General features: G+C 37.1%; 1 protein-coding gene across 4 annotated transcripts; it reads right to left on the reverse strand.

The window, feature by feature from the left end:
- Nucleotides 1–9,654: 9,654 nt before the first annotated feature.
- Nucleotides 9,655–52,251, reverse strand: Eda2r (ectodysplasin A2 receptor). 4 transcript variants are annotated; one of them, XM_029473617.1, is made up of 9 exons: nucleotides 52,138–52,251; nucleotides 48,341–48,402; nucleotides 46,224–46,320; nucleotides 36,610–36,706; nucleotides 20,166–20,344; nucleotides 19,562–19,647; nucleotides 17,922–18,086; nucleotides 14,631–15,017; nucleotides 9,655–13,243 (listed from the first exon to the last, which is right to left on the reverse strand). In XM_029473617.1, coding segments are annotated over exons 2-8 (1,002 nt in total). In that variant the 5' UTR covers nucleotides 48,342–48,402; nucleotides 52,138–52,251; the 3' UTR covers nucleotides 9,655–13,243; nucleotides 14,631–14,640. The 4 variants fall into 4 exon arrangements, with proteins under 4 accessions (XP_029329477.1, XP_029329476.1, XP_021009349.1 ...); XM_029473616.1 differs by having other exon boundaries at nucleotides 14,618–15,017; XM_021153690.2 differs by lacking the exon at nucleotides 48,341–48,402 and having other exon boundaries at nucleotides 14,618–15,017.
- Nucleotides 52,252–63,005: the final 10,754 nt, after the last annotated feature.

Below are 63,005 nucleotides of genomic sequence, written 5' to 3' on the forward strand. Positions count from 1 at the left end.
GAGAGAGAGAGAGAGAGAGAGAGAGAGAGAGAGAGAGAGAGAGAGAGAGAGACCTATGAGTCAATTTAGTATTGATTGTATGTGCATGAGTTTTGGATGACCACTTTGGGTTACATAATCTATCAGTAAGTTCTTACCCAGAAAAAACTAATTCTCCTTCTCTCAGTGGCCATTGGTTGCTGGTAGCTCTTCTACTGAGGTGGAAACTTTTGAAAATTTCCCTACATGCATTGTCATATCAGTTGGTTTTGTTATTATGAAGTCCCAGAACTTAAAGGTAAATCCCTATTGCTATAGATACCACACAGTTAAGACAAAAGGACTGGAAGGAAATGAGCTGAAATTAACCATAGGTCTCCTTTCTGAAGACTAACTTTTATAGTTTGTTGTGCCTAGTGCCTAGGAAGAAAAGAAATTCTATCCAGCTGTATCGACTATGAACCCCAACAATGACTAGCCTGGTAATATATCTCCAGTGGTGCAACAGTGAGAGTCATCCACAGTTGTCTAAATAATAAGGTCTACTTTATATGTGGGAACTCATACCTTGTACAGTAAACCTACCCAACCATCCATGGCAAGAGAGCATTAACCCTAGAAGCCATGTCTCTAAAACAATATAATTTCTAACTGTGTTTTAATGTTTACTTTGATATACACAGAAATGAGTAGCCCTCACCTTCATCAAAGCCACTTTTGGCAAAAAACAGAAACCACCACAGAAATCGACAACTGGTCAAAGGACAGAGAATTAAGTGACTGTAGAGAATCCAGGATGAATCAGTCCATATGCCACACAACCCCTATGGCTTAAGGAACATCATGGAAGAGAAGGTAGAAAGACAGTAAGAGCCAGAGGATCAGGATGCATGCTGCTAGACAGTGTCTCCCAGATACTGTATTGATGATAGTGTAAGCATATGTTTGCCTAAAGAATAGATAAATATATATTGAAAGTTCAAGAATTGATTTTATTTTACTTCATTATGAATACCCTCTAGTATGACCCTCATACATTTATCTTCCACACAGGTGACAAAATTAATCTTCTATAGTTGGATGGCATTTTTATCTCATTGTGTTTTCTTAATTAACAGTAAGCACCAATAGAATAGAATTTTATAGTACAAAACTGTTCTGTAATTAAGTTTTTTCTCCTTTTTTGACAGGTTTCTGAAGGTTTTCTTGACAAATCAATAACTATAGTACAGGTGTTATTTTGTTGTGGTTGCTTCTTACTAATAACACAGAATTCATCATTCAAAATACAGAAGTACTCTTCATTTCTCTCCATTATTCCTGATGTTTCTTCAATTATCTTGGCCACTGTCTATAATTTAAGTTTCTTTAAAATAAACTTATATATAATTATCATAATTTTTAGTATAAGAAACAATCTCCAGTTTGATTGATCATTGTCTTAGAGTTTCTATTCCTGCACAAAACATCATGAAGAAGAAGCAAGTTGGGGAGTAAAGGGCTTATTCAGCTTATAGTTCCACATTGCTCTTCATCACCAAAAGAAGTCAGGACTGGAACTCAAGCAGGTCAGGAAGCTGGAACTGATGCAGAAGCCATGGAGTGATGTTATTTACTAGCTTGCTTGCTCAGATTGCTTTCTTATCAAACCCACAATGAGCCCTCCCACCTTGATCACTGAGAAAACCCCTTACTGCTGGATCTTATGGATGAATCTCCTTAAGGGAGGCTACTTTCTCTGTGATAAATCCAGCTTGTGTCAAGTTGACACACAAAACCAGCCAGTATAATCATCAGGAATGAAAAATCATATTTTAAACTCCAATATTTTAATCTTTAACATGTTGGATATCTACATTTCAGATAAGCAATATCTAGGAAACGCGAGACATATAAAACAGAAAGATGAGATCAAAGATGTTAGTTAAGAACTCAATTTTGTTGGGAATTGTGGAATGTGTTTATTATCCTAGTACTTTTTAAGCTAGGCCTAGAGGATCAGCAGTTTAAAACAAACCTTGTTTACCTCGTGAGACCCTATTGAGTTATGTGGGAGGCAACAGTTAGGTATTATAGTCCAGGAGGCGCATGAAGCCTGAGGCCACCACTGCAAGCTGACCTCAGCTTAGTCATTCATTGTCATTATGGCAAATATTGATAGAACATGTACAATATGCCTCTGTTATAATAAGTGCAGGGATGTGAGTCATCTTATGAACAGTTTTTTATTTTTGCTTTACTAAAGTAAAGCTAAAGGTACAAACAGGAAAACTGACGTGAGTTTTAAACACAGGTTTATATATAGCATCCAGACACAGGACTGAAAATGAGTCCATTGATTTCTCATTCGGTGTTCTACCTTCTAAATAACAGACAGTTGCTCTACTGGTAGATTCTGGACGCAAACATGGTAAAGACGGAAGAGTAGTCATTTGTTGTTGAATGTTGCTTTATGAACATGTTATATCCTTATGCTCCTGACACTAGCATGCTGTGTGACATAGGGATGGCTGTTTAACTATTCTCCTTTATGGTTAACCACTTAAAATTAATGCAGTTCTTTCTGTCCTCATTTACTTCAATTAGAAATCAAACTTGAAAGGTTGTTTAAGAATAAATGAGATGATGCCAAAAGAGACTAGACAAATGAAGTTAGCATTATGGTATTTAGGGTTTGTCATGGAATTTACTAGTGTATAGAATGGCATCTGTCAAACTTGTTTGCATTAAGAAACATTTTCTTGCCAATGCAGAGACTCATAGACGGTAAAATTGCTGTGAATTATTGACTATGAGTGTTCATTCTTAAATGGACCATATATATCAAGGTTCTCCAGCATTCAGAAAACATCATAGGAGAAAAATAGACAGAATCAAAGATCCATAGGATGGGAGGGGAGGGCAATGTTGTGAAATCCTATCTTCTGGTTAAGACATGGCTATTTCATTCATGAGATCACAGCAGCTGGGGTTATCTGAACAAGACTCACATTAATCAAGTTAAAATTCCACCATGAGGAGGAAAGAGGCTCATAAGAGCTCATCCCTAACTAAGATACTCTTGCCCATTGGTAGTTTCTGGGTGAACAGAATCATTCTTTTGGAGGAGTATGGTCACAAGTAAGATAAACTTCCAATATCTTAGGAGATGGCTCCATATTTATGCATATATGGGCAATGGTATGTGGATTCAGTAGGTTAAAAAATAAAAAAGCAAAAGCAGCAGAAAAAAAGGATATAAAGCTGGGAGGGAGATGTGTTTGGTGAGATCCTGAGAGAGAGTTAGATGGGGGAGTGGGTAATAGACAAGAACAAGCTATATCTATATCTGTATCCCTCTCTCTCTCTCTCTCTCTCTCTCTCTCTCTCTCTCTCTCTCTCTCTCTCTGTCTCTCTGTCTCTCTCTCTTTGTCTCTTTTCTGTACTACCTACCTACCTATCTTATCATTCTATCTATCTATCTATCTATCTATCTATCTATCTATCTATCTATCTATCTATCTATCGAAGAAACACTATTTGAGATGCAAGAAAATCAGGAAAGCCTTCTTCAAATTGGTAACATTTAAGAAGAAACTTTGAACATAATGATAATAGTGGCAGACTTCATGCTACACAGAGGGGTGGTAATTCTAAAAGCCCCAAGGTGATAAGCATTCGTGAGATGATTCATAAATTGGCGAAAGTGGCCAGAATGGTTGTCACAGTAACTTAAGGTAGAAGAATTGCAAGTAAAAAGGGTTACAAGGAACCTGACACCACAGCAATTGAAGGACATGACTCACCCTGTTATTACTGCCAGCTGCTGCTGGTGGTGTCAACATGTTTCTCTCAGTCTCTCATTATTCCTCTGAGGTGAGAGACCCCTCCTTGGTCTTAGCAACCTGAAAGTTTTAGTTCATTTTGAGATAACTGTAGATACTAACCTTGCCAGAAAAAGGGTACTATATTACCTTTTCCGAGATAACTGCCACTGACATCTTTGACTGGGGAGATATTTTGTTACATCAAGATGGTGATAAATGTTCTATTTTTTTTTTTCACATAACTTCCACTGAAACTGGCAAGGCTGGAAGTTAAAGGATTTCTCTGTAGCTATGCACCAAGATGAAATCCCAGCCTCCACTGATACCTTAGTGGTATGTTTACTGGAATGTAATTGATGACAGAAGTTTCCAGATTATATTTGGCCTTGTTTTGTAGCAGCCTGGTATAAAGGAAGGTATGTCATTTTAGGAGAGTAGGGATATAAGCTTTGGCTCTTGCATCACACTATCTTACTGGCAAGGGTAGTCTAAAATAAGAGCATTCTATAATTGGCTTAGGTAATAGAAAAATAGCTAATGATGATGCAATTTGGCTAGATTTCCCCTTTATTTACATTTTCCCTTGAGAAAACAAACAAATGAACATCAGGCTTTCCTTGATAGCTTTTAAAGTCTGTCATCATTGAAATTTTTATTGTTGGCTTTTCTCATATCCAGTCTTTACCTTATAAGCAGCATGGACTGATTAATTGGATAAACACTATCTTTCCTAATGCCTATAATTGGGATGCTTCTGTGGAATAGTGGGATATTCTTAACTCTCTGGGTCATTCAGACTTGAGCTAGAGTCTCAGAACATGCATGTGTTCCAGTATGTTTATAGTGGCCTTGTTTGTGATAGCCAGAAGCTGGAAACAACCAAATGCCCCACAGCAGAATAATGGATACAGAAAATGTGGTGCATTTACACAATGGAATACAACTCAGCTATTAAGAATGAGGACATCCTGAGTTTTGCAGGCAAATGAATGGAACTAGAAAATATCATCCTGAGTGAGGTAACTCAGACCAAAAAAGGCATGCATGGTATGTACTCAATAAAAAGTGGGTATTAAAAAAAAAAAAAAAAAAAAAAAACAACAACAACAGAATATCTAAGATACAGTCCACATTACTCAAAAAGATCAACAAGCAGAAGGGCCCAAGTGAGGACATCTTAGTCCCACTTGGGAGGGAGAAGAAAGCAATCACAAGGGGGGAGGGAGGAACCTGGGAGGGAAAGTGGACTGGGGGTTGGGGTGAGGGAGAGGGCAACATGATCTGGTATTGGGTAGAAGAAATGACTGAAGCCCTGAGGACCAGCAGAAAGAATTGAAACAGGGAGCCTTGAAAGGTAGGGGGTAGGGGGACACTCCAGAATGTACCAGAGACCTGGGAGGTAAGAGACTGTCAGGACTCATAGGGAGGGACCCTAGACGAAATGCCCTACAGTGGGGAGAGGAAACTTGTAGAGCCCACCTCCAGCAGAAAAACAGGGCATCAAGGGAGGGATGGGGTGGCCATGCCACAGTCATATCTCTGACCCATAATTGTTCCGGTCTGAAAGAATTACAGAGATGGAAATGGAGAGGAGCCTGAAGGAAAGAAGGTCCAGAGACAGGCCCAAAGTGGGATCCAGCTCAAGGGGAGGTCACAAGACCTGACACTATTACTGAGGCTATGGAGTGCTCACAAAAAGGGATCTATCATGATCACACTCCGAAAGACCCAACAAACAGCTGAGTCAGATGCAGATATTTACGCCCAACCAATGGACAAAAGCAGCTGACCCCTGTTGTTGAATTAGGGAAGGCTGAAAGAAGCTGAGAAGTAGGGCAACCCTGTAGGAGGACCAGCAGCCTCAATTAATCTGGACCCCGAGATCTCTCAAACACTGGACCACCAAACAGACAGCATGCAACAGCTGATATGAGGCCCCCAACATATATACAGCAGAGGACTTCAGAGTCTGGGTTCAGTCAAAGTGGATGCACCTAACCATCAAGACTGGAGGCCCTAGGAATTTTAAGAGTTCTGGTGGGGTAGGAGCTGGGAGAATGTGAACATCTTCGTGGTTTTGGGAAGGAGGTATGAGATGGGGAACAGTTAGAAGGTAGACCAGGAGAGGAATAAAATCTGGAGTCTAAAAAAGATTAAAGGAAAAATTTAAAAATACAATCATCAGAACATCATTAAATCTGTAAAAAATTAAGACTTTTTTCTTCATAAGATGAAGATTATCAAGGGCAGCTACTATCTGAAACTATCATGAGGGTTTTGTTCAATAAAATACAGTATGCCAATGCATATGAGAGTGTCAACTCATGTAAGAGAGCCTTACTGTGTGTGTGTGTGTGTGTGTGTGTGTGTGTGTGAGTATTGCTGTGGAAAGGATCATGACTGAAAGGGTGTTTTGGAGGAAAGGGTTTGTTTTCCTCACATGTCTGGATCCATCATTGAGGAAATTCAAGGCAGGATCAGGAACCTGGAAATAGAAATTGAGGCTAAGACCATGGAGGACTACTTGTTATTGGTGTGTTCTCCATGCCTTATTCAGTTTGCCCTCTTTTTTTTTTTAACACTTTTATTAGTCATTTTCTTCATTTACATTTCAAATGCTATCCCAAAACTCCCCATACCCTCCCCCACACACACACACACTCCTCTACCCACCTACTCCCACTTCTTGGCCCTGGTGTTCCCCTGTACTGAGGCATATAAAATTTGCAAGACCAAGGGGCCTCTCTTCCCAATGATGGCCAACTAGGCCATCTTCTGCTACATATGCAGCTAGAGACATGAGCTCTTGGGGGTACTGGTTAGTTCATATTGTTGTTCCTCCTATAGGGTTGCAGACCCCTTTAGCTCCTTGGGTACTTTCTCTAGTTCCTCCATTGGGGGCCCTGCATTCCAGTTTGCCCTCTTCTATACCCCAGGACCACTTGTTCAGGAGCAGTACCACCATGGTGAGCTAGGTCCTCTCACCTCAACCATTAATCAAGAAAATATCCCATAGGCTTCTCAAAGGCCAATCTGAGAAAGAAGCATTTATCAGTTGAGGTTCCTTGTAAATCCTTTAGACTGGGTCAAGTTGACAAAAAAAAAAAAAAAATCAATCATTATGCCACTCAGCACATACTAGTCCCCCACCCCACTCCACTGTCACTACACTATTAGTTACAAAGGAAAGATTGAGGAATGGAATCTGCTACCAGTAAAAACCACAGGATAAGGGCCATGTAGTTGAGCAAATTCTCCAAGTAGGAAGCCATTTTTTTCAAACAGACAGCATCTGAAATCCCAATACTCATGTACACATGATTTCTCAGTCCCTAAAAGCTAACTTCTAGGTATACAGAAACTTGCCAGTCACACTGTGAACATAACTAAGGCATGTTACTAGCCCAGAAAAATGCAAACATTCCTATCCTCTAATAAAACAATAACCATCTAAAAATTTCCGGTTTGATACTGTGATGACTTTATTGCTTTGATACATCTGTTCAGAGATCTAGTTTCCCCCATGTCCTTCTAGGGTAGTGTGGGAGTTGATTGCCCTGTGACTAGCACAGGTACACAGTGACCTCCACAACACAGCAGACAAGGCTACTGCTCACATTTTAACCATTTCTGTGCCTCCATTACTATGCATATATTTTTTGTTTTAATCTTCCTCACTATACCAGCATTCCTAATTTTAATCAAGTGAGAATATAAGACCTGGCAGGTTTTCTCACACCCTGAAACAGGATTGTCTCACCATAGTACCATTTAATAACTAGTAATTGCCAACCAATCAATATTTTGCCCATTGGTAATGCTAATATGCCTTACTGTAGCCTGTACTGGGAATTCCTTTGCCTAACATCTCTTTTCTTTGTGCAATCCTGAGATTTTAGTGACTTCCCCTGTTCTTCCTCTTTTGGTCTGAGTGATCTGCCCAAATGTTCTTCCTCTAAGTTCCTCCAACATATTCCCCTTTTCTCCTTCTCACTGGTTATGTTGATAGTGCAAAAGAATAGAATGGAACAAGTCCTTTTTGCCTTGAAGTTAGTAACTACATAGAGTAGAAAAGAAGGAAGAAAAAGGGAGGTAAAGAAAGGGAGAAAAGGAGGAACAGAGGAGAGAGAGAAAGAGAGAAAGAGAGAGATTGATTGATTGATTCAGGGGCCAGGCAATGAAGGAGTATGGAAAGTGTTTAAATTGACAAATAACAAAGTGAGCTCAGAGATCAGTGATCATGAAATATATTTTTAAAACAGCTTTATTGAATATTTTTATATAATAAAATTCATCCATTTCCAGTATGCCTGTCAGCAATATTTTAATAAATTTACTGAGAAGTGTAGCTACCATCATGACATTCTTTTCTTCTAAATAAGATCACATATGTCTACTAACATTAGTTATTCCTCTTGTACTCAGTATGAAGAGACCACTAATTTACCTTCTGTCACTACTAGCTTACATATATAAGATGTGCCTTCTAGTACCTGGATTCTTTCACTCAGCATATTTTGAGCTTGAACTCTGACATGTCAAGTATCATAATTTCAATTATTTTAAATGTTTACTATCTTATGTTGTATTACAACTTTATTCATTCATCAGTTGACAAAATTGGATTGCTATCAATTTTGATTATTATAAACACTCTTTTTAAGAGTATTTAGTCAATGCATTACATGCACATGTTTTTAATTATCTTAATTATATATTGATGGATAGAATTATTGAATCATATGACAACTGAAGCTTTAAATTTTACACGAACTGCCAGACTGTTTCCAAAAGGTCATGCCATTTTATAATCCCACCAACATTGTATGAATTATCTTTCTTTCACATCCTTGTCAGTGTGTATTTCTATTAGAATTAGCCAATATTTGAGATAGAAAGAAATTTAATTTGCCTGGTTTTAAATAAAATTATAGTTGTGAAGAACATTCAAATCAAATGTTGTACCTTTAGCAGCCCCTTGAATCCAATAACACTATAAACAAAAATACAGATCAAATAATGGTAAAGTAGTGCTCTTAAGATGCAATCTTACAGTCTGTCTAGTTTTATGCGTGTATGTGTTTGAATGTGCAGCTATGCCTGCATATGTGTGTATATGTTTTCTTTTTAAAAATAGTAAGATCAAATGGAAATGTGCACATATAAACTACAAGAGATTGGTTTATAGATCTAAATATATGCACACAGTATGAAGACTATACAACACTCCCTAAGAATTATAAATTTAGAGCTGGGTGTGGTGGCACACACTTTTAATCCCAACACTTGGGAGTCAGAGTCAAGCAGATCTCTGTGAGTTTGAGGGCAGCATGGTTTACAAAAGTAAGTCCAGGATACTTAGGGCTATTACACAGAGAAACCCTGTCTCAAAACAACCACCACCACCACCACCACCACCACCAAAAATGTGAGAACTGAGTCTTACGTATGGGGATGAGACCGTACAAGTGACTTAAAGCCAATAGGGGATTTTTTTACTTTACTTTTTGAGAGTGGTCTATATTTACCACTGTGGCAAACAACAACCACCACCACCACCACAACAACAACAAACAAATAACAACAGAAAAAAAATCAACAAAAAAAAAGAAAAGAATTCTAAAACTTAGAATACAAACATATCTGGTAGATCTGTAGACAGACAGAATTCTAAATGTCATAAACAATTTGTAAGCAGGAGAACATAGTCTACAACTCAGATCTCCTGGGTTACGAGACAGAATTGCCATAGCTCTGGTGCTAAACCCAATGATTAGAAACACATTTCTTTCTGTACTGACTAAGCAGACACACAAAACAATTGAATGAGTCACACAAGTTCACTGAAAGCCAAGGAATAAACAAGGCATTTGTATGTACTTCTGTTTATTGATTAATATGAATTGTTTACAGATTATCATAAATCAGACACAACTTGTCAGTATCCACTCATGCATATGGCTCAAACTTTAACAAAATCTCTATAAATAGATCATTTAAAGGAAAACAATAATTAAAACCTACCTACATTAAATACAAAACATCAAAGACCTTGGTAATAAATTGAATGAGGGGTATGAGGCTGTGCCATGTCTATTTGTTGGGAAGAGAGGTGTAGTGTTGACATTTTTACTTACTCTAATATCAACGACCTTAGGGAAGAAAGTTGATCTCCCGTACTACATACCACCTTTCAAAATTCCAGTGATATAAGTGGGGGAAATAAAGTGAATCCTGAAGCCCGACTCACCTCCAATGAACACCTACCTCTATCCCCTGTACACGCTCAAATATGTAAAACACAACTGTTGTCCAGGCCCAGAGTTATGTTATATACACGTCTCATGAATTCTTCAAAGAGAAGACACATAAAAGCATAGTGCTCAAAGTGGTCCCACTTTATAAGGACACTACTTGAGCAAATATGCAAATATGAAGTAAGACAAGGCCAAATATCAATTATAAAGAAAAAAAAAGCCATCCTTCTCTTTGCTTCTACCCAAGAAACCAAAGAAAGCAAAGCAAAATAAAACTTCACCTTATTTCAGTTACTAACTGTTCAAGAAAACTGGAACCAAGGCGATTCTTGGCATGGATGTATAACGACCTTGTTATGTATAGGCACAGTGAAGCAGGGTGCCTGGGTCATTTAATCACATTGTTTTTGCTGTTTTATCATCATAGTCCTTTTCACTAAGAAACAGTAATGTACTTGAGATTGAAGCAGTGCCAAGCACATAGTGACCTTTCTACAGCTGGAACCTACTCAAGCTGAATCCACCTCAGATTTAGTGCTAGTTCTTCTTCACCAGAAGTATAGATATGGCTAACTAAAGTTGGTGAGATAAGCATAAGCTGTCCCAGAAAAAAGTACCAAAGACCAAGGTCTAAACCTTGGCTCATACACATTTGATAATGCTTACATGAGATCAGGTTGTCTGGTACAGCGTTGTGATTCAATTGCTTCAAATCCCCTGCCAAGTACAATGGGACTTTTAGCATTTTTTCTCTTGTTGTTTTAACACTCTTATCAGCAGTTTGACCTTAAGACCCTTAATCAGTGTTTGTGGATGAGCTGTAATTAAAGACACATTTAACAGAATCTTGTAGAGAACACTCTCTCTTCAGGATAAGTCCTGGTGATGAAGTCCACATTTTACCTAACCAACCAATGGCTAGTAGGATAGAAACTAGCTGCATAAGCTTCATAAAGATTCAGAGATAAAAAGGCATAATAGAATCTCCAAGGAGATTCTTGTTTCTCTCTGCTCTTGAGATGTACAGGTAAAAGCTAAAGGCAAAATGAATTTTCAAAAAGAACCAAATGGACAGTAAAGTAGGCATCGAACTGACATGTCAAAAGAAATACGCATACCTTGGGGGACCCTTCACAGCCTCACTTAGCTAACTTGAAAAATGCTGTGGGTATCTTTGGGGGTCTGGTGGGTGATTGTTTGGGGAGCCCAGACATAGGAAAGGGAAAATTGGCTCAGAACTGTAGGGTCCTGAAAGATCAAACTGTAGCCTGGCTTTCTGCTGGGGTTAGAGGAATATAGAACCTCAAAGATTAGATAAGGCCCAGGAGACCCATATCAAAATTCCTTTATGTGTTATGCTAAAACTCAGAACCACGGCTCTTTGAACATCCATCAAACCTTCCAGCAGACTCACAGAGTGCTATGAGTCTAGGGAACCAAGAAACAAGAAGAAAAATATTGTAAACAGTGTTTAAGAGCTAAAGGCAAGAAAACCTAATATAAGATGAACACATGTGATATTTTCCAATGGAAAACTCCACTACAGCCTCAGCAGCACTTAGCCTATTATGGGGTCTGGTGTATTTCTTGGTGTTGGAAATGTTTTATTTCCTTCTTTACTTCCCTCCTTTCCCCCTTTCTCCACCTTTCTTCCTTTTGCTAGGATCGAAAATAAGACCTTGTTCATGCCAAATGCAAGTATTCCAACACTATCTAAATTCCTGTACCTTGTGTTTTTGAGAGTCTTACAATGTAAGGTAAGCTTGCTTCCAAATTTCATTACTCCTGCTTCTGCCACCTTGATATTGGAGGAATACTTGTATGCAGCCATGTCCTTAGTTAAGTGTCAAATGAAGGCAAATGACTGAAAGCATTCTAGCTTTTGTATGCCCCACCCCCGTATTTCACTGAGCAACCCCTGCACTGCCTATATTAAAGTTTATATAGTGAGTCACAGAGACAACAACTGTAATGTGAATAACATAAAGTGCAGCACCCACAGGTTTAGTGCATCTTTACCTCTTTGACCCAGAATAATTGTGTGCATCTTGAATTTGTTTTTAATAACCTAAGTCACACTAGCCTCCAGGACACTAGCCTCCAGGATATTATATATTACATCTAAGCAAAATAGGTTCGGTTGCTTTACTCAGTTGACCACTTTGCCCTATTGAAACTTGAACCACTATAACGAAATGAGCATAAATCCTAGTGGCTCATTTTGAACATACCAGGATACTTAAAGCCAACACATGATAGCCACATCTAAGTCCTGAGGGTCATGTCTGACATATTCTAGAAAAAAAAAAGAAGAAAAATGTTTCAATTCATGCTTAGAAGCATGTAAAACTAAAGATTCAGGCTTAAGAGAAATATACTGACTATTCTCTAAGCCAAGAAAGCACCAAATGGTCCCCATAGCACCACAGGGTACTACTTCTGCACCTCAGAAACATCACAGTCAGGACTTGACTGGGAGGGGGAAAAGGTAAGAATATTGGAGTAAGAAAAATGCAAAGAAGTTCAGGAAACAACAATTTAAAAAAATCTAGAAGACACTAATTTGAATCCCCACCAGAGAGCACTGATAGCCTGTCTCTAAGAATGAAGAGTCTAAGAAATATACTGGCTTGACAGCTATCATTGTTACAGAAGTCTAGGATATGAGTTATAAAATCCAGGCTTCAGGCCTCCCCATGGTACCTTCCTCAATATCCCTTCACTTACATGTACATGTTTATGTGTGTGTGTAGACATAGGAGGAGTCAAAGAAAATAGCTAAAAGAGAAAGTATTTCATTCTCTTCAATATGGTAGGCAGATGCCAACATTTATACTGTATACTCCATTTTTAGGCCTACTTGTCAAAAATATAGGTATGAAACATATACAGGCAGGCAAACTCCACCTCATTCATTGTTATTCCCCCCACTTCTATAATTAATTAAAGAGAAAGAACAGGCCCCAGCAGTCCCATGGCTATGGAATCTGGATCCCCAGACTAGAATAAGAAAACAAAAACTGTTCAAGGTCAGTCACTGGAGACTTAGTTCTCTCTTAGAATGGGGCTCTGAAGACCCCATTTTTGAACGCTGGTTATTGTGGGACCCACATCCCAGGCTCTTGCTACTTTTGTTGAGTAAAAGAAGAGCAGGAAAGTCCAGCAACAAGCAATGGCAAGGTTGCCAAGAGTGAAAGAGACCTAGAAAAAGAGCAGAGCAATTAGAATCTGGGAATGCAAGCTCATTACCACCCTCCTTTGCCTTTTCTCTAAAGGTTAATGGTTAGACCAGCAAAGATTTAGGACACAATAGCAGAAATATATCACCTGGCAATAGAAATGACAAATCTATCCTATTTCAAACTAGTAAGATACTGTTTTTTAAATATTGAGTTGATATAAGCACCATGTACCAAAAAAAAAAAAAACAAAAAAACCAAAGGTAGTGTTTTACAGACAAATGTTATCTTCAGTTCTCTCACAAGGCAGAAGAGTCAGAACAGAACCAGAACCCATAAGTAAGAATGAGATACAATTATGCTTTTTACACTTGTGAACTCAAGAACTACATAATTTTTAATGAAAAAATAGATTGGGCATCCTTTATCCAAAATTAAAAGTTTCAAAATCCAAAAATGCTAAAAAATATTTTAACTATTTGGCATAAAACCATAAGTGAAAATTTTTTACACTTGATCACACATGACAGTTTATATTAAGAATACAACATGAAAAACTTTCAGGTTTTATGTGTGTTCTTTTTTTCCTCAAAACTATTCCATCATATATATGTATGTATATATACACACATACATACACACACATATGTGTATGACACATATATTGAGATACATACATATATATTTCAAATTCAGTGATGGAGTTGAATGAGTTCTATAATGGGACTACTAATCCTGGGTTCTAGTCTATTTCTGAGATTGGGTTGTTCTGTGATTTTAAGCAAATCACTTTTGATCTCGGTTGCTCAATTGCTGCTTGTTTAAAAATATATTTCTTATTTGCCTACCACAAAAGGGTGAAGTTACAAAGTTCAGAATGATATGTAGATGATATAAGAGGAATTTCTAATTTGTGACTGAGTAAGCACAGGGAAAGGAAAAAAAAAAAACCTACCATGTAGGCACTATAAAGGACATGTGTATATGCTTTCATTCATTCCTCAAGAAAACTTACCAGCTGAAGGCTATGTCTCTGAAAGAAGTAAAATGATTTGCACAAGTGTATAAAGCTAATCATGAACTGGTATTTCTCTGAATATGGAGCCACATATCTCTACAGTGTTGTGATGCTTATACACTTGAAAGGAGAAAATAGAATATGACTAGTTGCTAGTAGAGTCAGGATAAAGATATTGGCCTCATGTTAACCTGCCTGATCTCCAGACAATTCTTGTCCTAGAAGTTCAATGTAAACTTAGCTCAAAAGTTTAGTGCTTCTTCAACCTCTATTGGTCCTAGTTTCCTGCTATTCTTCAGTCCAAACCCTATGGAACAACAGAACCCAGGTTGGACATTTTGTGAGGGTAGTCCACACCTTCCAGTCCTTTAGTCCTACCTTTCTAGTTTACCTTGGTAGAGTTAAAGGCTGGGAACTTCAAAAGGTACATAGAGCTCCAGCCTGTCTCCTGAGTGTTCAGCTGTGTTCTCTCTCAAGGTTTCAGGTCCAGGAGATGGGATAGAGCTGGAAAACTTTTGCAGGTCCAGCTCTGTACATTCAATTGGGGTATGGACCCATTGAGAATGGCTCTCTGAGGCACAGGAGGCCATGGTGAAGGACTCCTGGGTGGGGAAGCCGCGAGTGGAGCTGCAGTCATCATCCAGGATGGAGTTAAGTGGTTTGATCTCAAAGATGCCCTCATTCGCTGGAAATTCAGGACTGGTCTCCTGGCCAGGTGGTACAGGGAAAAGAGAATCCTCCTCCACTGTCTTTTCAGCCTCATATTGCAATGAACCTCCTGCAACATGAAGCAGAAAGCCACTGAGCCAGTGTCTCTTTTCAACAGTTTACCTCTTATTGAGCACAAAATAGGGAGTGAGTGAGAGGATCTTGGGGCCAGAGTTCCTCTTTCCCTCCTGGAGGACCAGAGCACCTATAAGTGAGCTAAAATTACATGTTTCAAAAAAATATTTACATTGGGGTATCACATTAAGTCTGCTAGATGCTGGATTTGGGAAGACAAATATGTTCAGATAGAAATAAATGCTTTGCAGAAAAGAGATTTTTAACATGTCCTGTCCTTCCATGATCTATGGATATTATGAAATATGGCAAAGGGACCAGACAGAATTAAGGTAGCACATGATAAAATAGGAAGATTATCATGAATTATGCAGATGGGTTCATACATCTCTTAAAGCTAAGAATGATATTTTTATCCCATACTTAATGACAAATATTTTAATTTAGTTACATTTTTCTAGTTACTAAATGTATCCTTAGACAATTTAAAAATACAGAAATGACACTAGAGAGATGTGGCATAAAACTTAATATATCATCCCTAGTTTTAGAAGAAGAGAGCTGTGAGCCAAAAGAGATGATCATCCCCTAAAGCAGTGGTTCTTAGCCCCCCTAATGCTGTGATCCTTTAGTACAGCATGCTGGGTGACCCCTAACCACAAAATTATTTCCATTGCTTTGTCATAACTGTAATTTTGCTACTGTTGAGTCACATTGCTACTGTATTCCTATGGTCAATGTAACCAGTGTGAAAAGGTCATTTGACCCTCAAAGTGTTCTCAACGTACAGGTTCAGAACTCCTGCTCTAGAAGCTGTAAATGACCTTTAAGTCTTATAAATTCATGGGGAAACAGACTCCCATAGAGTATACAGAAAGAAAGACAGTCCTTCAATTTCTTGATTTAGGTCTTGTAAAGACCCAGGGAAGCCTGTTAAACTTTGGAGGTATAGTAACTGAGATAAACCATTAAATAAGTGACAATTTGCTAAAACAGTGATAAAGTCGCCCATCCTACCTCACAAGTCGGATTTAATATGAGGTTATAAACTGGGTGTGTATTCATGATTTCCCCACAGTGGGTATGGTTCTGATGTTTGTTCAAATAATTTGTGAGTTCATAAGAAAATTTCATACAAAATTATAACGTTCTGGATTCTTTGAAAACATGGAAGGTTTTGCAGTGCTAACAATGAGGAGGAACTGAGTAATGGAGTTTTGATTAGATAGGAGATGGTCTTCCTAGTATGCCACAATTTCATTCTTTTTTCTGCTTCTACATTAGATTTAATTCACACCAACTTGACCTTCAACTACACAGTCCCAGCAAGTGTGTGTATGTCAGTGAGTACTGATAAATATCTTTCTCATATGAAAATCCATGGGAAGCTACCTGTCTTCATGCTACCAGGAGGGTACTACAATAATATCTTAAGGCTAGAGAGAGCTCCTCCTTTCTTCTCTCCCAAGGAAGGAATATGGAGACAGGCAGTTCTCAGATGTTCCATTACATTCACAATTTGGAACCCAGACATTTTATTACCCATGATCCAGGATCAAGCAAGAGTTCTTATTTTACACACCACCTTTCAAATTCTGCATGATTAATAAAACAGTAATACTGTGGTCGACCATTATCCTAAATGTCTGAGCTACCAGTTTAGTCCTAAGGAAACTGAAGTAGAGTTGAGGAAGAATCATTTAGAATCAGAAGGGGGAAATACTACACCACATGAAATGCTAGATTTATCTTTGCCTAAACAGAGTACACACAAATAAACTATTGGTAGGTTCTAGATCAAAACTGACTAAGCAAGCTCTAAGAAGGACTTTTCCAGCATAGAGCGAAGCTAAAATAAACAGTGTTGGTTTAGTCACAGTATCCATTAAGTTAAGGAATCCCGAGAGTCCTTGAATCTAGTAAACTATATCCTTTCCTTTGCTAACACAGTCCTACTTGTTAGTTTTGATTTTGTTTTGTTGTTGTTGCTCTCCCTGTTTAGTTCACAGTTCTGTTAACTGCACTGAAGCTGCATTGGACACTGGTATTCTTGTGTGGAATTCTAATGTCTTAGTTAGTTTTGATGATCCTACATCTTCCATATTTGCCCCTAAGTGAACTGTACTGTCTTACATTATTGGCTGGTAGATGAAGATGAAAAAAACTAAAAGTATTATCAAGACTTTAAACATGATCATATACCTTTATTTTCACTACATAGCTATTTCCCATGGCTTTGGCCCAATCTCCTTGGACAGCAGCACTTTGGATGACAGAAAAGTATAAGAATTTTGATTAAACACTATGCTTTCAGTTATCCAGATTACTATGTTGACAACATTTACTGAAAACCTCATCAACTTCTATTATTCATGTTTTAGGTATAGCTAAATCCTCTTCACCTCGTATGTTTCAGAATCTATTTGTAAATATGTACATACTAATACTATATTAATGTATATGTAATATATGTAAATATATATAAAAGAAACAACATATTCAATCCCATCTTCCATTTTAAAGATTAAAAATAAGTAAACTGAAATTTGAGTTAGGCTATGATTTAATAATAGTCTTGAGTTTCCTTTACCAAGTTATTTCCCATAAAGAAATGTGCTCCATGAACCCTTAAAACCTAATAAACATGTCCATTGAATTTCTAGGTAGACTCCAGCCCCTTTGACTTTCTATATTTTTTATAGCATCCCAAATAGTTCCCATAGAACAACAGAGCATCATTGCTGGGATTTTCCAATGTGGCAGGGAAGGCCCATTATCATGCAGTCTCAAAAAAATTCCTCTTTTCTTTTTTTAGAAAAATTTCTCTTTTAACAATAAAATAAAATAAAAAGCCCGTCTTACTCCTGATTCTTGTGAAATATTAAATAGACATACTTACCGCATTGACAATGTCTGTTGAAGATCTGCTTGCAATAAAGGAAGAAGAGTCCAAGGAAGGCCAGGGCAAATACCACTAGCAGACTTCCCACCAGTGCAACAAGTGTGGCTTCCTTAGGGGGAACAGTGTGTGCATCTACCTTCACTAAGCTCAACTGGAAGGTACCTGTAAAACAACAACAAAACAATGGGTAAGGTTGGTCAAAGTGGACAGTTAACTGTCATTCTGACAAGGGCCCTAAAATTCTGTAGGCCACATCTTCTCCTTTAGGCCATCTGCATCAGGTCTCCTATCTTTATATTTAAAAATAGGTAAAATTATAATAAAATGAAGCAGAGATCATATGTTACATGCATGGTATAAATTAGCATCACTAACCAAAAGATGCCATATTGTGCTTCACTCGTGCTATGTTTAGTAATATAGCCTAAAAACAAATATTATAAGATTAAAATGCTCATCAGTGAACACTGGATCAGTAAATCGTGATTTTCTAAGATGTCATAAAAGACCTTTCATTGATTAATATAAATAACCCAGTAGAGAAAAACAAAGTGAAGAAAGGATAGCTTATGACCTTTATAGAAAATGATGTAAACCACAAAGCAATAGCAAATAATGTCTAAGAATATGAGTACATATGAAGTAATACAAGCATTTAAATAGCAGTGGAGAATAAGGCAGAGAAATATGCCAATGAATTCACTGCATTCTGTATACACCCTTACAGTAAAGCCATCAACGTACACAAAATACCAATGCACTTTTAATAGAAACAATGTTTGTTACTTTCAGATTGAGTCAGTTAAGAGCTGATACATCTTAACCACTTCTTTCTGTGATAAGGAACAAGACACTACCTGGCCTAGCAATCATAGTCCTGTGATGGAAAAAAGGCCTTTATCTTACGAAAAGAAGCATGGGATTGTAGAAAGCTTCTTAAAATTTAAGAAAAGTGTTTATTTCTGTGAAGGATAGTACAGGAAATTCAGAAAGAATCTAAAGGGAAGTTTATTATGCCTGTTGCTTAAAAAAAACTGAAGGATATATACAAAATTTTGAGATTAATTATCCAAGAATCTCAGATAATATAGAATTTTATCTTTTATAGTTACATTTATTTTCAATGTCTATTTTATATGTCATATTTTTAAGGAAAACACCAGTAATTTAAAGAGTATGTGAGAAGATAGACAAAAATTTAGAACATTAGAAAATAAGTAAATGTCTAGTGACACAGGTAGAAATTAATTCTAGCTGTTTTTTCAGCTAAGGATTTCCATATGCTATGTATGTTGACTCTAATAGCAATATTGACTCTAATAGCAATTAAGTGTAGAAATGTTATTTTTAAAATACATTGTATCATTCATTAATCCATCAAACCTAGTCAGGCAGCTCACAAAGTATGAATACAAATGTTTTCTCATTAGAAACATTTTTTTTTAAGACAAGGGAAACAGGTCTAATGAATCTGAATGCTGAAAAGTTGGCATTTAATCATAGGCGACTCTCTCTGGTCAATATGCCAAAGGAAAGAGTGCCAAGGAATGTTTTCCTCCTACAAGGATAAAGAAGTTTACTGATTTTGTTGACTAACACAGGTTTGGGGAAGAAGGGAGAGAAAAATAGATACACACACTGAACCTCAGAAGAAGGAGTCTGCTTTGTACATGGGATGCATTCTTGGTCCTGCAGGCCCCCAATGCGTGTCTTTCGGTAGAACCTGTGATCAAAGCAGAAAGGAATGACAGAGTGATGAACAAGCATTTGACTTGTAACAGCCCTTCCTGAGATGATAAGGAGTATCTATGAATCCTTTCTTAGCAGGAGTGCCAACCCTCATGAGATCTCTGCCAAGTGTGATTCAGTCCATCTTTTCTCTTAATTATTCATATCCTATAGCCCAAAGAGGAGCTAAGGTCATGAGACAGGCAAGCAGTTATATGATGTCAACTTCTTCATGATTCCTGTGTAATATAACATGACATTTATTTTAAATTTTAGGCAGAATATCAGTGTGATTAAAAAGCTTCTAGGTGCTCATATGTGTTTGAAAATTTCTGGATGCTTTATATAGATAGATCCAGTTAGAAAGATACAGAGTCCCCATTCATGGAGTTTAACTAGAGCATGAAACTGATCCTTAGAATACTTTTACTAGGGTTTAAGAGGTAGGATGATAAAGAGCATCTAAGAATGTTAAAAATTCCCAGAAGGACTTATGCAATTTAGTAAGCTTACCTGGGCAGACAGTCTCCACAGATAGCATTAGAGGTATTTGTGCAGTTGGCCTTCTGGACCCGATTGATGACAGCACAAGTGATGCATGTCTGACATCTGTGATGTCCCCAAGTGCTTTTATACTTTCGGGGAGGGCAGGCTATACAGTGCGCATCTCCACCTTCTCCATAACCACAATCCTGAAATATAGAAGGGGTTCATAAGAGCTTGGGGAGAGGATGTTATGACTTAAGTAAATATACTGTAAGATACTATTTTTTTCTCTTTCTCTCTCTCTTTCTCTCTTACATTCTTTCTTTCTTTCTTTTTTTTTTTTTTTTTTTTTTGAGACAGGTAATAATGGGTAGTCCTGGCTGTCCTGGATCTCACTCTGTAGACCAGGCTGGCCTCGAACTCAGAAATTTGCCTACCTCTGCCTCCAGAGTGCTGGGATTAAAGGCATGCTCCACCATGCCCGGCAAGACACTACAAGCTTCATTAAACTTGTCATTACATAAATTTACCAGCTCTAACCAGCACTGAAAACTGAAATGTAACTAAATAGAATAGTGGTATAAAATGATGTAAAGATAAGTGCATCAATCAAAATAAACAAGATTAGGCTATGGAAAAAAACACCAAATTTTAGTTTATTTCTTACTCACACTCTGCCTATTAGAGACTTAATGAGGATTGGGGCCTACATTATTACCCACAATGGGGCATCTCATTCAAGAAAGGCTTCATACTGTGCTTACATGATAGGAAAATCATGTAAAAGAGAACATTTTCTCCCCGAGAAATAATACACTTTGGTTTCATCATATGGCACAAGCCATACATGACAACTGATCATTATTAGGCATAAAGCATATAAGAAAGCCCAAGTTTATAGTATATCAAAGGATACATGCTAGCAAGTATCTGATTAAAGAATAGTTAGGACCTACTGTTCTAACTAAAACTTTCCCAGGTAACACACATGTTAGTATATGTTAGGTATTGATGAAAATTGACTTCTTAGTCTAGGTCATGATAAAAATGTTTTAATATCCACTGGAAAATAGATCTATCTGACTTTTGCTTCAGATCGGGTATCAGTGCAATAATACTAAAGCTATTACCTCAAACCCATTCTTTCTGTGCACAAGAGAACGGAACATCTGAAGAGATTGGAGTAAATGTTCTGTGAAGATAATTTTAGCTCTCTTACTATGGAAATCAATGTGGTGGTTCCTTTGAAAGATGGGAATCAATATACATCAAGATCCTGCTATACCACTCTTGGACATATACCCAAAAGATACTTTATCCTAACAGAGACACCTGTTCAAAAATGTTCATTGGTGCTCTGTTAGTAATAACTAGAGATTGGAAACAACTTAGGTGTCCTTCAACAGATGAATGGATAAAGACAATGTGGAACATTTTCACAATGGAATATTTCTCACCTGTTAAAAATGTATGGGTAGATAAACAGATGGAACCAGAAAAAAATCATCCTGAGTAAGGTAACCTAAACCTAGAAGGACCAATATGGTATACATTTGCTAATATGTGGATATTGGCTGATAAGCCAATTATAATTGAGCTATAATCCAAAAAGGAGATGGAGAGAAAGGAAAATTAGAATATATAGTTATGAATGGACCGATGGAGTATTGGAGAAGTTCAAGCAGGGTAGGGAAGAAGAGAAAGATGAGGGAAAGGTTGGGAGAAACAACTAAAATTAAGGGTTATTTGAGTCTAGTTTGGAAACTTGATACAGTAGAGGTTTATATCCATATATGAAAGAGGAAATCTAAATAAATTAGCCAAATAATGGGGGAGATAGATCCCCCAACTGAACATATCTTGTTACCAAATTAAGCCTCTAGTAGCAAAACTGGGTTATATTTAATTGAGTTAAAATGGGTCACATGGGAACCCTCAAACAACCCAGGCTGTGGCAAACACTACAAGTTTTATCCACAAACTGATGACAAGGCCCAATTCCTGAAGACAATATCTACACAACTCACTAAACATGGAGAACTCTACCATTTGCCTATGGAAAGCCCTTACCCATAAGGACTAGTGTTCTTGGTATCAGAATGTGCTCTGTATACTACCAAAGGAGAAATAAGAACAGCAACCCAGGTACAAACTCTTTCATCTAAAATGGTATCCTACCTATGAGATATGCTAAGGCAATGGTGGCCCAAAGCTTGTAGGAGTAACCAACAAATATCTGGTTTGATTTCAGATCCACTCCAGGAAATGGAAACCATACCCAATACTGCTTGGAGGACCAAGAGAGTAAGACTAGATATCCAAGGATGTTAGGTAAAACCAAGTGCCGTTGTTATCATCATGCCTAGTACATAGTAATTCAAACAAGTAACACTACATATTGTTATGTATTCTGAAATAATAAGTAGACCACTGGTATCAGAAGAACATGACATGATTCCCTATTAACTCACTCACTAGAGAGACAATGATGGAAGTTAGCCAATATTCACTGATAATTAAATAACAATTTTACTGGTTGTTCAGAATTTTCCTTGATTTTACTGATTAATTTATATAATATTTATTGAGAAACTAATATATAAATTATGATTCTGCTATGGATATTATGACTGAATGATTAAAAGTATCAGAGTAAAAAAGTCCCTACATTCAGGAACTTTTATACATGTTTATTCACCATAAAACTTCTAAGATTGCATTATCATCCCTATCTTAAAAGCGAGAAATTTTTGTGTCAAAAGAGTATGCACAGAGATACTATGTTTTAGGAGACATGAGCAACAGAGATATTGATACAATTACCCAGTCCTTACTCTCTTAATCTTGTGGGACTAAGTATACTACTACTTAAGGCTGTATAGTTGAGTGTATACAAGCAGGCAGCATCCTACAATGACTATAGTTGTAGAAATTTTCTTAATCTCCAAAACTGAGAGACTTCTTTAATTCACATGAGATAAATAGAAAAATTTCTCAGGAAACATCTTTCCAAATATCAAATAGCACTAAAAAGCAATATAGACCAAATAATGCCCCAGGGATACAGAAAATTAGTCTTTCAAAGTGATATGCACAAGAAGGCTAGAATCTGTATGTTAACACAGCCTGCTAAATGGAAGGTTGTAGTAGGACTCTGAGTCTCCTGAAAAAAAGTCAGACATAATGAAACACAACATCAGACATAATAAAACACCCATGATAACAAGAATCAAGAAAATCAGATTAACAAAAAAACAAAAACAAAAACAAAACAACAAAAAAAAAACCCCAAAAAAACATTGTCTTAGTCAGGGTTTCTATTCCTGCACAAACATCATGACCAAGAAACAAGTTGAGGAGGAAAGGGTTTATTCAGCTTACACTTCCATACTGCTGGTCATCATCAAAGGAAGTCAGGCCTGAAACCCAAGCAGGTCAGGAAGCAGGAGCTGATGCAGAGGCCACGGAGGAATATTCTTTACTGGCTTGCTTCCCCTGGCTTGCTCAGCCTGTTCTCTTATAGAACCCAAGACTACCAGCCCAGAGATGGTCCCACCCATAAGGGGCCTTTCCCCCTTGATCACTAATTGAGAAAATGCCTTACAGCTGGATCTCATGGAGGCATTTCCCCAACTGAAGCTCCTTTCTCTGTGATAACCCCAGCTGTGTCAAGTTGACACAAAACTAGCCAGTGCAAAGACAATCAACAGATACCACAAGCTAGATGAATCAATTATTGGGATTATTTAACAAGGATTTTAAAGCACTCCAAAATTCATTGACAGTTATAAAATACATTTAAATATGAGAGAAATTAAAATATCACAGAACATGAATGGAATTTTTTTTGGGCAAATTTGGATTTTAAGACATCATCTCTATAGTATTATTTGACCTGGAGCTCATCATGTAGCCCCAATCTGGCTTCAAGGTTGAAGTCATTTTGCTTCTGCCTTCAGAATGCTGGCATTAGACCTGAAAGTAACTAAATTTAGCTCAAAGAAATTGTTTTTAAGAGCCAAACAGAAGTTATAAAAATAACTGAATAAATGAACAAAATTCACTGGTTGTGCTGATTACTAGAAAATTAGAAAAATCACTGAACCTGAAGATAAAACAATAGAAGGAATACAGTTCAAATAACAGGACAATTAGACTAAAATGGTCAAAACCAAGAAAATGACTGGAGAATTTGGGGGATAATATAACAGACAAAGAAATAAAACTATGAAAACCACATGAAATCAAAACAAATAAAATGTGTGTCAGAAAATAGTCAAAGAAACAAAAGCTAAAATTTTCATAGATTTGGAAAAAAATCACCAAATATCATCAAATGCACACATGTGTATAGAAAGAATCTCTTATGTACTGTACAGATGCAGGAGTTATCAATTAAGTGGTGATTTGTCTATAAGCTTAGACAGGAAATAGAAAGTAGGACATCCAGTAGACTGATTGAATTCTGGGGTAGAGAAAGGGAAGAATGCACCCTGTAATATGAAAGAGGAGAGTCATGGAACCGGGACAGAAGAAACCAGCCAAGTGGCAGAACTTAGATTTGAATAAATAAGATATTAACTCAGGAGCTAGTCAGGGGAACATGCATAGCTATATGGTCTAGGAATTTGTAAATATATTTGAGTCTCAGAGTTGTTATTTTTACCAACAGGGGCATGGGTTGAAAACCACCCCCACAACAGACATGTATTTATATACCCCGCACATGTATAGCACATGGAATTCCGATACACTCAGACACACACACACACACACACATCTATCTATCTATCTATCTATCTATCTATCTATCTATCTATCTCTATCTATCTATCTATCTATATCTATATATACATATGTGTACGTGTGTTTATGTGTACTGGAGATTATGTTTATGTGTATGTGTATATAATGAAACTTCTTGGCGAAGGTCAGAGTTGAAAATATTCAGTATGACATTAACTCTAAAACAACAATCACTGAAATGACAGTGAGTATTTGTCTGAAACTTTGAAAAATTCCTTAAGCCATATTTTTAAGATATTGAGAGTACATAACCGCCATGTGCAAATTGTTAATATTCTGTGAAACTTCAACTTAAGAAAGAAGGGGAAAAAAGATATTCTTCAGGTTAACATAAAACTCCCATGTTGCCTGGTAGACACACTATAAAATGGTAGCTACTAAAAATTTTCAATCAAAAAGAAATGATCAAAATTGGTAGCTTGTAAAAGGTGAAAAATGTTGGAATTATAAAGATAATTTATAAAAACTGAGCTTTTACTCCCACTCCTTTTCAATACTGTAAGCACCAGCCAGGAAACTTAAGGCATTAAAAAGCAAATTAAAGCGATACTAATTGGGAACAATAAATGAAACTATCTCTATTGGCAACTGACATGAGATTATATGTTAGAAATTGCAGATATTCCCCAGAAGACTTGTAGAAACAAGTAAAAATAGATCCAGCACTAGCACCACCAACCAAAACACTTATAGAGAAAGAGCCCATGGAGAGCCGCTCATTCACAACAGTCTCAAAGAAAGGAATAAACCAAACCAAAGAGATGAAAGACCTTTAAACCTCTAAAGCAAGGGATAAAGACACTAGAAAGTAAAAACATAAATCATGCTTATTGACTGGTAGAATTAATATTGTGAAAATGAGTGTTCTCTTAAAAAGCCATTTAGAGTTTTAATGCAAGCACAATCAGAATCCCCATCTCATTCTTTACAGAAATAGAAAAGAAATGAACTATTGTAAAATTCACATGGAACCTTAAGACTCTAGGGGACAAAACCCATTCTAGTTTCAAAATGTATTAACGGGTCAAGTAATGAATACAATGATAATGGCACAAAAATAAACATATTGACCAATGAAACAAAACTGATGAATGAAACAAAACTGATGATTGAGACACAAGTATATATAGCTACATTCATCTAATACTCTGCAAAGATGCCAAAACCACACACTGGTGAAAATACAACATATTCAAAAGAGGATGTCTACATATAAGAGAAATATATCAGAACTGTATCTATTACCTTTGACAAAATCTAAATACAAATGGAGCCAAGACCTAAATTTGAAATATCAATGGTTACAGGAAAATATACAAAGTACTCTACATAAAATGAATGTAGGAATGGACTTTCTAAATAGTGTCTCACTTGCTAAGGTATTGTGGGTAATGATTGATCTCATAGAATTAAAAAGTAGAACTCATAAAACTAAAAGGCTTCTTCACAGCTAAAGAAACAATCCCATGAAGATTATTCCCAAAGAATAAGAATTTTTGCCAGCTATACATATGAAAAAGATTAATATCCAAAATATGTGAAGAGCTCAAGAAATAAAGAGGAAAAACGGCCCACAAATAGTATTAAGAAAATTGGCTCAAGATCAGAGCAGAGGGAACCAGCAGGATCCAAATGATGTGATCAGGGAAATGGGACAGAGAGGCTCAAATTATGGAAGAGAAAGGGAAATGAAATTCGAATGGGGAGGATAAAATAACAACAAGCATGTCTGAAAAGGTCATAAGGAATCATACTATTAACTATTTATTATATTCATGTATATTTCCTATCTGGATTGAAAATGCTTCCTCTAAGAGCCAAAGACAATCTAACAAAAATGTAAAGAGCAGGCAAGAGAAACCCTCTTTTGAAATTTTGCTCAGGGTTGTCCAAGAGACTCCCCAAAACAAACAGCCTATTGTTGTCAACAGTGATTGTCCTCAAAAGTAGAAAGTAAGTCTATATTTCTATAACACACTATGCACATCAAGGATAGGGCTTAGAGGAGCTGGTGCTAGAACTAACTTGAATACCTTGCCCACAAGGAATAGTTTTTACAATACTAAAAAAAGACCATGGGATAATACAAACTTCCAAAGGAAGCAAAGGAAGTCCTTTTTGTTGTTGTTCTAATAACTTCTTCTTTTTTTTTAAATCCCCTATTCCCTCCCCCTTCCCCCTGTCATCTTCTCATCACACTTATAATAGACTAAACCTCTGAAACTGTAAGTAAGCCCCAATTAAAAAGTTTTACAAGAGTTTTTGGGGTCATGGTGTCTCTTCATAGCAGTAGAACACTGACTAAGATATTGGGAAAGTAAAGGCACTTAAATGGATGTTTCTATACTCATAATGGGAAAAAAAGTTGAAACCAGCAGATCCTAAAAAGTCACATGTGTCTATTTTAGTATTTACAACAGCTAAGCAAACAATACAAATAAATACAATAAAATTGGCACAAATATATCAATATGAAGTTTTAAAATACAACTTTGTATAACCAACAGAAAGGCAAGAAAAGACAAAGAAAGGAATAGGAATGGAGAGCCCAACAATAAAACAACAGCCTTCAGGCTTAAAGTGTCAATCAATAGCAATCTTAAATTTAAATCATCTAATCAAAGCAATTAAAAGGCAAAAATGAGCATTGTAGATAAAATCAGATACTATCACATTGCCCCCCCCCAGCCATTCCTTTCACTGATGAATGAATCATTTCCTAAGAATTAAAAACATGCAAATTATCATTTACAAGTCTTGTTGAGAATCATCTTTCATAGTTAGGAGGCAAAAGAGTTTCGTTTTTCAAATGATTCAGGTTCCCAAATGCTTTTGCTGCTAATCAGTTTTATAATCAGGAAACATTTATCTTAATTTTATCATGCTTTCATGATGCTGACACAAAATTTCGATGCTGACCATGGAGTAAGTATAGTTATTTCTTTTTAAAAGTTGTTTGTATAACATGCAAGAACAATTAACTGAAAATCATAATCAAGAATGGTTTATGCTAAAAACATACAATATTTTAACCTTAAGAATTCATTACCATATTATCAAATAAACATAGTAAGAGAAAATGTATTAAAAAGTGCATACAAAATAATGGCATTGAATAAAATTTAAAAACATTTCTGATTTTAATATACTTATTATATAAAGTATTAAAAATATTTTATTTTATAACATCTGTCTACTCAAGGACTTTACTTGAGTAGAAGTTGAACAATAAACATTGTACTAAGAAAGAGTTCACAGGTTAGTATACATCCCTGCCAAATATTTGAAAAGTAAAAAAAAAAAAATCTTAAAGCTTCATAAATTAGTAATTAATATTATAGAAGAAAGCATAAAAGTAACAGATGATAGAAATATGCATTATTCATTTTGGGGTTTGACTTTTGGGTCATGGGAATTTTATACATTATTGAAAATACATGCAATTGTAATGGAAATTAGTAAAAATGTACAAATGTGATATCTATTTATATATTTCAAGAATATTAAAATTGTATTTAGTTCACAAATTATACTTGTAGAAAAATATCCCAAGGAATTGCTGTTAATCTTCTGCAATAATTTGTTTACAGGGTTATTTATAATTCATGAGTGAAATATAAAATTGAATAAAGGTAACTGAACAGAAATGTTGTCTTGGATGTTGTTAGCTTCTTATCCAAACATCATTGGCCTCCCTTAATAATCAATTGTTCATTTCATTCTAGGTAGTATTATGACCAGGCTCAAAAATGCTTTATTTGTTTAGCAAACCTTGACGGAATTATTCTTGTGTGTCAAACATACATTCATAGTCACCCTTCTATACAGATATGCATTATCATAAGATGCAAAGAAAAGTCTTTTTGGAAACTTCAGGAAAATGATTTTTTTCCTAATGTAAAGCTAGCTCTTTTGCCTTGTCTCTGCTTCATGACTTTTGTGGTATGCATATGTGCTGGTTTGGTTTTATGTGGACATAGATTATTTCATAAGTGGATATCTAGCTTGGCCAAAACATTTCTTGGTGAAGTTACCTTTTTTAAAAGAGTGATTCTAAAGCAATTAAAAGTTAGTGGAAAGACTGAAGGAGCTGAAGGGGTTTACAACCCCATAGGAAGAAATGTGTATATGTATATATATATATATATATATATATATATATATATATATATATGTATATCAACTAGCCAGACCCCGCCCCCAGGGCTCCCAGGGACTAAACCACCAGCTGTATATGTAATCAGAGGATGGCCTTCTCTGGCATCAGTGGGAGGCATGGACATTAGTCCTGTGAATGTTTGATGCCCTAGTGTAGGTGAATGCTAGCTAGGGTGATGAGGCTGGAGAGGGTGAGTGGGTGGGGGATCACCCTCATAGAAGCAGGGAGGAGGGGGGAAGAATAGAGGTTTTTCGGAGGGGAAACCGGGAAGGGGGATAAAATTTAAAATGTAAATAAATAAAATAACTAATAAAAGTTTTAATAATAGAAAATGTAAAAGCTACAGAAAATTGGTGCAGTTAAAATTGTTTTTGAGGATTCTTGAAAAAAGAAAAGAAGGAAATGTACTACTCTCTTGCCCAATGGCTAATTTTAGGGGACATTTTCTCATTTCCAAAATGACTTTAACTCATATCAAGTTGACATAAAATTGACCAGTATACCATCTTCCAGAGTCGTCTTCTTTCTATATTGAGTATGAGTGGAGAAAGGGAGGTCTTATCTTGTTTCTAATCTTAGTGGAAATGCCTGGGATTTTTTTTCCATTTAGGATGATGTTGATTTTAGGTTTATTGTATGTAGCTTTTAACACACTGAGCTATTTTCTTTCAATCCCTAGCCTTCTATTATGACTTTTATTAGGAAGGGATGTTAGAGTTGTCAAAAGCTTTAACAACTCAATTGAAACAATTATATATCTTTAAGTCTATATATGGCATAAATTATGTTTGTTGATTTGAATATGTTGGACCATTTCCACATCTCTGGATTAAAAAAAGCAACTTGTCCATGAATGTACTTTTTGTTTTGAATTAAATTAATTTTATAAGTTCTATTGCCTGGCGGTGGTGGCGCACGCCTTTAATCTCAGCACTTGGGAGGCAAAGGCAGGCGGATTTCTGAGTTCGAGGCCAGACTGGTCTACAAAGTGAGTTCCAGGACAGCCAGGGCTATACAGAGAAACACTGTCTCGAAAAAAATCCAATAAATAGATAGATAGATAAGTTCTGTTTGCATGCTATGGCAAATTAAATAAGTATGGCCCCCATTGGGTACTACATTTGAATATTTGATCCCCTCCCCATTGGTGGAATTGTTTGAGAATTAAAAGGTGGCTGTGCTTTTGTTATAGAAGGTATGTCACTGGGATGAACTTGGGAGCTCCAAAATCCTTTTGCTCAGTATCTCCAGAGCTCTCTTCCTCTCTATTGGGATTTTAAGATGTGAGCTCTTAGCTGCTCCAGTAACCATGCCTTTGTCCCATAAACATGGAGTCCAAGCCTCTGAAATAATAAACCCAATTAAATGCTTTCTTCTATAAGTTGCCTTGGTTGTTGCATTTTATCATAGCAATAGAGAAGTAGTTAATACATGTGTGCTAATGAAAAATTCTCTATCTATGTTCATCAGGTAAACTGTCCTATAATTATCTGATAGCATTATTTCTTTTGTTTGCCTAATTTAAGTATTGGAGCAATACTGGATTCATAGAAGGAACTTGGTAGGTTCTTTATCTTTCTGCTTTATGAACTACTTGGAGAAATACTGGTGTTGTTTCTACCTTGAAGGGTTGTTAGACTTGAATAGTGAATCCTCATCCTAGTACTTTTTAGTTGTGAAGTTATTATTATCATTATTATTATTACTATTTTTAAAAACCTCTAATCACATTGCACAGTTTAGGACTGTTTAAGTTGTTTAATCTACCTTGGTTTAATTTTGGTCTTTCATGTGCTTATTGATTCATTCATTTTTTTCAGATGTCTTCGTGGATGTTTCTAAAGCTGTTTTTAATGCCATTGGGATCTTCTGTAAAATATGTCCTTTCATTTGCAATTTTGATATTTGAGTTTTCTCTCTGTTTCTCTAGAATAGTTTTGTAAAATGACTTGACTTTATCTTTTTAAAGAACCAACTCTTTGTTTCATTAATTACTTGCTTTTCTTTATTGTTATCATTTTTTCCATTTTCTTAATTTCTTCCTTGAAAAAGATTAGTTCTTCCTATCTACTGATTTGGGGTTTGCCCTTTTCTTGCTCTTTCAATTAAAGTATATTAATAAGTTATTCGTTTGTAATCTCTGATTGTATGCACGTGTATGCAGAAACACATGTAAAGTATGCACCATTCACAATAGCTTCTTGAACTAATGTTTTGAGGCAAAAACTCTCACTGAATCTGGAGTTCAAAAATTCAACCAGATAAGCTGGCAACTAAACCACAATGACTCTTTCAGCTGTATCTCTTCAGTATAAGATTACAGGAATATACTGTCATGTGTGGATATTGCTTTTTTTGCATGGGTGCTAGGGGTCTAAACTTTGCTTCTCATGCATGTGAAGCAAATACTTTACTAACAGAGCCATGTCCTCAATATAACTATTTTGGATTTAGTAGTCAGATAAAAATACTGGTGATTATACAAAAGCCAGTATGCTGTGGTAACTTATGAAGCTGGTTCCCTTCTATGAAGGCAACCATTTCCTGATCACTGTCTGCATGGACAAAAAGCTATCTGTGGTGCTATTAACATGCTAAATAGCATGAGGGCCTAGAGGCTCCTTCACTATCCCAACTACCTGTTAACATTTCTGAATCCATACTGGCATCCTAGCTCTACACATCCTGCTCTTTACCCTAAACTTCTCCAGCTCATGGTTCTCTCTCTCTCTCTCTCTCTCTCTCTCTCTCTCTCTCTCTCTCTCTCTCTCTCCTTTCCTTTGTCTTGCCCTCCTTTACCCATGCTCTCTCTTCGTCTTCCTCTTTTGCTTCCCAGCCTCTTCTCTGATCACCAAGTTCAGTCTGCTTGCTATGTTCAGTCCATTACTTTCTTTCCCTTCTTTGGATGATTCCAGATACCTCAAGCTGCACTCTCATATCTATGATGAAACCTTGCGTTTAACCATACTTGGTAAGGGTCATTTCATCAGTTTATACAATAGTAACTGAATTCCCAATCATTGTCTTTCAGCTCTTGAAATACATCATTGCATGCTTTCCAGACTTTTAAGGCATCTCTTCAAAAATCCATTAGAATTCTGATAGATTTGCCCTTTTTACTTTAGTGCTATCTATCTATCTATCTATCTATCTATCTATCTATCTATCTATCTATCTATCTATCTATCTATCATGTTTTGTACTTAGGAAAGATCTGTAAACAGATATTTTGACTGACATGCTTCCTAAACCTGGATAGCCACCCTGTTAGTCTAGATTTTGAAAGTTTGATTTTTTTAACTAAAGACAGCTTTCTGAGTCCACTTAGCATAGTTTTTATGTTTACGATTTCAGTGTTGACCACTTGGTCTTGGATAAACAATTAAGGGGTTCATCCTTCAGTAAGTCGAAGTCTCTTTCTCTCAGAAGTCCTAAGTTACTTGTAGTTCTTAGTTTTGAGGTGGAGCCCTATGAGATCTCTCCTCCCTGTCTTCGCGTGCTATTTATATTGTCACTCTTCAAGGTGTGTCTAGGCAGCCATATTACTGAGGTGCTGTGGCTGTAGCTTCACTGTCATTTCTAAAAGACACAATCTTACAGCAGACTTCCTGGTCCTCTGGCACTTACAAATTTTCTGACACTCCCCCCACCTTCTATGGTGTTCCCTGAGTCTTAGGTACAGGAGTTGTGCCGTGGGACAAAATCAGTCTTTGCATGGTGTCCCATAGAACTCTATGTTTTAGTTATATTTTCTCATTATTTTATCTTTGTTGACATCTTTAGTGTTTCTGTTCATCTGTCTCTAGAATTTTTTCTTCCACATGATCTATTGTATTATTTAGGCTTTCAATTGGGTTTATATTGCATGCTGACTTTTTTTCCGAATTTTTATTAGATATTTTCTTCATTTACATTTCAAATGCTATCCTGAAAGTCCCCCATACCCTCCCCCCACCCTGCTCTCCTACCAACCCGACCCACTCCCACTTCTTGGCCCTGACGTTCCCCTGTACTGGGGCTTATAAAGTTTGTAAGACCAAGAGGCTTCTCTTCCCATTGATGACCAACTAGGCCATCTTCTGCTACATATGCAGCTCTGGGGGTACTGGTTAGTTCATATTGTTGTTCCACCTATAGGGTTGCAGACCCCTTCAGCTCCTTGGATACTTTCTCTAGCTCCTTCATTGGGAGCCCTAGGCAAATGGATGGATCTGGAGGGTATCATACTTAGTGAGGTAATCCAATCAAAGAAAAATTCACATGATATGCACTCACTGATAAGTGAATATTAGCCCAGAAACTTAGAATACCCAAGATACAATTTGGAAAACACATGAAACTCAAGAAGAAGGAAGACCGAAGTGTGGATACTTCATCCTTCCTTAGAATAGGGAGCATGCTGATTTTTATATAAATAAAATTTTCCATTTTGCATATTTCTTTTTTTTTTTTTTTTTTTTTTTTTTTGGTTTTTCGAGACAGGGTTTCTCTGTATAGCTCTGGCTGTCCTGGAACTCACTTTGTAGACCAGGCTGGCCTCGGACTCAGAAATCCACCTGCCTCTGCCTCCCAAGTGCTGGGATTAAAGGCGTGCGCCACCACGCCCGGCTCCATTTTTCATATTTCTGTTTCTTCATTGAATTCTAATTTTTATGTGCTAGATTAACTTACTTATTACATTTACCTGTTTAGTTTTAGTCTTCTTGAGTTTATTCAGGGTTTTATTTTTTTCTTCTTTTATTAAGCAACTATATTTTTCTGAGATTTTGTCTAATTCACTCTCACTGTATACCAGTACTATATTTTTCATGGGGATAACATCATTCTTCCTTGGTTTGTCATCTTTCTTGTTCTATTCTGTTTAGATTTTTGCATCTGGGTTATTTTATTAGTTTTTCTTGTAGTCAAAATACTTTCATTACTCAAGTGATAGAATTTATATGTATAGTTTAGAGTTTATACCCCTAGTCATGTATTAAGGGTTCCTGGTACAACCAATTATCAGGTGTAGAATCAACTACAATTGCTGGATAAAATGCCTACAAAAATGTCCTTCTAGCCAATTAACAGTGATATTTTTATTCTAAAAACTATTGGAAGATTAATATACAAGAATAACATGATGTATAGTGGAGCATTACCAAGATTACAAGCAGACAGAATGTGATAAACATAGGAATTAATGTTAGAGCAACTGGAAGAATATTGAGATGAGGAAAGATATTGGGAGGAAAGAGTTGGAATGCTGTTAGTGTCTAATAGTTTAACCATTTTTAAAGTTTTGGAGGGATAGAGTTAGGTGAAAGAAGAGAGTCAAGGAAGTAAAATTGTAAAGGAAGTGGAAATTAGTAAAACAAAGTACATGGGTTGTATGTAGGAAAAAGATACTACAGAGTATATAATAGTATAATAGGTTAAAAAGCATGCAAAACAGTTGTGCAAGCTAAGCACTGTATGACCTAATTTGAGATACTTTCAGAATATTTATTCAAGAATTAAGGCTTAAAAATGAAAAGAAAAGATAAAAATTATCAAAAACATTGACGAGAGGAACAGCAATATGAACTAACCAGTACTCCCTAGAGCTCCCTGGGACTGAACCACCAATCAAAGAAAACACTTGGTGGGACTCATGGCTCTAGTTGCATATGCAGCAGAGGATGGCTTAGTTGGTCATCAATGGGAGCTGGCCCTCGGTCCTGTGAAGATTCTATGCCCCTGTATAGGGGAATGCCTGGGACAGGAAGTAGGAGTGGTTGGGTTGGGGAGCAGTGGTGTGGAGGGGATAGGGGAGTTTTGAAGGGGAAACTAGGAAAGAGGATAACATTTGAAACTTAAAGAAAGAAAAAATACATTTTGTATGGTTTGTTTGTTTGGTTGGTTGGTTTTTTGAGACAGGGTTTCTCTGTGTAGCCCTGACTGTCCTGGAACTCACTCTGTAGACCTGGCTGGCCTGAAATCTGCCTGCCTCTGCCTCTCAAGTGCTGGGATTAAAGATATGCGCCACCACTGCTCAGCTTTGTAAGTATTTTTAAATTTATCACAGATGATTTACTGTGTTTCTAAATGTTTTATGACTCTTTATTTTTCATTAGTTAAAATCATCTTTGTATTTGAAATTTCCTTTGTGTGTCTACTTCTACATAAAAAAAAAAAGAAAAGATCTAATAAAAAAAAAACACATTGACAGTAGCAAAAAAGACAAGTATAATAAAAGCACTGGATTTTAGAAAAATCATATCAGTCACTATTTCTTTCCTCTTGGAATGGGTTTTGAATTCTTTCTTTTCCATTCAAAACTTTCCTCTGGCAAATTGCACTAATGGGGAAGATGCCATTTGTTTCTTATTCCAGTAGAAAGCTGTAAAGCCTGATTTTATGTATGTATTGTCCCATAGAGATTAGAAAATAAACACTTTGGATTGAGTATTTGGCAGAGCTGCAGTGAGATGAGCAGTGTAGTTCTCAGTTCCCTTCTTGATACTCTGTGTGGTTTGGCATCACTGTGCTGGAGAAGCCAGGGTCGGATCCCTTGCTGTGGGTTCCCATAGAGTATAGCTACAAATTTGGGATAAAGAGGCTGTCAACTGTACTATCATATTTCAGCCCCTGGAGCCACCCAGGTTTTGTGGCAAGTTTTTCCTCAGGCTGCGCCACCATGCTGGTGTATGGGGAAGGGAAAGGAGGTGTAGGCTTTGTCCTGCAAGTTGGGCTTAACCTCAACCAGAGCCCTGCTGTGAGAACTAAGCTTTAGTTCCAAGGCTTCATATGCAATTGCTATCCAGTCCTTGGTTATGAGCTAACTGTTACTGCAGTGCTGCTGAGTGTGTGTGCTGTAAAGTGCCTCCCCGCGGTTTCCAATTACCTCACCAGAGCCAATTTGTGCAGCTAGGCACCAGTTCACAGCCACTCTTGCCTGCTTCCCCACAGAGATCTCACTTGGCTTAATAAGTCCATTTACAGCTACTGTCTACTGCAAGAATAGAGATTACCCTGTACTATCCTGTTTTCTTTCACTGAGTTGCATCATAAGATCTCTAACCTGCCAACTTCCCTAAAAATGCCTATTCTTAATTACTTGAGGAACTTCCACGCAATTTTACAACAGGGCTTCATTCTTACCATAGCGTACCATGATTTTTAATCAAATTAAGTATACTTTGCTTTGTTTAACAGGTTTCTTTAACGCAATAAGTTTAGAGATCTGTACTGAAATATTTCTTCATGAGGTTCCCTAATATATGAGTATGATTGCCTCACTTCTTGTGAACAATGACTATTATTGCATACTATTTGCATTTCATTATATCTGCTGAACTGAACTAGTCATAGCTGTGATTGACTGTATTACTAATATTGGCTTTTCTCAGATCTTTTTCTCTTTAAACCTTCTTCACTCCTTTCACAAAACACACAGACATACACACATACACACATACACACACACACACACACACACACACACAAATGTATCCTTTTTTTAAAGTACTGATTAAAAAGTTTTACCTTAGAGAGCTCCTGTCCAGGGCCACATTGTTGGCAGGTGACACAGCGCCCCCATTGGTCCCGGTACTCATTCTCTTGACAATCCATGATGAAAAAACTGTGGGTACAAAAATAATTACTACTTATCTTAAAGAATGATTTTAAAGTAGTGGCTTGCCTGAGATGTGGCATCTGTGTTTTCTTTACTGTGTGTTCTAGTGAAAATGGCCAAAAAAGCCAACCTAAAGCAGGTAAAACTTTTCGAGTACTGTTAATAACTCTTCTAAATGCTTTCTATGTGGCAATGCATTCCATTCTCCAAAAAGATGTCACAAATTATTATTAATTTCATTTTACAGGTAAGAGAACTAAGGCAAAGGGACAAACAAATTTTTCAGCTTGTGGTTTGATATCAGGAACTTTACTGGCAAAAATTAATAAATAAATTAGAAAACCCATTGGCTTCCTTCTACTGACTACAATAAAATATGTGAAAAGCTCTTAAAAACCACCTTTACACTTACTTTATTTGTCAATATTTTCAATAGTTTTCTGATGTAAGCAATATGGAAAATATAATCCTTATGTGTGGATGAAAAAGTTGAAACATGATTTTTCTTTGCCAAAGTATCTGATTACTTTGACTGTGTCATTCCATTTCAACTTACAGTCTTGCATGGATTACTAATGACTTCAGTTACTTAAACAGAGGAAAATTTACATTGTGATCCTCCCTACACCAGGTAGCTTGAGAGGACTGAATGTGTTGTTTCTTCAAGTCCTCATGAAGACTTTGAAGACCTATACAAACTAAAAAATAGGTATGAAGATAGGTAGTCTTATATAAAAACAATTTTTTACCTGCCTCTCTAAACTAAAATTCTGGTGGGACATATTTTTTTTATGTATGAAGTTTTTATTTTTGAGATGTCAGAAATTCATAAATATCTAATTACTACACTCAGCAAATAATATTACAATACAGTTAATTCAAACAAATATACTTACAACAGGTTTAATTTCACAGCATATAAAGTGCCCCAGAGTGACCAAGGCACCTGTCCTCCCTCCTACCTGAGTCTGGGTCCTGGGCCCCAGCAGTGAGGGGTAGTGCACACACAAGTACAGAACCAGTGAGATGCCTCCTCAGGTCAAGGCAGCCTCTAGGGTTGAAGTTAAGCACTGAATCAGACAGTGGGGACAGGCTATGGCAACTGGTGAAGTCAAAGCTTGCATACTTGAAAGAGGATAGACTGCTGCTATAAGTGGCTAATGCACACCTCAGAGGTGCTGAGCCTGTTGTGCAGGTCATCTCCATGCTGGGGCCTGGGCAGCTGAGGGCAGGGGCAGGGTGCATCTAATTTGCAGTTCAGCTTAGCTGGTTGAGACTCTCAGTGCTGTGAATCTAGCTGTGCCTCCCCCCACTGTTAGGGTGGGGCTTGTTCTGGATGCCCTAGTGGTACAGTCTGGTGTGATGATGCAGGTGGGTGTTTTTAAGAACACCATGAATGGATGTGTTGCCAGCGACATTTTTGTCACTTCTTCCTAATCTTATACAAGACTGTATTTCATATGGGTTCTCCACCCACATAAAATCCTTAATGTATATTTCTAATTATAAGGGAGGATGATGTTACCCCAATCATCTCCTCCAAGGCCACCAATAGAAATAGGGTAAGATGTTCTGGCTGCCAGTTTTGTTGAAGTATAACTTTTCTCTTAACTTTTCCCCATTTCTTCAATCAATAGAAGGTGGTCTAAGAAGTCTACTATTTGAACAAAATGGACACACTTTCTCCTCTGTTGACAAATTATCACACTCAGAAGACAGAGCTTTTGCTCTCTCTCTCTCTCCTTGTTATTAAAGGAAAAAATTATTCATCTCATAACCTTCACTAATAAGGGAATTCAGTATTATGGCAACAAATCCAGCATAAAATAACTAAGAAAAATTTTGCTGTATAGTTTTCTTTCTCAGAAAACAGGAAAACATTGATAGGGTTCCCAAAGCAGACCTCCTTTAGAGATAAATTCTTAACATAAGCACCTAGAATTTTGTGGAAGCTGCTGTCCAGGAGGCACATGTGAGACCCTATTTTCAGTTTGGTTTCCAAATGCTAGTTTGCCCAATAGGCATTAAATTGCATGAACCTTAATGTCTCTCATTAACCTTGGTTCAAAATCATTTCCCAGGTAGGCTTCCTACCAAATACACATACCAGGACATAATAAATAACACAGAGTTTCTTTGTCCCTCCTTTTTATCAAAATGGTATCCAAAACATAAACTAAATTGATGTTCGATTTAAATTTAAGAAACTTATACTAAAGAAAACATGTACAATGGACTGTTCTAAAGAATCCTGGATATACAGAAAAAAACTGCCTAATAAGCAATAAATAAACTCATGGATAATATGAGGCCTTATACCCTATGAATAGCAGTGCCCTACAACAGGTGGTAATTTATGGTAAAAGTAAAGAAAGAATAATTAAGTGTTGAGAATACATATCTATCGCCTATGCCTTGAGTAGCAACAAAGGAATAAAAGTATAAAAAAAAACAGATCAACATTGAGCAAAGCCCAGATGCAGTAGACAAAATCTATGGTTTGCGACAGGAAATACTCTCCAGGTAAGATGTAGAGCCTTTCCATGGCCTACTCAGGCTCCCCTGTATTCCTTTCACAGCAAATATGACCCCTTCCCATAGGTAGTTGCCATTCTAGTTTCTGTCATTATATGTTTTCACTGTCATCTAATGTCATATAACTCCAAATATAGGACATCACATTTTTGTTTCTAGTTTATATGATTTTTTCATAAGAGATGTTAAAACATGTCATTTAAAATTGCTTTGATCAAACACTATAGATCTAAGTTTTTGTGACCTTAGATTATGGTGGGAAGACAAGGTGTGTTGAAATTCATTATTTAAAAATTCAAAACTTTTTTTTTTCTCAAAGCATCATTATGAGACTAAGAAAGTGCCTCCTCTCAGATCTGAAGTGATTATGAACCTCTGGAGTCCGAAAGTACTATTGGACTATGGCCAACATGGAGTAGGAAGCTAAGAAACTGAGACCCTGGTAGTCTGTTGACTAAACACCTCTAAAATATGAGAAGTTGCTGTTAGCTTTCGATACGATTGTTTTCTGGAAAAAGGGTGCACAACTCTTACAATCACAGAACAGCAAGCATTCATCACTATTCTCAGAATCTGAAAAAATTGAAGGCCTATTATTATTATTTATTATTTTGGTCTGTTGAGTCATGCAGTAAATATGAGTAAAGGAGAATCATAGTGCATTATGCTACTACCTGAGTATAGTGGGGGATACTGCTCCTGACAGACCCCTCCTCCTCAGGGAGCATCTTTCTTGTAGCCAGAGAAGATGATTTGCAAGAGGGTCCCACACAACACCATTAGGAAAGCCTGGTATTCCAGGAACACCCATGACTTTTAGTGAAAATATGATGTGTTGCAGTGAGTACCCTTCGAGTCTCAGCTTCCAGTGGCATCTCAATCATGTCGACCACCAGTGTCCCTGACAGTACCTTCCACCACAGGCTCTTTAACACATGAAATGGTACCAATGCCAGGCATGCCTTCTACTGAGGATCAGGCTACTTTCCCCTCTATGGGTCAGAAGTTATTTTTCAGAAATCTCTATGACTTTTGGATTATTGTGGTTGGGCCCCAGTAGTTGCTGACTTGAGAATCCCAGGACTCACTTGTGAACAAACCAGATTGCCAGGAAGGCCCTCTATTGTCCACAGAGCACATAGGGGGCATTTAAGAGGAAATCCTCAGTTTGAAGGCCTTATTTCTGCCAGTCTGACAACTGTAGGAAAGTATATACCAAACATTCTGACCTTATCAGTCACCAAATACAGACCTGAGTAAGAAACACTGCAAATGTAAAACAATGTACATGGTCCTTTCCTGGCCTGATATGCGTGTATATTTTAACGTGAATAGAATCTAGATACTGACCTCATAGATTAGATGAACATAACTGACAGTTCATTAGATATAACCATCTAGCTAACACCAAAGGAGTCATCAGTGAATTTTAGTTTGCCTAGAACCTCAGGCCAAATGTAGAGAGGCCTAAGGTCTTTTTACTACTAGCCAGGAGCTTTAGGTAATTTTCTTCCTTTGACTCTCTAACCCATGACCTTACTGTCTCAGACCAGCTCATCTCTTTGATATGTAAAGATTTAAAAGGGGGAAGGAGTGTCAGGATGTGATATTCAAGCCCAAAGGAAAGTACTGACCCCATCAGGAATACCTCAAAACCCTCAAATATAATCTCTGATGTTCTCATCACTCAGAACCAACTACTCTACCCTTTAGTCAGATGAATAGATGGAACAGGGATAAGGCGCTTTAAAAAGCTCTTATTGCTTGTAGCTCTTTACCTCAAAACCCTTTACTGACTCTTGTTTGCCTGTTCCATAAAGTCCAGGATCTCTCCCTAGATCTCCCACAGTTTCTAGCACCTGGTTTATGTTCAAAAATAAAGCTATCACTTACTGGAAAATGGCCTTGAGAAAGGGCTTTGAATACCATGGTTTTTTGTTTTTGTTTTTGTTTTTTATATTTTTATTAGGTATTTTTCTCATCTACATTTCCAATGCTATCCCAAAAGTCCCCCACACCCTCCCCCCCACTCTCCCACCCACCCTCTCCCACCTTTTGGCCCTGGCGTTCCCCTGTACTGGGGCATATAAAGTTTGCAAGTCCAATGGGCCTCTCTTTCCAGTGATGGCCAACTAGGCCATCTTTTGATACATATGCAGCTAGAGACACGAGCTCCGGGGGGTACTGGTTAGTTCATATTGTTGTTCCACCTATAGGGTTGCAGATCCCTTTAGCTCCTTGGGTACTTTCTCTAGCTCCTCCATTGGGAGCCCTGTGTTCCATCCAATAGCTGACTGTGAGCATCCACTTCTGTGTTTGCTAGGCCCTGGCACAGCCTCACAAGAGACAGCTATATCAGGGTTCTTTCAGCAAAATCTTGCTAGTGTATGCAATGGTGTCAGCGTTTGGAAGCTGATTATGGGATGAATACCATATTTTATTTCACCATCTTCTGAAAAGTGTATTTGACTAAAATTAACATCTCATATGTAGCACAATAGATTCCCTCTTTCATGGCAAATCACATACCCAGAGTTTCTGTATCTTTTTTTTTCTTTTTTTTATTAGATATTTTCTTCATTTACATTTTAAATGCTATCCCAAAGGTCCCCTATACCCTCCCCCCGCCCTGCTCCCCTACCCACCCACTCCCACTTCTTGGCCCTGGCATTCCCCTGTACTGGGGCATATAAACTTTGCAATACCAAGGGGCCTCTCTCCCCAGTGATGGTCAACTAGGCCATCTTCTGCTACGTATGCAGCTAGAGACACAAGCTCTGGGGGTAATCTGGTTCATATTGTTGTTCTACCTACAGGGTTGCAGACTCCTTCAGCCTCTTAGGTACTTTCTTAAGATACAATTTGCAAAGTACAAGAAAACCAAGAAGGAAGACCAATGTGTGGATACTTCATTCCCCCCTAGAATAGGGAATAAAATACCCATGGAAGGAGTTACAGAGACAAAGTTTGGAGCTGAGACAAAAGGATGGACCATTCAGAGACTGCCCCACCCAGGGATTCATACCATAATCAGCCACCAAACACAGACACAATTGCATATGCCAGCAAGATTTTGCTGACAGGACCCTGATATAGCTGTCTTTTGTGAGGCTATGCCAGTGCCTGGCAAATACAGAAGTGGATGCTCACAGTCACCTATTGGATGGAACACAGGACCCCCAATGGAGGAGCTAGACAGAGTTTCTGTATCTTCCCACCAGACTTAAATGGAATTCTTGCTACAGGTAATGTGATCTGGGATCTGAGATTCTGTAGAGTCACATACTCCCAAACTGTGAGATAGAAAATATTCATGGGTAAAATTTGACTGATGGTTAAAGGGTGAAGGAGAGAACCAAGAAGGGAAATTTGGCCTAACTTCTCTCAGATTTTAAACAAACATTTCTGAAAGAAGGAGAACCATCTAGCTAACACCAAAGGAGTCATCAGTGAATTTTAGTTTGCCTAGAACCTCAGGCCAAAAACACATGAACATATGCCCAGTAGGAATGCAAATTAAGACCACAATTAAATGTTTCATTATACATTGTAGCAATATATTTTTCTTAAATATGGATAGACAACTGTCATGGAAGATGTAGACAATGAGCATTTCATACAGTGGTGCCAAGAGTATAAAATAGTGCAACATTTATAGAAAATGATTAATCAGTTCTTCAAAAAGTGAAGAATTGAGTTATCATATGATATAGCAATTATTCCTAAATATAGATTCCTAAATATATATGCCAAGAGGTGAAAACACATGTTCAAACAAACCTTGTACATAAATGCTCCTAGAAGCATACTCATGATAACAGAAATAAAAAAAGAAATAATCAACTTATAAATAAAGTTGATAAATAGAACTTAGTGTGTCTGTAAAATAAAGTAGGATTTATCTAGAAAAAGGAATGAAATACATAATATATGCTATACTCTATAATCTATCTTTATTATGATTAAGAGACATAGCTAGACAGGAAAGGGCAATAATGTGATTTTATTTACATGAAATGCCCAACATTGACAATCCACAGACACAAAGGCAGATTTATTATTTGTCATAGCCTGGGAGGAGGAGACAATGATTGATCAATGCACAATGAAAATGACCTGGAATTACATGGCAGAAGTTTATGAATATATTAAAAAGCATAAAGTTGTATACTTGAAATGGTAAAGTTGATGTTATATGAATTATGTTTCAGTTTTTTGGAGAAAGATGACTGTCATTTTTTTAATATTGGAAATATCCCATATTTTTCTAGTGAATATTGCCAAAGTTAGCTCCAAAATTAAAATAAAATTTAAGGCTCCTATGATCCAACTGATTTATTTCATTCTACTTTTTAGCCAAACTTGGCAACTGATGTGTATGAACACATGCATATACTTAATGTTATGTTGCTACATTAATACTTTATTAAGTATATGTACATAGATACATACAAGTATCCAGTAAGGCTGGAGCAACAACTACAAATGTGACAGTGCTTCTTTACTTGTCCTATCTCTATCATTTGCACCATCTCTGAACCTGTTCCCATTGTCTTTGTTACCCAGAAATTAACTTAGAAGAGAGTGAATGCAGGCAGACAGGAAAGAGAAAAGGAATGACGTAGGCATTAATAATAATCTCAACATTAGCTCACTGTGCCCTGAATAAATGATGCTGGCTAAATTTCTTCTGGATGTAAGGCACTCATGCTGTTGGGTGTGCAGCTGCTTCTGGCCACCCTTTGTGGCTGTTGGTCTTCTCAACTTGCAGAAATGCCTGTGGCATGAAGCATGGTCTCTCTATCTCGGATGGGTAGAACTTGTAGGATGACAAGTCTAAATTAAGAACTCAAGACTTTAGGCTATTTGCTTTGCCTGGGCAGTACAGAAGTCCTGAGATTAAAAAAGGGCAATAAAGATAGCAGCTGGCCCATGCCCTACCCATTCCTCTCCTGCAAGCTCAATCACCACCCATGTGCACAGGTTTGTCACAAATCAAAGCAGTTGCTCAGCTTGGCCTTGAGAATAAATCTTTCCTTGAAAAACCCTGCTTTCTAATCTGTATAGTGCCCTCATCAATTCCAGATGTTTGGCCTGCAGTTCAGATGTTGCTTCAAACAGTTAGATACTGTCTTTCAGTTTTCTCTTTTCTGGTCTGGCCCAGATCCATTTCTAGCACAGCTTTCTCTTATCATTTTCCTATTTCCATATTATCAAGCATCATATCATCTTTCTAGCTCACTCTTTGTGAATTTTTATATCTTCTTTTACTTAGAGTGAATGGTCCCAGGTACAGCTCTGCCAAAAGCAACATTCATACTCATTGCTGACTCAAACTACACAGTCATCATGAGAAGTTTGCTTAGGTTAAACACTTAGGTTAAACCAGTGGTCTTTATTCCTTGTTATATTTTGGAAGCTCCAATATATATTGGTATCTGAGTACCACTATTGAGTTTCAGGTATAATTAGTCAAAGTCTGACCTGAACTTCTGGAACTTATACAGTTTATCCACTGATTCTCACATCCAGCTATTCTAAATAACAGTGTGGATGCACAAGTTTCTTAAGCTTTCTGAATATAAGTCACAGCCAATAAAAGGGAATTCTTATTGTTCCGTAGTCAGAGGAATATTTTATATATATATATATATATATATATATATATATATATAATATGAGAGATGAAGAAGCAGAAAATAGGAGAATGGATCCTTTAAAACATATTAAATGACATCATTTTCAACTCTTTCATTGGTTTTCTCTTTTACTAACAAGAAATCTGAAGTCCTTTTAATGGCCGGTGGTACTTTATATAATCTGGCTACCTAATTTTCCTGTTATCTCTAGCCATATGCTTTTCTGTTCTTCCCCTACTCTATTCACTGCACCCATAGTGGTCTCATTGCTATTCTTCAAATTAAGCAGGGATATTTTTGGTAGAAGGCCACCACACTGTCTCAAGACAGGAATCTTTCTCCCAAACATTAGATTACTTCTCTACTTCTTCAGTTCTTTATTATTATACCATCTTCTTAATTAGGGTTCTCTGGCCGCTATTTTAAACTGGAATTTCCATAATCATTCCATCCCTTTTCATTTCATTATTATCCATAGTACTTATGACTTTCTTATACATAATGGTTTTCTTATTAACATTTCTCCTATTTTTTTCTCCAACTATACTGGAATCACTATGAGGCCATTATACCTATTATGTTTACTACTCCATCCAAAATATTTAAAACAGTGTCTGTTACACAGTAGGCACTAAATACATATTTATTGTTTGAGCAAATGATAAAAAGAACTTCTTTTTTCATTTTTTATTAGATATTTTCTTCATTTACATTTCAAATGCTATCCTGAAAGTCCCCTATACCCTCCCCCCGCCCTGCTCCCCAACCCACCCACTCCTGCTTCCTGGCCCTGGCGTTCCCCTGTACTGGGGTATATGATCTTCACAAGACCAAGGGCTTCTCCTCCCATTGATGGCCTACTAGGCCATCCTCTGTTACATATGCAACTAGAGACACAGTTCTGGGTAGTTTATATTGTTGATCCTCCTATAGGGTTGCCGACCCCTTTAGCTCCTTGGGTATTTTCTCTAGCTCCTTCTAATATTGTTATAGTAATAATGTTTTGATACAGGTATGGGCAAGAGGGTTATAATATGTTGATTTGTTTTTGGTTTGCATAGAAGTAAAATTTCATTCAGCAAAATAGCTCAGTGAATAGAGCAACGGATTTGTCATGAAAGCCTAATGAACAGATTTGATTCTTGGAACACATATTTAGAAATTTAATTGTCTTTTTATGCCTAAAAGTGTTAAAATATATGCCTGGGATAAAAATAATAGAGAGAACATGGTTGCCTATTGTAGTTTTTCATTGGTTTCTTTTTCTATTTAATAGGTGTAGAATTTCATCTATTAATGATATCAACTTCAGGAAAATAAAAGGAAGTTGTATATAATTAAAGACTCACCTGTTTCCTTTGTCTTTTATTCCAGTGCACACAGCAAGAGGTGATGTCCCATCTGAGGTAGGTAGAAATATATAGTTCTTTTTCAAGGCAGTTGTCACTGTAGAGGTAGAATTAATACTTGAATGGGGCCACATCTACTTATCTAAAGACAAACAGTAATAATATGAGCTAAATTTCAGATTGTGTGCCTGAACACACAGCTACCACACAAACAGACACCAATTTTTCAAAAGGACAAATACAACTTAGAAAACTGTAAATTGACCAGAAGAAAAGGCCAAAACCTATAAAAAAAAAACCATATAGATGTATAATAAATGAAAGCATTAATGAAATTAAGAACAGTCAATTCCAGGTTGATTTTAAGGGGAAAATACTCTTTTGATTTCTGCTGAAACCGTCATCCCAAGTAAAAGAAAAGGCACAGAAACTACTTTGGATTATGTTCAAGGGAAAAAATGAGACAATGTGTATGAAAGTGCTCTGGAAACTCCAGACTGTGCTTCACATGTGAACAGCTGCTCTTACTGTTAGTGTCCTATCCCAAGCAGAGGAGCAAAGAGTAGTGGAGAAAAGCCACAGACCAAGTCAATATTGAGCCATTATTCAAAGCCTCTGATTTTCTCTATTGTTACTGAACCTTAAATGAGTCACTGGTTTGTGTATTGACTACCATAAGATAGCATGGAATTGTGCCATGAGCAACAATTAGTTATCTAGCCATACAGTGCTCAATGTAGAGTTTCATTAGTTAACCAAGGAAATTTGGCGGAGTGTCCCAGAAAACAATCGAAATTATAATATGATTTCTTTATGTGCATGACTCAGAAAGTGTGTTCTAATTTCTGATTTCCCTTCCCATTGTTTGCTCTTGCATCATATTATTTCTACTCTGTTCAGATTAGCAAGCTATCTAGAATAATTGAACCACCTTGAATCTGTCAGTCCTTTATACCCAACAACAATCAAATATGCCATCTCTCCCTCACAAAACCAGGGAATAAAATATACTACAGAAATAGTGGGGCAAGCCAGAAGGCACATGTAACACAACCCAAGGCAAAAATCATACAATAAGACTGGGAAAAGTCAGCCCAGTGATTGAAGCCTGTTTGTAGAAAATGATGTTCCATGGCTAAAGTAGTTTCACCTCCATTTTAAAGCAATGCCCAAGAAACAGGGAAGGGTAATTGGAGGTGAACATAAATAAGAAAGATTGATATACACTTATAAAAATGTCACAAGGAAACTCAATGTTTTGTATGCTAACTAAAAACCATACATAAAAGAAAATGTGAAAAATGCCCATGAAGAAGACAAAGTGTAGGAGTTGAAAGAGTTGGCATTATAAAAATATCTAGTAAAAATAAACTTATTATTTCATATATAATTATCCTCTGTGAAACAATTTTCAGAAATAATTTCAGATTTTGAAAAATCCCACACAAAAGGTCATAATAGCCTCATCTTTTTATTGTTAAGAGGAAACTACCATCTATCTCTATTTGACCTCCTTAATAACAGGCCACTCAGTACTCACAATATGTTTTCATTATGTTTTTTTCTCCTTTTTCACAAGTGGATAAAATATAAGTTAGAACTGATTGGACTATATAGGCATGAAATTCTACAAGGGTATATCAAGATCACCTCAACCCTTAGGATCCAAGTCAGAAAACTGGAACTAAAAGAACAAAAAGAATTCCTCAAAGTTACTTTAGTGCATTTGTCTACTCCCCATACACAAAGAAGCAGGCCACCTTCATGCTGACTGTCCACTGACAATCCACTGTTACCAAGGGTCCAGCTTCTCTTTCTCTCTTACTCTCACAACAGAATGTTGGCTCGGTAATCTCTCAAGCAGAAAAATTCCAAAGGGTAGACTGGTTCAGGGAAAGGTAGTTCGTGAAAGGGAAATAGTACTGCCCACTCTTTCTGGCTTAGTCACAATAGTGACTAACAACCTCCTGAAAATAATGACATTTTACTGTTTGATTCCATCATACACTACATGGAAACCACTTCACTTTTTCAGCGTGGGTTGTTGTCTCTCAGGGACATTTATATAGAGTAGCTTTAGCTCCTCCAGGGTGAATGTCTAGTCACTAACCACTCACTTGATAATTGTTTGTGAAGCTCGGCATTCTGTTAGAACTTAGTCAAAAGAGAGAAAGCCACACTGGAATGAAAAACAAACAAAAACTTATTATCATCTATAAGAGAACAGGTCTAGAAAAACAGCAAAAAAATATATAGTTAATTCTAATCTAAGGCAGACTAGAGCCATCCTTGCATCTCTCATATTTATCTAATAAGAGTCCGTCTAGTATAAAGAATGATGATAAAACTCGCCAGTAGTCTTCCCATTAAGCACTTTAGGGGAGAATATACAGGTGGAGCCCGTTTTCTAAAGCAAATGGAGAAAAACTAGCCTCTGCTTCACAAGCTTCAGCTCTGAATGACTTCACTGCAGGGAATAGATCAGGCAGCCATCTATGTAAAGAAAGGCTATATGGCCTGCCGGAGATTTTTACACGGAGTTACTGTTTGTTTTTCTCCCTGGTTTCACTTACTGAAAGATGATTTCAAAAACATAACTGGTACAGGACAATTAAATGATTATCTTCCTCTCTAGTGTCAGAATTAACCTACCCACCCATCATTTTATATATAAACAGTTGTAGAAAATGAAGAAAAAAGTGAATTAGACGAAAAATGTGGCTTAAAGTTATGACTCAGACACATACAGACCAAACAGTCTTGAGCAGGTTTCATTTTCTTTAAACACTCTCTACAAAGAAATGGTGCAATTAAACAAGTGAAGGAAATAATACATTATAAAGAAACTTGTCCCATTCTCCCATCATGGTTTTTTGTTTGTTTGTTTGTTTGTTTTTTGGTTTGTTTGTTTTTTTTTTTTTAGTGACTGCCATCTCTCTGAAAGTATTACCACTTAACTTTTGTATAATTCAAAACCTCAGACTCACACTTATTCAATATCAAGCCAGCCAAGAAATGGAAGAAACCAGCTCCTTTACCAGAGAACAGAATGTGAAGGAAATTTGGTCTCTTATTTCCAGATCTCTGAACTTTTAGAAAGGAGAGGCCAGTTGCTGTAAGTAACCCCAGCAAACTCTATTAGAACATTTGAATACAAGTCAGAGGCATAATGAATGCAGCCAGACAAAGGAAAGAACTTCCAACAGGCCAGGATTCCCCCCCCCCCGCCCGTCCCCCCCCCCCCCCCAGATGATGGGTTCTTTCAGAGAACAATGAAGACTTTTCCTCTAGAAATGTACAGTCAGAGATGAGATGGATGTTTAAAGGTGAAGTCAGTTGTTGTAAAAAGAAACATATGACTCACAAAAGCCTGGTATTCATCAAGCATTGGGCTAGGTCTTTTACAGGGATTACCATTTTTAATCCTTTCAATAAGTGGGAGTTATTTCCCATTTTGCAGAAAAACAGAAGCACGGGGAAATTTTAATTTTCTCACCAGGCTTACTCATGATTCCATAGGTGGACAGAAGAAACATCTCTTTGTTGTATACAACCAATGAATACTAATGCAGCAAAAAAAATGCTGAGCACACAATGCATTTAGGATTCCAAACAGGAGGTAAGTCTACCCAAGATTTAAAAACATCTGTCTCTAACTCTACCCAGAGAGAGGGGATAAAATTATGTGCTCTTTCAAAGTATAACCTAACCCTTAAAGAGACCCTCCATCTTCCATTCAACTCCATGAAAATCATCAACTTCAAATTTCTGAACAAAGTTTATATGACTTGATCTACACATTATGTTGCCTCCTTTCTCTTCTCATAGCCACCACATCAGATCCAGGGCTTTGTGTACTTTTGATTTGTCCACTTTGTGTTTTCCTACTCAAGTCCAGTTTATTCACATTTACCTAAAGTATAGATCTGACTTTTTCTTCAATTCAGCAGCAATAGGGATGTAAAGTGAATGAATGAATGAATGAATGAATGGGGAAAAAGAAACTCACAGCAGCCCTATGGTTGTCTGTCTAATAAACAGAACCTCAAGCATCCAGTCTTGTGTAGTTTCTCATCAATCTATCTTGTACTTTCCCCTAATTATACTAAAACATTCAACACAACTATTGCTCCTTTCTCATGCTCTGTGCTCTGAGTTCCTTGCTGTCAGGCCATTACCCATGTTTTCTCTACTTAAAATGTCTTCTCTCCATATTCCACCTGTTGAAATCCTATCTGTGCTACATAATCTATCTTAAATAATCACGGCTAACGTTTATTGAGTGCTTATTTTGCACTGTGCTAAGCATGTTCAAGTATTTTACATGGATTATTTCAGTTCATTCTCACAATAACTCGATGATGTTGGTACTATTATTAACTCAACTGTTGCTGGTAGTAAAAGGAAGCTCAGAGAGGGAGAAATATTCCTTTTCTCCAAGGTCACACAGTCACTATATGGTGGAATGAGATCTGAATACAAATACTTTTGCTCTCTAGCAGGCAAAGGTGTTAGGACTGAACCACAGTCAGCTGGGCATAATGAACACAGACCTATACGTAAAGCATTAGGAGTTAGAGGCAGGGAGGTCGGAAATTAAAATCCTCCTCGGCTAATAAGTATCATTCAATCCAGCCTTATCTACATGGGATTGCATCAGGTCCCAAAAAAAAAAAAAACCTGAGACAAGTCTTCCCTCAGTACCTCTGGTGAAAAATCAAACACTCAAAAGGTGTCCAAAAACATACAAACAAGCAAGCAAACAGACAAAAACAAGCAAACCCATATCTGACTTTCTCTAGCTCTAGTTGATATGGTCCCTACATGAAAACTTCAGAGAGTTTTGCTTGTATGTTTAAAGCTCATCTTGTGCAGTACTGGTTGTCGTCCTACACTCAGGATGAGTCTCTTAAGGCTCCAGGGAGAACAGCCTCTATATGGCTTAGTACTTCAAACTTGGTGATAGAGAGCAAATATTCAGTATGCATCATAGGTTGGATGAAAGGTATGGTGAGTCAAGGGGGACAGAAACTTTACCTGGACAGAGAGTTCCACAATTTACTACCTCTTACTGCCCTAGATGAAATTGGCCAGCGCTGCCAAAACCTGTCAAAATGAGATCTTGCAGCCTGTTTTCCCAGCCTAGTCTCTGGCAGGTCCCTTCTCCTTTCACCCTGCCAGTTCTTGCAGCTGTCTGGGCCTTGGCCAGTGTTTGGGGTGAGGCCGGATCAAAATATCACTGTCCCGGGCTCGGCTTCCAGCAGCAAGTGATCAAATGAAACTCAGTCGCACTGGTGACGAGGCTGGACTGAAAGCCCCCATACACAGTGCCAAATTGCTTTTTACACAGGCCCGGACTTGCCCAGGCACCACGTGGGTGGGCTAGTTCAGTTTTCCACAGGATGCTCTGCTTGTCCAATCCGTTCCCTCCTCCTCTCCAAGAGCTAACTCCCAGGCTCCTTCTCTTCCTTATCTCTGGATCCCAGATGCACAGGGTTGTTGGACAAGTCCGGGCATATTCCCAGCGGCCATCTGGCCCCAGTTCGAACCTGCACAGGCAGGAACTGACTACTCAAAGCTGTAGGGATAACAGCCTACGTTTCTGACATCTAGGAGAATGCTGTCAGGGCACAAACGGATAGAATGACTGAGAGCCACAGAATCCCTTCTTCCCCCCAAGTCATGCTGACTTTGTAGCACTCTTACAGGGACATCTGATATAGTTCTCTGGTCCTCTATTTCCGTCCCTAGGTGCCACAGGTTCCAAGTGATTTACCACAGGAAGGATGTTCCCACACTTACTCTGTCAAGATCAAATGGATGGATCTTACAATGGGATTCTTTGAACAAAAGCATTCGAGTACAGAGCAGACAACCAGCCCAACAGCCGCCCCTCAGCCCCCAGACAGCATACCGCTCTCACAATAGGTGGAATCCGTTGCAACCAGGGTTCTGCTGGAGTCATTTCACTTCCACGTGTAGCAACAACAGATCAAATCCATCCTCTATTTCTTTCATGTTATGCCTATCCCCCTCCCCTCCCCTGTAAGGAATGCAGGACAGCTATTGGACCATTTTATAAGTCTGGGAGTGGTTATGCAAATAAACCCCGCCCCTGAAAGGACAGTGTGAGTCTGGCGGGTAAACACTGGCCAAGTCACAAGTCTGGCAAGAGTTACTAAAGCTCCAGGAACTGAAGCTGGGTCTAGGGAGGGAAGGGCCCAGAGTTAGATCTAGCCTAATCTGTGGGGAGGAAGGGAGGAGGCAGCTAGCAAAATGCAGCTTTTTTTTTTTAAGTTTTTAAAGTTCATATACATGATTTAGCAGGCTTGGGGTTCCAGAGAAAGCCAAAAGTTGAAAAAGTAAGGATTCTCAGACACGAGTCGAAGCTACTTTCTGGCTCTGGCTTTGCATTTTTATATTAATACCTTCAGAAGATTAAGAGTTTTAACAGAAAATATAAAGCTTGGGAAAGACTACTAAAAAATGAAGAAAAACTGAATCCTATACTTCACTCTGAATTTATGCCATCCTTTGACTTCTATTGGGTCTCTGGGTCTCTTGCTACACATACCTATTATGGTACACACATACAGACACTAATATATATATATATATATATATATATATATATATATATATATATATGCTCTTCCACCAATGACACTTTCTTAGAGTCTCACTTGACAGACAGAAGTGGAGGATGTCCTGGAACACATTATAAATAGGAAGAAATGGGAGCTTGAGACAAGATGTAGAGGAGAGAACCAAACAATGTGCCTTGAGAAAACTATGGAACCTCATCTGGCCTGAGCAGTGCATAAACAGGAATTAAGAATCAAGTCTCGAAGGCTGAAAACCTTTGGAGGAAAAGAGCAGAATTGGATTAGAATAATGACTAGAATTTAGTGATATACATGTGTATTTTGAATATAAATACATACATGCATATAAATATTCATACATACATACATACATGAATACATACATACATTCATATACTTTGGGGTCATCTGACATCATCTCTGAGAATAAAATGAAAATTCCTAACCTACATAGCTAATTTTGTCCTGAGTAGGGACAAGGGGCAACTAATAGGAGAAGAATCTGCCTCTTCTCCCAGAGATGGCAAAGTTTTCCAAAACAGGGGCTCTCTGATTTTCCTCTATCTTCTACAAACGAGAATGTCTAAGCTAACTGAGATTTGAGACTCCATTGTAGTAAAAAGAATGCTGGTTTGAGGACTAGGACACTTGACCTCATATAATGTCTCTCAGTCTTGCTTTCTGTATTTGAAATTTTAACAGGTTTTTAGCCTTGATGGTCTTGAAATTCTAAACGTGGTGCTTCTCACATGCCAATGTACACATATAGTCACATAGTGTTTCTGATAACACACAGATTCAAAATTAGTATCACCAATGTGAGGCTGAGACTGGTTTTCTAACAGCATTCTCATTTGATATAGTTGCATCTGAGTTTCAGATAATGAATTTAACAACAAAGGTCTAGATGGTAGGCAAAAGCAACATTAGCTGCTCATCTCTGTTACCCAGATTCTATACAATGATCAACTTGTGAAAAGGACAGGCTTGCTTGGACTCATAGTATTGGAGCTTTCAGTCCATGGATGGTTTCCCCTGTTTTGTTGTTGTTGTTGTTGTTTGGTCTGTGGTAATTTAGCTTATTATAAGTCAGTGGCACAAAGCCATTTACATAATGGCCAGAATTCAAAAGAGAAACCTTTCAAATGATATGGATCTCACTCTCTTTTTCAAAAGATAGAGTCCCACTTACCAATATATTTCCCACTAGACCTCACTTCTTAAAAGCTCTTGACGTTTTCTAGTAGCACCATGGGCTACTGTCCAAGCTATGGACAAATGGGTCCTTGGGAGACACCAGATTTAAATTAAAACAAATCAATCATGTAATTTGTGCTATTTGGTCACTAACAACCATCTTTTGAGGTAGGGTTTACTATACAAATTCTTTGCCAAAGTGAATCCTAGTACTCCATGATGTCTGGAAGAAACATGAGAGGAAGGTTGCAAAAAAAAAAAAATCTTCAGAGTCCTTAAGTTATTGTCATATTATTTGGAAAATATCTCTAAGCAACTCTGCCCCATCCCATAATTTGTCTAATAGTAGAATAATTGTTGATCTTCACTGCGAACTTAACAAGCATTCTTTAACACATTTTATCAATTAATGTATATATTCTAACAACTTATGAGATCAGAAATAACAGAATAATCTCTGGCTTTACTTTTTTTTATAACCCCGCAAATAGTTCACTAGCATTTTCTGTCTCTAAAATTCATTCTAAATTTCATAATTCAGAACGTTTACTTCAACTGTAGCCATGTGTTCTCCTTCTTTTTGTAATTTCCCTATTCTAGTCATTTCTCAGCATAGCAGCCAGATTGGCCCTTTTAAAATATTAGTAAATCCAACCATTCTGTTAGTGTGCTTATACATAGTAAAAAGCCAAATGTATTGATTGTGATTTATAATACTTTATAATTTACTCAACTCCAATCTGACAACCATCCCTACCATATATCTTTGATCTAATCTACTATTCCATTTTATCAATATGCTCAACATTTTAGTATCTTTGGTTTATTTCTCCTAATACTTGGAATGTTAAGAACTGATCTTTGGACTTGTGGCTTTTCAGCTTAAACATTTTTTCAACAGCCAACGTCATGGCCCTATTCCCAGTCATTATTATGACTCCATCACTTCCTCTAGTTCTCCATTCAAATGTTTTCAGAAAGAGTACCAATACCCTAATATACGCTAATGGAATTGCCCCTGCATTTTGGACTCCAGTGAAAGAGCTTTTCCTCAGTACTAGCTCCAAGTACCCTAGGTAGAGTATGACACTGAGTCAGAGTAAAGCTCTCAACTATTTTCTCTATATGGAATCTATTTGAGTCCCATGGGCAATGGAAACTGAGTTGGGTCACTTCACTTCTTTGGGCTCCCCCAAATCATGGAAGTTATTTCATGAGAACAAAGAGTATAATCCTTTCTTCTCTGATTATACATCATTGTTAGAACCTACCTTACATACCTAACTGGAGAATAGTCAGGTCCAGCCTCCCCTATGAATGTATATGGGTGCAAATAGGTTCTTCTTGGACCACACACAGAGATGGCTCTCTAATGTCAACTTTCAGAAATTCCTCATGCCACTTAGGAATATTAGCTTTACTGAATTCTCCAAAAAGCCAGAGTAGCTTCTAATTCAAGGGTAAAAGATAGTTAGAGTGACTTATTATAATTTAAAAAAAAGGGCTATTCAGTTATTTGAAAGCTCTTTCAGTCTGTAGAATCTAAAGAGTGGAAATGAAAGCCATAGAATTGACCCTTTGGTTTTTAGTATGTCAAGCAGCATCCATGACGTACACAATCAGTTTCTTCTGGATGTTATTCAGCATATGTAATATGTGTAAATAAGTTTGTCCATACCTGTCTCACTGAATGGCTTGGGTCTTCTAGATTAGAAGTCTAGGATATAAAAAAAAAGTTACTTTTATTCATGTGATTTTTTTTTCAAACTTCAGCTAAGTTCTAGCATAGTTAATTAGTGTATTCTCTCATCCTATACCATGTTTCTTTCCATTTGCCAAAAATAACGATGTTAAGCTCATTCTTCTTAGTCAAGACTCAAATGCTACTCTAAAACACTGAACAGACTACTTCATTTTCAAGAATAAAAGAGAAGTGACCTCTCCTTCCTCAAGTTCATGCTTCTATCACATTTAAGCATTGCTTTTTGTCTCAAAATGATATTTCAGCATTCATTCTTATTGTCTATTTATCATTTCTCATGTATCTTTGTAATCATTTTGCCCTCAGATGCTTCTGCTTCCTTTTGTCTTTCTAGTTTAAGCTAAGATATTGCAAAGTTTTACCATCGTAATTGGTTTTATATGATCACATTTACTCTTCTTCCCTTTTTGTTGTAGCTTTGGTTTGTTGAGAGAGCGTCATTTTTAATTTTTACTTACAGAAATTCATTCATTCATTCATATAAAACAAATAGCTACTAACAATTTTGTGATAATATTGTTAATATTTTAAGGCATTTTATTAGATATTTTCTTCATTTACATTTCAAATGCTATCCCCAAAGCACCCTATACCTCCCTCCCACCCTGCTCCCCAACCCATCCACTCCCACTTCTTGGCCCTGGCATTCCCCTGTCTTATTACATAGGGCAAGCAAACCAGGAATATATATATATATATATATATATATATATATATATATATATATATATATGCCACCAAATCCCTAAAATCCCCAAAGCTGGCTTTAAAGATATAAACCACTATATTTGGCTCTACCTGTTTATTTTTAAACTCATTATATTTTGTTCTCCTTAAGACCACTCACGGATAACTTGCTGTCAGACTTAGAGACTCTGACTTATTGATGTTCCTTAGAACATCCAGAATTGTGCAGACCCTTCCTTTCTTGACTCTTGTCTTGGCTTTCATAAAAATTATGACTCTTGATTTAATTATTTCCTCTATACTTTTCTCAGAATTTGTCTTCTCTATTTACCATTCAGATACTGGAATATCTGAGAGTTTATTAAACTAATCCTCTTCCCTGACTCTAATTTGTCTCTCAGGAATGTGGACCTGTGTTTCAAGAACATATTGTATCATTTCACTGTTTGATTTCCAGGTCCAAAATAGCACCTGGAGCACATGTTTTTACAAATTATATTAAATCTATTAGTATGTCTTTAATAAATGAATTAACATATGAATGGATGAGAAGGTCAAAGGTTCAAAACTATTATGTTTAGGTTGATCCTTGAGACTGACTCCCTTGGGACCTCACAGTAACTACTGCACATGATTTTCAATAATCCTCAATTAAAAAATTAAACATCAGAAGTATATAAGAAAAAGTAGTGACGAGTAAAATTTTATAGTCACTTCATCAACTGTCCATGTCAGTTCCTGTGTTAAATGTTCTATATGCAAGATTTTACTTTGTGACTGAGAACATTGAAACACAGCAACAACAGACAATTTGTCATAGTGCCACAAGCAGCAAACCATCCAGAACACTTAAAAATAAGTCAGCCTTGAATTTTTCACTGCTACATTTAAAAACAAGCCATTTTTTCCTTCCCAAAATGGACCATCCTATCCTATCTGGAAAACTTCTTTGTACCTCAAATCTTTCCTTAATTTTTCCTACTCAGAACTGAATTTTCAGGATAGAAAACAGACTTTGCACTTTTCTATCAAGAACACCCAATTCTTTCACTTAATTCCATTATAGTCATGCCCTCTTTGCTCATCCTGACCTTCTCTCTGAAAGGAGAGAAGGAGAAATGAACCCCTTCTTCCTGCCACCTGTAGACAAGCACCATCAATCATCCATATCTTCACTGGTATCTATATTATTTTTCTTCTCTGTTGTGACCACACCCTCTACCCACAAACACATTTTAATCCTCCTCCCATTATAAAGGTAAGTGGAACCTAGATCTACACTGTCTCCTCCTTAATGAACAAGTTGATTTCTCCTCTTTTCTTAAAGTTCTGACCAGATACTGGGTCAGATACTATAAAATTAAATGAAGGCCCCTAGATAGAGAGGCCATAGGCCCTAGTAGGGAAGACAGTGCTTTTGCTATGATACACAGGCATAATGTACTAATCAAATCATTACTGAATAACTATGTTTAGGCCTATCAGAGAGGATTCACTTTGGCATGGAAAATGCAACTAAAAGACTCAGCAAGTCAAAGTCCTGAGAACAAGTAATTGTTGGATGCTTGGCTATGAATTGGACATTTATATCCCTTCCTCCATGGTTCAAGAAATACCATGAAATTGGGAGAAAGTATGTAAAAGCTAGAAGCAGAGGTAAGGGCATGTGGAACAATGTCTTTGAAGGATCACATGGCTGATGCATTCTAGAACTAAAAAAAGCCATGATTACCTGAATAAAATTTGCAAAAGACTAGACCTGTCAATACTTCATCATGAAGTAAGGAGGGGGTCCTGGGTCTAAACTTTGCCTGAGGATTTACAGTTGAATAGACAGTTGATGGGGAAGACAGTTTCCTTAACATCACAGTCACTGAAAAGTTGCCTGTAATCCTGTCAACAACCCCTCATCCATGTTCCTGCAAACAAGCAACCTCAATGAAACTCACTGAATCTCCCTCCCCCACACCACCCCCTCACCACCACCACCATCACCATGAAAGTAGAAGGGAAGAGGAAGAGGAAAAGAAATAAAACAAGAGAAGGTAATAAGGAATGAATGTTTGATCAAATTATATTGTGTACTTGTATGAAAATGTAAAATGAAACCCATCACTATAAGTAAGCATAAGTATACTAGTAAAATCATTTAAAAATTCTGACCAGAGTACTCTGTACTTACTGTTTCCAAATCATCATTTATGTCAACAGTCTAACACATTGTAACCAGGCTTCTTACACTATGTGCTCTCTTTTGGACAATAGGGAAATTGTTCGTGCCCAATATTAGAGAACATTTTTGGTCATTTTCTTCTTTATCCCCAGCTTTTCCCAGTGTTGGTCAGTTTTCTTCTGGAAACATTCTTTTTTTGGGATAAAATTTCCATCTACCAGTTTCCTTCTATTTCTTAAAATAGTCCCTCTCAGATCATGTAATAGAGGTTTCTCTTGTCTTATCTCTATGAACATTTGTTAAGGTGAATCGTCTCAGAATATTTTATACACTTGACTCCATCTATCTGATAGTCAGCCATTTACCATATGTATTCTTTTTACTAATTCATAAAATAGGGAACTCAAAATCAGAGAACTAGACTAAAATGTCCAAGGGTACAAAGTTGCATAAATTCGTTCCAGAATGAAAACCAGAATTTGATTTTAAACATGCCATATTATATTATCCTTCTCAAACAAGTATGATTATAACTTAGCAATACACATGTATCATATTTTCTATCCTAAAATGAAGTTTTTAATTTCTCACTAGCTTACATGTGTGATTTTGAAACATCCACTTAAACATATTTGAACTTCAAGGACCGTGTCCATTAAAAAGGGGGAAAAAGACAGGGAATTTTAGGAAGATTAAACAGGAGAATTTATAGTCTCCTTATATGATTTGTAAGCACAGGAATTCAGTAACTGAAACTATCACTGATACAGATGATAGTAATGAATATAGTTACTAACCATTTTCTCCTTGATATGGTCTAAATGTTTATATCTCCCCCAAACCTCATATGCTGAACCCTAAATTCTAATGGCAGAGTATTTGTAGGTATTCCTTTATAAAGGGCAGAGACTTCATGAAAAATTAGTATTCTTATAAAAAAATTATATAGATGACAGATATTCCTTGTCTCTTCCATCATGTAAAAATACAAGAAGGCAGCAATAGAGGGAGTGGAATGGACTAAACAGTGCATCAACTTATATCTTATTCTTATCCTTCAAGCCTATAGAACTATGAGAAATGTATGTTGTTTATATCCTATCCAGGTTAAGAGATTGCATTTTGACTCCCAGAGTACACCAAAGTATACACTAGCCAACTAATTTTCTAGCCCAATATTAGGAAAATAAATTAAATAATTCATATAACTCAAAAACAATGTTGTGTGACTTGAAATAATGTATAATAATGAAATAATAATGTCTGCAAGACAGGAACCAGCCCCGTATAAACTAAGCCCAACACAGCCTTTCATATATTAGTAAACCAACCTTAAGGTGGCATTGATATACTAGTGAACCAGCACTAAAGTGTGAAAAACCCATAACACAAAACTAACACTATTTAAATACTAAAATATGTGGACATTTGAAGGCAATTTTAGTATCACACTGACCTGAGACAGCATCTCAAGCCTCTGCACTGATACCCATCCACAAGAAGACTTTGAGAACAGCCTTTATGTAGCAGCCTTTAATAGCTTTGGTGACTGTTAAGTTTCAGTCACTGTAGCTGAGTTCAGACATGACCACCTTTCAGTGATTGCACCAATGTATACTCTCAAGGTCCCTTTATGACCTCCATCAATGCCATCCATTGGGCCTGTGGCAGGTGAAGGGCTTCAAAGCAAAGTGGGCCAGACCTGCAAGAAACATTCTAACAGGAGAGGATTTCTCAGTGGAGCCATGCAGCAAATGTCTGACTGATCAACTGTTCCCTGCTACTAGTGAGATGTTAGTTTGCACTATAGCATGGTATTATAAAGAATGTTGGTGTGATTTTTTTCTTTTTTCTTTTTTTTTTTCTTTTTTTTTTCTTTTTTTTTTTTTTTTTTTTTTTGCAGTTTCACCTAACAGCTTTATTCCGCCTGGAAAAAAAAAATAGTACTAACAACAAGAGAAAAAAGAAAAAGAAGACCTTCCAATACAGCTATAACACCAAAGAGTGGATTTCCGTGGAATCAGCTAATTTTCTTTTTCTTTTTTTATTGATTTTTTATTAGATATTTTCTTTATATACATTTCAAATGTTATCCCGAAAGCTCCCTATAACCCCCCTCCGCCCTGCTCCCCTACCCACTCCCGCTTCTTGGCCCTGGCATTCCCCCCATAATCAGCCACCAAACCCAGCCACTATTGCATATGCGAGCAAGATCTTGCTGAAGGAATCCTGATATAGCTGCCTCATATGAGGCTATGCCAGTGCCTGGCAAATACAGAAGTGGATGCTCACAGTCATCTATAAGATGGAACATAGGGCCTCCAATGGAGAAGCTAGAGAAAGCACCCGAGGAGCTGAAGGGGTCTGCAACCCTATAGGTGGAACAACAATATGAATTAACCAGTATCCCCAGAGCTCGTATCTCTAGCTGCATATGTAGCAGAAGATGGCCTTCACTGCCATCACTGGGAAGGGAGGCCCCTTGGTATTGCAAACTTTATGTTGGTGTGAATTAATCGAGCATATCTAAAAGGTAAATCTCGTGTGGGCATCCTAACTACCAAGTTCCTCATAGTCTTCCAACCATGCTCTCCACATGCTCAGTGATAAGTTCGCTTATTAATCTACTTCCTTGTCAGTATGTCCTGGTTTTATTTGGTGTTGCATTACTCAAACACTAACTGAAATAATACAGTTTTGACTCAGGCAAGTAGCCAAACCCATGTTTTTTCTACATACTACACACTCCAAGGTCCAAGCCCAGAATCATGCATATTATATATATGCTTATTAATAATTTTACTTTAAAGGAACTTGGAAGCAAATATCTCTTCTCTGTCATTCAGCTTTAATATAATCAAAAAATTGGCATATTATAATTATGATAATTTACTAATTACAAAAGGCCAAGTTGCTATCCATGAGACAATATATATATATATATATATATATATATATATATACGTTTATAAATTGTTATATATATATACATTTATAAATGTATATATATGTATATATACTTTTATAAACTAATTGTTGCTCATATGGGCAACAGTTAGTTTTAGGCAATTTATAAAACTTTGCTCACTAACCCTTTGCTATAGTGCTCTAGTTTGTTTGTTTGATTTTTTTTAAATGTCCCTCATAGACTATTTTGAATACTTGGTTCATGGTTGGTGGTGCTGTTTGGCAACATTATGAAACCTTCTTGGTGGAGGAAGTTAAGTCCTTCAGGGAGGGCTTTCAGGCTTTCTAGCCTCACCCAAATTCTCCTTAGCTGTCTGCTTCTTGTGTGCTTTTGAGATATGACCTCTCAGCTTCCTGCTTGTGACACCAGGTCTTCCCAAACATTATGAATGCTAACCTACTGGAACCCTAAGCCAAATAACTCCTTTTCCTATGTGTTGCTTTTGTTCAGAGTGTTTTATTACAGCGACAGTGAAAATGAATACAGTCTTTTACAATACTTCAAAGATTAGTTCCTTTTTAAAAATAAAAACACTAGGGAACAGGATAGATGGCACCGTAGTTACGAGCCCTTGAGATCTTACAGAAGACCCTGATTTGGTTCCCAGCACATACATCAGGCAGCTCAAAACCACATGATACTTTAGCTCTAGAGTATCACATGTTCTCTTCTGGCTTCCTAAGGTACCATATATGGACATGATACATGTACATACATGCAGGTACTCAAACATACACAGAAAATGAAAATAAATATTTTAAAGTAAATATTAATAAATACTATTATTTATACTATTTATCATTATAATATATAATATTTAGAAATATTAAAATATTTTAAATAAATATTTTTGAATTGAAAAGAATATATAAAATATTAAGTAGTGATAACATCAGCAACATAGTGGAATAGGACTATTCAGTGCTTGCCCCCCTGTAGAAATCTCATTTTGAGAAACTATCCATATATAAAAATACTTTCAGGAAAAATAAGGAGGTTGTGGGAGCAATTATTGATGTGTTTATAAAAAGATAAAGAGAGAGGGATATGTTTGGTGAATGTGTGGTGAGGTATGGGGAAAGTGGGTACCTCAGCGGGTCCATGCTGAGGCATGCTTCCCCCTGAAGGACCAGCCACACAATGATATAGTATCTATAGAGTTTATTCAGGGCATGGGGAGAGGAGTCAAGAGGGTAATAGAGGCAGAGAAATGCAGAGAGGAAGAGACAGAGCGTAGAGAAGTAGAGGCCGGCCATGAACACATGGAGGGGAGGGGGAAGGGAAGGGAAGAGGAAAGAACTGGAGAAAGAAGGCAATAGCAAAAGCACAAGAGAGAGAAGGAGAGAGAGAGAGAGAGAGAGAGAGAGAGAGAGAGAGAGAGAGAGAGAGA

This window comes from Mus caroli, chromosome X (assembly GCF_900094665.2).
Source record: "Mus caroli chromosome X, CAROLI_EIJ_v1.1, whole genome shotgun sequence".
Classification (NCBI taxonomy): domain Eukaryota; kingdom Metazoa; phylum Chordata; class Mammalia; order Rodentia; family Muridae; genus Mus; species Mus caroli.

Bases quoted from the DNA above. Each gene is read 5' to 3' on its own strand.
- Eda2r (XM_029473617.1), bottom strand. The intron at 36,707-46,223 runs GTGAGTCTTTAA...TTGTACCCACAG, and splicing joins ATAAAAGACAAAGGAAACAG to TTTTTTCATCATGGATTGTC. The intron at 18,087-19,561 runs GTGTGTATCTAT...GTTGTTTTACAG, and splicing joins TCCTTCTTCTGAGGTTCAGT to GTACCTTCCAGTTGAGCTTA.